General features: G+C 38.6%; 2 protein-coding genes across 3 annotated transcripts; one reads left to right on the top strand and one right to left on the bottom strand.

The window, feature by feature from the left end:
• Window positions 1-7,567: 7,567 nt before the first annotated feature.
• B4GALT6 (beta-1,4-galactosyltransferase 6) lies at window positions 7,568-43,446 on the top strand. 2 transcript variants are annotated; one of them, XM_049820429.1, is made up of 9 exons: window positions 7,568-8,236; window positions 25,312-25,428; window positions 25,789-25,902; window positions 32,230-32,354; window positions 32,872-32,988; window positions 34,608-34,795; window positions 37,087-37,209; window positions 38,035-38,136; window positions 39,185-43,446. In XM_049820429.1, exons 1-9 carry the CDS (start codon window positions 8,122-8,124, stop codon window positions 39,330-39,332), a joined length of 1,149 nt encoding a protein of 382 aa, XP_049676386.1. In that variant the 5' UTR covers window positions 7,568-8,121; the 3' UTR covers window positions 39,333-43,446. The 2 variants fall into 2 exon arrangements, with proteins under 2 accessions (XP_049676386.1, XP_049676394.1); XM_049820437.1 differs by lacking the exons at window positions 25,312-25,428; window positions 25,789-25,902.
• Window positions 43,447-43,869: 423 nt separating this feature from the next.
• On the bottom strand, window positions 43,870-50,744 carry LOC126047180 (transthyretin-like). Its single transcript, XM_049820461.1, has 4 exons — window positions 50,605-50,744; window positions 48,693-48,823; window positions 45,941-46,076; window positions 43,870-44,192 (listed from the first exon to the last, which is right to left on the bottom strand). Exons 1-4 carry the CDS (start codon window positions 50,671-50,673, stop codon window positions 44,085-44,087), a joined length of 444 nt encoding a protein of 147 aa, XP_049676418.1. The 5' UTR covers window positions 50,674-50,744; the 3' UTR covers window positions 43,870-44,084.
• Window positions 50,745-52,275: the final 1,531 nt, after the last annotated feature.

Here is a 52,275-nt window from a genome sequence, read left to right as displayed (position 1 = left end):
TCTCTGAAGATAAGATTTTAGCCACAAAAAACAAAGCAAAGCAAAAGTCCTCAAGCCTTCTACAAAATCTTCTATTAATTTATTTCACCACTGAAGCGATTATCAGCCAAACTGCATGATTTAGTTCTGTACTCTGATTTTTAAGACTTGAATGACATCTTTAAAAGTGAGATTAGGGAAGCAGTCCAAGAGTGTAAGCTTAGCCTGCAGTCTGCTCTTAGGATTTCTTAGTCACACTCCTTTTTCATAAATGTTTTAAGGGACACCTATTACTCCAAATGTAGCAAACAGAGGTTTCAGACTAATTCTGATGTCAGTAATTCAGGCCATTTAAATTCTGATTTCTATAAAAATAGTATTTGATATTAGTTAGTGGTGATTATGTCTCCTTTTGCATTTATTTTTCACCTGTACGTGTTACAGTGAAATAACTCCCATGATACCCAAATAGTAAACCCACTCTTCTATCGATCTCTCTTCATACTGCACTTTTACAGCAATAAAAATATTTTTTACTAGAACATTATCCTTGCTATGTAGATTTCAAACAACTATCCACATACCATTTTAAAGGAACCTGTACATGATCTAACACAAGGTACTGTCTTTTCCACATAAGATACTTACAATGTTATGGCGTAGAAAATAGTTATATCCATGACACAGACAAATTTATAAATTGCCTAATCTCAAGATGATAATCCTTATTAGATTCATTCTTTTTAAAATACATGACAGCACTGGTTAAGACAATGAAAGTTTTCCCACAGTAATGATTATTTGTCATTCTGGATATCTCATGTACCTCTGACATGGTGAATATACACACAGCCTAGTCAACTGAGGCTCCTTATGCCAACAGTAGAGTCTGTAAAACGTAGATTAGGTGCTTCTTTCTCTTGGTTGATTATGTGAGATAGCCTAAGGTTATGTGATGGGATTATCCCCTCTATCTAACTGCACAGGTCTCTACTCTAAGTAATATCAATAAAGGACTGCGCAAGAACATGTGTTCTGCGGCTCTGATCTGTGCTATGGGGCAAAAAGGCAAGAGGCATACTCAGCCTCAGAGTTCGCTGATGTGTAATGATATGAAAATGGTTTATCTGATCATATGATACCCTGAAATGTCAATCCCCCATTCCTATTGATTTTGGTAACAGACTCATCTGTAAATCCAAAGGTGACAATTAATTCTTTTATTTACTGTGCCTCCCTTTATTTGTCCCTTTCAGTACTACAGAAGTTTGTTAGTGATATAAACTACTAACTGCTCTGAACTGACTCTGAGAAATTGATTGAACACAAGTACTTTATCATTGGAAAGATAAGACAGTTAAAACTTCCTTATCATGATAGATTTCATCAAAGTATAAAAATGACAAAAATTACAGGGCACCAAACTCCAACCCTGTAGAAGCAAGGTGTGCAAACATTCTCATTCTGTAGTAGAATGGATGCATAAACATGCAGACAGACTTAGGCCTGTTCCCAAAATTCTGCAATTGCCAAATTGTTGCTTAGTGTCTGTTTGATACTGACCTGAAATTAAGGATATAAGGATTGAAATCCTCTGAAAAGGCATTCTGAACTTCAGACACATTTTCGAAGAAAAGTTTCACCTAAGCTGGTATGTTCCAATATTTTGGCTTCAATGAACTGGCTTTCTGCTGGCAGAAAATTCTTGACAAATTCTTAAATAGGAATATTTTAACTTCATTTTTTGAGTTAAAAACTTAACCCACCCCCTAACTACATGTTCTATTTTCTTTCATAAAGTATTAATATGGCATGTAATACTTTATTACATATTCCTGTCTCGACTTTATAAAACTGGGTGTTACAACTTGGCTAAGGAGTTTTGCATCTTAGTTATTGGTAGATGGATATATAATGGCTAGTAAATTAATTTAATGGAATTAGCTTTCTAACATTTAACATTAAAATTTCAAAAGCAACCCTCCCCTCCAAAAATATTGTTTTCTGATTTTTGTTTTAATTGTTACTGAGAGAAGTGACTTTATTTTGGATTCTCAGGTGTGTTAAAACAACATGAGAACCCAGGGTGAGACTCTTAATGAAAACTAACAGCTTTCCTCCCTCTTCTGGATGTTGCCTGGGTTAGCTCTAGAACGGACAATGTTTGTGAGCTATAGATTCAAGATTAGCTTAGAAAAAGTTGCGCTTTTTTCCATGGAGGTCATCCTTCCTAAAGTAGTAATTGAGGCTTTTTATAAGAAATGGCATCTGGATCTACTTCAAACCAAAAAAAGCAGTATCAGCTAGAAAAGTTACATATGGGTGAAATATGAACCTAGTTGTTGTCTACTAACTTAACTGAAGATAGAAGAGTATGATTTTGCAAAATATCACAGCCTGGGAAACATATGGGAGGAATGCTGGGAGCAAAGAATACAATGCCTTGCCTAATGTTTCTTTTTTTTCATTCCACCTGTGAAAGAAAACAGATTCACAACCCTTCTTGTTGGATAATACTCTTTCATGGTAGCAACTACAACACACTTACAAACATATTTTTGGAGACAGCAGTTATTAAAAATATGTTTCAGGTCCAAAGTTGTACTACCAGAAAAATCCAAAACATTCTCAAAATACTTCCAATTTAACATTTGATTTAATAATGAGATTATAACTGATGTAATGAGGTTAAGCCACATGACCCAAAACTTAAGTACATTACTTCTCAGTATTTATTGGTGTGAGTTTTATGTGTTTGTGTGCCACGTTAAAGGGCACTAACCTTCTGTGCTAAATTACAGTCTAGATCACCCTGACACAACTTGATTTAATCTTTAATCATAATTAATCTTTATCTTAATCTTTTAAAATCTTACAAAGACCATGCATTTTTTTGGAATTGTCAGGCCTGTTCTCGTGCTTCTTACCCTGAACTTTTTAACTCAAGGCATTTTAACTCCTTGTTGACCTCGCAAGAAGGATTACATATAAATTATTGTACAGGATCCTCAAATGCTGCTGCCCTGTATAACAAAGTGTTATTAATAAAAATCAAGCTGCTAATTCCAAGTAAATGAAAAAACAGAGTATTTATGAACAATACCAACAAGGTAACTGCTACATGTAGGATTAGGAATGAAACCATGTTACACTCATTTATCAATTTTTATTACTACCGTTTAGGAAAACAGAAAAGGCAAGAAAGAAAACTAAAGCAGTGATGGCAAAAGATTTAAGAAGCCAAGCCATGGGGAAGACTTCGTGGAATTCCCTGTGGTGAGGAGAAAGCTGATCACATACTTTTGCCTGTGGCTCAGGGGGTTGCTTTGAACCAAGGGACGTTTGTGGCTTGGCTGCAGTTCACCGGGCTTGTTTGGGGAACAGGTGGTGTGAGCAGGAGAGAGTTCTTGCAAAAAGAGTGTTAAAGAATCATTCTGCTTGCTGGCCTATTTACTACAGCGTAAATAAGGCAATTGGGCTGGCTTAGCTGAAAGTGAAGACAAAGTACAGCAATCAGAGAGCAAATAAACATGACTGTATTGGAATTTAAAGGTATGGTGTAAGGAAGACAAAATGCTGTTGGTGTTAATAATTAAACTTGCAGAAACAAAGAAGACAGTGCAAAAGTTGCGCTATTTATGTGGTACTTTAGTACTTTATTGTTGATAAAAAGTGTTTTAAACAGTAAAGTTGTGACAGAATCACACAATCTTTCTGCCTGAGCAATACAGAATACGGAGGCAGCCAGGTAAAACTTGGCAATGTGTACAGGAGTATTATTAATTGAAGGAAAGACAGACTCAAGATAGATCATTACACAGAAGAGAAAAACCAGCTAGTTAAACCATAGTTTACTACACCTGACTCAAGACTGGGTATGAGCAATAAGAAATAACATAAACATGCGAGATTTTAAATTAGTATTGCAGACTGTAAAACTGGAAGTTATATGAGCAGCACATTCATACGTGTATTATTTTAACCCCCAGCTCTAACAAATGACTTAAGCAGAATCCCACCTTCTACTTCCTTGGATAGTGGAACCTCTGACACAGCTTCAGTATCACTTGTGTCAGGCTCAGGTTCTACACTCGGTGACTACAGTAGTTTAAGATACACTTGCTTCCCTCAAGGTCTTCTGGCATACCTTCCTGCCCGTTGTCTCACAGCACCCTATGTTCACAATTATAAAGCCACAATGGTTTGGGGTGTCACTCTTTCAAATGGATTCCAGAAGGGACCCAGATGAAAAATCATTAAACCTCTCCCTCTTCACCTGTCCAAAAAAGTGGTTACTTTTCTCCAACAGATCAGTGGCCTGATTTTGTTAACAGAACATCATCATGCACAATTGTGCCAATGACGCATGGGAAGCATGTTAGTTTAGTTTCACGCATGTACTTCCTATAGTAGCATTTGTTGGACTTGATGAAATATATGACCTTTTGGAATGACTGACAGATGTGTTGATTATTGTAGCTTTGGAGACATTGATGGTTTTGCAGTTAGTGGTCTGGCAAGATCTTGTTTGATTTTGTGTTTGCTGATCCATAGAAAATTCACTTTTGGATGGTTAGACTGGAAACAGGAATGAGGAGGGAGTTTTTTTGAACTATAATCTTCTTCCAGAATAAGCTACAATTTTTTTTAAGAACTTTTCTGCATAAATTCCATTGCAGGGTGAAATAAAGCAAACAGCAACGTATACTCAGTGGAATTTCCTTTTCTTACAATAATAAGTAAATTGCAATATTGTGACTTATTCAAAGACGTGATCTATTTATTGTGCAGTAATCTTTTTACTGAAGAAAGTAATATTTAAAGAAGATGGGTGATGTTTCAAGTGCTCTCTTCAGAGCAGATACCCAGGCCTAGTCATCTACCACAACTGTGTGTGAGTCATGCTGCTGCTCCTGCAGCGTCCTGCTGCTGGAGATTCAATTAAACATGACACATCTATCTTCTGAAATTCCATTTTGATATTCTTCCACAAATGTCTCTATATATTTAAGGTTTTATTCCGCAGGTTTTCTCATGCTCATCACAGCAGCATTTAAAGTCTTAGAAAAGTGCACCTAACAGTCTAAGCAATTAAAACAAAATTAATATTGTTGAGCTGAAGACATGGAACTTGCTTTTAGTAATGCAGAGACAATGATGTATACAGCACCATTTAATGTTCCTCCACACAAAAGTTAGGGCCAGTCTTAAGATTTCATGTATCACGGGTTTCACTCTTGTCTCTGACAAGATTCTGCAAGTTGTCATTGTATTGATCTTCTAATGTCCCTCTCTATGTTTGCAGCATACAAGCAAATCTTCTAAAACAATATCAAAACCACTAATAAAAGTGGAATACTGGAGAAGCATGTGTCAATTAATACTCAGTTATTACAGTTGACAGAGTAAATCAATCGCTTTAATATGTAAAAATAAAGCAGTAATAGCACTGCATCACATATAAAATAAATTTTACTTCAATGTGAGATAGTAACAAGACATAAAGATACAGTACATTTTTGCTTCACAAACCCATGTTCATGTCCATAGGGACCCTCTATATTAGTCAGCTGATGCTTAAAATTGAAGTCATATATGTATATAGTAGTTCGATGTTGTATTTTTATAGTTAGTTTTACACTCTGCTCAGTAAAATAAATGACATACATCCAGTTACATAGCCGCTACTGGCAATTCAGGAACAATTTTGTGACAAAATGCATCACTCAGTCTATCCATCTATCTGATACCCACTGCAATAACATCCATCAAAATATTACTGACAAATCTCTGTTTCAGAGCTGAAGGAGCAGAATTAGTCTCTCTCCTGTGGAAACCCTTACTGGGAAATTCTTATGTCTATGCTCTGCATCAAAGTGACAATCAGGAAATTCCATGATGTGGGTATAGATCATTACTGTGTAGACTGTATTCTACTGTGCATAGAAATGTTCCTATTCAAGATCTGGCAAGATTGGAGGATAGAGTAACCTCTTTTTGACTGTTTAAGTAAAAGGTCTTTTAAGAAAACATGCAGTTTTGTTATTACTATGACTTACTTGCATCACTACTTTACTGATTAACCAATAATCTTGTACTTCTGGCTCAGACTTTCACATGTCAAGTGACTTAGGCTTTTTACATTTTTGATACAAAAATATTGATATGGAAGCCTGCAGTGCTTGGAAGCTGTTCGCCTGTGACTGAAGTGAAGGAAGTGATAAGGTCATCCCCTCAGCTTAAACAACTCTACTTGACCATGAGCTGTACTGGGTAAAACAAAATGAAGCTATCAGTAACGCCTATTGCATAAAAATGATAGTGCAAGTGTAATGACTGAGATGAAATAGTACTGGGTGGGTGTGGGTGTGTGTGTGCAATTCTGTATCTCCATTTGTTTTACCCTATGGCTGAATAAACTCAACATACGTTAACAATACAGACCTGGATTCTCATGCAACCGGATCCCGCTGCCATCTCAGGTGCACTCAGGCACATCCTGGCCAGGTGCCAAGCCCGTGGCACACATCTTCACATCAGTGACAGTGTTCTGCAGGGGAATGGAGCGATCACTGACTTGACCCTATCACCTAGCAACTTGTGGTAGCCAAGGTTAGTTGCTAAAGCAAGAAAGAAGAACAGCTGCTTGATGTGAAGCTTATGTTACTGACTTTTAAAATACCTTTTTCGTGCAATGGGCTCAACAGTGAACTGCTAATGGAGTGTGTAGATTATCACATATGAGTTCAGAAAATTTGAAAGCACAAGTGTAGCCAAATCTTCAGGAAATGCTTTCTAACCTGCTCTGTGGAGAACTGTTGAGTCTGTTAGTCCTCACTCCCGTTTCCAACCGTTCTGTACCAAAAGCGGCTCAACTACGACAAGACCCGCCAGCGACGGCACTTGGCAGAGGGGCAATACCGACCGTGAAGGGGAAGAGAGGGAGAAGACAGCACCACCTCTGAAAGCGGGCAGGGGCGAGGTAGGCCGAGCTCCCACTCTCCCGCCGCGGGACCCGGCCCTTCCCCGCCGTGTCCCGCAAAAGGCCGAGGCGGGGGACACGGAAAAGGTATCGCCCGCCTGACGGCCAGGCACAACCGGAGCTCCTGGAGAGCGGAGCCCACTCTCCCCTCAAGGCCCGCATCCCCACAACGGCTTTTCCCGCCCCGCCCTCACGTGACGGCCGCGCGGACCCCAGCAGACCCCAGCAGACCCCAGCCACGCCGGGCCAACCCGCCTCGCCCCCCCCTCCCCGGCGATACAAGAGCCCGTCCACGCACCAGCCAATCGGGCTCGCGGGCTCGCTTCTCCCTGGTCTCCCATTGGTCCGTAGCGCGGGGCGGCGCGCGCGCCGCCACCGCGCTAGAGCGGCGGCACCTCCGCCGCCTCCCCCCCCCCCCCCCCAAAGGCCCCCTCCGCCGGAGCGCGGGGCGGGCGCGCGCCCGCCCGCCGCAGTTCTGCAGTCCGCCGCTGCCGCCGCCGCCGCGCCGGGGCTCGCGCACGCTCCAACCGCCGCAGTAGCCGGGGCTCGGCGGGGCGGGGTGGGGCGGGGCCGGGCCGCGCCGCGCCGCGCGGCTGCAGCGCGCTCCCCGCCGGTGCGGGAGGAGGCGGGAGCGGCGGGGCCGGGCTGGGCTGGGCTGGGCTGTGCGCGGAGGTGACTGCCCGCCGGCAGCGGGGATGCTGCTGCCGCTACCGCCGCCGCCGCCGCCGCTTGTGAGAGGGCAGCAGGCGGGAGAGCGGGCGGCCGCGGCGCCCGGCGGCATGAGCAGCGGCGGGAGCGTTCCCCGAGCCCCGCGGCAGCGCTAGGGGCCCCTCCCGGCTCCGGCCGCCACCTGCGAGCCGCGGCGGCGGGTTCAGCCCGGCCGGAGGCGCAGCGCGGCGGAAGGCGGGCGGCCGGGCCGGCCACAAAGCGCCGCCGCCGCCGCCCTCCCGCCTCCTCGAGCCGCGGCTCTGCCCCTGCCGGCCCCCGCCGGCCCGCCCGCTCCCGGGGAGGCGGCGGGAGGGAGGGGGCGAGCGAGCGGAGCCCCCTCGTCACCTTCTGGCCGCCCGACCCATGGGAGGAGCGGGCCGCCTCCCTCTGGGAAGCGCCGCCGCGGCTCGCCGGGACTGAGCGGAGCGGCCGGCCGCCGGCGCGGAGGGAGGATGCCACTGCTCCGGAAGGTGCTGCGGGTCTCCAATCGCTCCATGCTCGCCTTCATCTTCTTCTTCTCCTTCTCCTCCTCCTGCCTCTACTTCATCTATGTGGCCCCCGGGATCGGTGAGTCGGGAGCCGCCCCCTCGGGAAGGCGGGAGGGGGGGGGGGTGGTGGTGGTGGCGAGGGCGGGGGTGGGCGCTGCGGGGGGGGCTCGGCGGTGCGCACTCGCCTCCCCCGGCCTGTCACGCCGGGCACCGCGGGGGGGGGGGGGGGCGGGCACGGGCGGCGCCGGGTGAGGGGCGTCCCGGGTGCCGAAACGCGAGCCCCCGCTGCCGAGGGAGGGTCGGGGCGGCGGTAACGTGTGTTAATCTCGCATCTTTGTTCTGTTGGTTTCAAACGCTCTAGAAGATTCATCTGCCGTCGCGAGGTAGGTGAGTGCTGTTCTTGCTTCCCAGGCCGGAAAAGTGAGGCAAAAAAGCAGCTCACCGTTTCATCGTGTTACAGATTAACGGTAGAAACCAGGAAAGAACTGCAAAACTGCCTCCTGGAGTCACTTGAATGCGTTCATCTTTTACGTCATTAGTAACTTCATTAATAATAAAGCACACGTGAACAGAAATTAAGAACCAGTTTGGATATTTGTTGTTAACTTCTGTCGGTGGGATCTCTCTTTACAGGTTTTTACGGTTCCACTTTCACTTCTGGAAGAACCGCTTCAGAGGGGAGACAGACAGTGTCTTTAAGAAAAGCTGTGTAAAATAACTGGGAGTCTGGGTCAGACAAAAAAAAACGTGCTGTTTTCCATAGTTTGCTCTTCCACTCTTTCTGGGAGACCATCAGGCTTTCTCTCGCTGGATGATCCTTTCAGAACTGGTTAGCTTTACCCCTGACCTAAGGCAAGCGGTATCCTGCACGGCAATTTGTGGTGTTTTACTGTGTTGCGTGTCTTGGCTGAGCAGTGTTTTCCTTTTTTTTCCCAGGGAACATTGACGCTTTCTTCTGCACTTCTCCTTGCTTATCAGGTGCTACCTAAACACCTGTAAAACCATCTCGCTCTTTGTCCTCACTGCTTAAAACTCCCTCTGCAGCCGTGTACTATAAAACATCCACATTGATTTGACCACTGAATCTGCAGGAATTGTTTTCTGTTGACTAGTATCTTTATGTTGTTTGGCTTCCTCTTGCTCACAATCTTCTCTTTAGCTTGTAAACCCTTTCAGGATGCAGTGACTTCTCCCATACTCATAGCACTTCATACAATATTGACGTGCCTGTCAATTATTTTACAGTTCAAATAAATACAAAAAAAATACTAGGGAATATATCATGGATTGGAGTTCTTGAGTTTCTTGTCTGTTAGTGTTTCCCCACTGAAAGGAATGTAATTTAGTCTTGTAAGTGAGAGAATGATGCTGCTAGGGTCCATTTAGACATCTTAGTTCTGTGAGGCACTAGTGCAATATCAGAGTAGACTTTAATTACAAGCAGTTGGCGTATGATTTGGAAAGCAAAATGCAGTTTCCGCATCTTTATAAGTGAAACTCTTAACATCTTACGTAATGTACGCAGCTGGAGTTTTACTTCATTACTTACATTTTTCTTCTTCAATGGGTACCTTCTAAGAAGTATGTCCTCTTCTTATGAAACAAGGCTTATGCAGTACCTTGTTCAGAATCAGAGCATCTAGTGATGAGACTTTTCTTTCCTGACTTCATTTTGCTGCTCAGTTATTGGGGTTTACATGTCTGTTCAGTTTCCTTTGTACCAGGAGTAAAATGAAATCAACAGTATGCACCAAAAGTATTCTTGAGGTAGGTTATGTAGGTCTGATCAACCTTAAGGAAAAAGTAATACTCAGACTGATCTGTCTGGCTATCTCATATTGTATACTTCAGTTAGCCCTTTCAAGCTGTGGTTTAACAATACAAAAATCTTCAGTAGTTACACGAGTTTGTGAGATTACACTCTTTCCAGCTACTGTTCAATGGTGTGCTGCCCTAACTGTGTATGCAGTTGTGTTGTGAACTCATCCAGCTTAAATCAAAACCCTGCAGTATTGGAGTTATTATTTGTCTGTAGCACTTCTTGGATCCAGTTTGAAATGTTGCCATGCTGTGCTGGTCTTACTGGGGGACAGAATATAGAAAAATAGTGAAGGAAAGGGCAATAGGAAAGTTTTACACTGGTAATCTAAGCCTGTCAGCTTGCAGATGTGGTGCTGATTTGCCAGGAATTTGCTCCTGGAAATATTACTGTGTAGAATGGAGAGAAAGAAGGTTAAATATTATCTTAAAACCAACAGGCACTCTGGCAGTATTCTTGGAGAAAATGTAAGAATGGAAGATTTAAAAAAAATCCAGTAGCACCCCACCCCCCAAGTTTATAGGCAGATGATTAATCTAATAATCCTATGCTGTATGCTCATGCCATTTGCATATTGCAATAGAACAGAATATTTCAGTGTGCTTGCCACTTTCCCCTGAGTGTGATGAAACAGGTATATCTAAGTCAAAGCTGATTGTGTGTGTGGTGAGGAGGAGGGCTTAAGACTGCTTATGGAAGTTCAGCTGCCTTACCTGTTAGCAGCTTTTCATGAAATATATTCTGTAGTTAAGTCATAAATGGTTGGGATATGTCATAATTTATGTGTACAGATATGTTTTAGTGAAGATATTTTGGTTCATCAGAACACTTTCTCTCTCAACAAGCTACAAGACACAGTTGCAGGGAGGAGGAATGTTCTGATTGTGTTGTAGGGAACTGGGGCTGCTCCCTGGCTGGTTTCTTTTCCTGATGGTCAGAGGAACTGAAAAGAGAGGGAGAAGTTGGACTCCCAAGTGTTTCATGGACCAGCGGTGTACTGGAAGGTGGGAGGGGAAAAATAAGTGGGTTATGTAGCAGAATGGCTTCCTGAGATGTCAAAGCTGAGTGAAAATTTGAATTCTTATGGGCTAATAGAGTGGAATTCCCTCCTAGCAAGCAGTTCGTGGCTTATCAAAGGGAGGAGATGTCTATACAAGTAAGCCCTTAGCACTGGGAGAATTCTCAAAGAGGTCATTATCACATTCCCTCTCTCCTTTACGATAATTGGCAAATAGAGTTACTGCATTTTTTTTAGCGAAATTGCGGATTTTGTGACAGATGCCATTTGGGTCAATTTAGAATACTGACAATTTTTTAGAGGGAAAAATCTTAATTATTTTAAGGTCTTTAATATTTCTATCTAATATTTTAATGTTTTTATTTGTACAGTACTTAGTCGTATATCTTTTTTTTGGTAAAGGCTTTGCAGGATGTTAGTTCTTTGGGAAATAGAAACTTTTGTTACCCCATGTATTTCAGAATATGAGGAGAGGAAGAGCATTTAAATTTCAGGTTTTCAGACACTGCTCTGTGTTTTGAGACCAAGACCTATAATATTCCATATCATATAAAAATACAAAGTTTGTATGGTTGAGAAGAATTCATACGCTATGTTGGGGTTGCTCACACGCTTCCTTTCCCCTCTTCTGTAAAAACGGAAGATGGGATGAGGTAGAGATGGCTGCAACCTTACCTCAGCACCCTGGCGGTCTTGATAGTCAGAGAAGCTCAAACACAGAAGCAGATTGATTTCTAACTGCTGATTAGAGAAGACAACTGTTTTTCTGGTTTTAATTTTCCCTGTTTAATGGAGTGGATGTTCTGAAGCAAAACCTAGAGGGGTATGATTGCAAGGTAAAATGGTAGAAAACATTTTAAATGTTTAAAATATGAAAATCCCATTTAAATGTTTAAATGATACTTCTATGTGATAGCCTCAGATATTTGATGGAAGCAGATAACAGGTGCTACTTCTCCAGAAAGACCACTTTTCTGACAGTACTTCATCTGGTGCTCCTTCTCTTGTACATGAAATGAAAAGATACAGACTGAAGTTGCTGGTGTTGAATTAGTCAATGAAGATTGCCTCTGATTCTGAAACTTCACTGGAAGTTACAAATATCCATGTATACTGCAGTTAGAGACTGAAGAAGCTAGCTGAGAGCTGGGGTCTTTGGCATCAATACATTCTTTTTCCAGTTATAGATAACAGTACGATAAAAGGCACCTGAGTAGTCGATGTCTGGTGCTGACAGCTATTCAGAACATGTATTTAGGTTCAAGTTTACATCATGGAAAAGATCCAAAGATGTGGAGAATAAGACAAAGTAGCAAGGCAGTGGTGACCAAGGGAGAGCATGTGCTGATCTTATTTCACTGCCAAGCCAATCCGAGTATTGCCAGAGAATTTTTTTCCTTTGTTCTTCTGATTTTCTATCAGCATCATAACTGAAATCACATTGAACGACATAACTGATCTCAGAAAGTGATCTCTTGCTCATCTTTGGGTTATTCCTTTCTGTCTGTCTCCAGCAGAGAAGCTTTACCAGATTGGGTGGAAGAGTACTTTGGAGCTCTCCATATTGTAGTAAATTGCAGTCTGACTTGGCCAGCTTGGACATGATGACCTCTGTAGTTCTCATAAGAACTGGTTATGGAACAGTGCAGCCATCAGGGAAGATGCAGCCTGTCTTTGACATCAGTAACTAGAAATCCTGAATGGTGGAATGCGATTGAGGAGGAAAAAAACAGCTACTGTTTTCTCTCTTCTGGTCTTCTGCTTCTCTTATTAAAACTTTACTACTCTGGCGATCCTAACCAAAGAGCAGCTGTGCAAGCTAGGTGGAACTTGGAAACATCTCCAGTGATTTTAGCTCACAATTTGGTATCAATTTATTTCCTATTCTGTGATTAGGAAATAATTTTCCTAATAGGAAAGGTTGATATCACTGCTTTTTGAACTTGTGCACAAATGGAGGAAAGAGCGGAAAATGCTATCAGCAAGATAAATGGTTGCCAATACTTCCAGGTGCTGAGCCCATTAGATATGGGCTCAGCTGTTGTGCTGATATTCTTTGTTCCTGGCATCTGTGGCAGTTGTGGTATTTCTAAAGACTTGCTGTTTGATCATAGAATAATTTAGATTGGCAGGGACCTCTGGAAGTCATCTGATCCAACCTCCTGCTGAAAGCAGATCCTGCTAGATCAGATTGCTCAGGGCCATGTCCAGTTGAGTTTTGAATAACTCCAGAGATGGAGATTCTGCAGTCTCTCTGGGAAACCTGTTACAGTGTTTGACAACTGTGAGAAAATAGTAGTATGTAATCATAATTTCCCATCTTGCATCTTGTGTTCATTGCCTTGTGTCTTTTCTCTGTGTACCTCCGAGTGTTCAATTTCATCTTCTTTATACACCTCTACTACATAGCTGAAGACAGCAAAAAAATTCATCCTCCCCTTAGCCATTTCTACTTAAGACTGAACAAACCCATTTCTTTCAGTTTCTACTCGTACATCATATGCTTTGTCTTGGAAGGTTTCCTCTGGGTTTCCTCTGGTTATGTTAATGTCTGTCTCTTACTGAGATCCCCAAACTGGACACAGTACCCCAAATATGGTTTCACAAGTTGCTGAATAGAGGAGAATAGCTGCTCCTATTGATATGCTGGTTATGCTGTTGCTAATACAAGGCAGCATGCTGTTGACTGTGTTTACCATAACAATATGTGGATGGTAATACCTTGTCTGAGGATTTTGTAATAGAGCCTGTGTCTTCAAGGCAGTAGGTTCAATGCAACTCGAGGGCTGCACTGAAATAGAAAGAATACAGCTAGCCTGTTTAAAACAAAACAAATCCTTTGTTACTCTCCTCCTTTGATGCTGTATTGAAGTGTCATCTGGTAAAAGGCTGATGGGTTTTGCAGGATGTGGTGGGAAGGGGTTCACTGGTTCTTTGCTGCTATCACCTTCTTTTAGTCCTTTCTAGGGAATTGTTCTCATGGGTCTCTTAAAAGTTTCTTGACTGAATGAAACTTGTCTGTCCCTTTGTTTTGTAATTTCTGCAGGGAAATGTCTGTACAACGGACCTGGTTGTTGTTTGGAAGCTATGTATTTGGGAGCTGTGTTCCTTTATTAAAGTTTACTTGTTATTAAAGGCTTCATTTGGAGGCAGGAGTAATTTCATTAGCTGTAGTGGTCTTTTTCTTGCTTGCATTGCAGTTTTTCACTTCAGTTCCACAAATGACAACCAAACCCTTTAACAGAAAAATTATAGTCAACTTTCTGATGAATAGGATCGTCCTTTTTTTCCTTGTGCAAAGAGGAGTATGAGGCTTATGCATTCTTCTGCTTGATCAATGATTTCTAGTGATCATAAGCTCCCTGTCATTCTAACGGCTTGAGCTCATTATCAGCTCAGGTGGTTTCATGGGTAAGTTTTCTGCCTTAATCTGGGAGGTGCAAAGATTTTTCCATTATGTTGGCCCAGCACAGTCATTCCTAGCACCTGATGCTGAATAAATTATTGCAGTTCAGTCATTCATGACTGTCTTTCACTTTTACCAACAGATAAGCTTTGACTAAACATGCATATTTCTTTCTGAATCAGTTGTTTTGCATCTTTATCTGATAAGTTTTCCTAAAGCCCTTAGGTATACTTCATTATTAGTCGGGGAACTTGCCTGCATAAGATTCCGTGGAGTATTCATTTTGTGGTATTGCTCTTAGTCAGAAAAGGGAAAAAAATACAGGCACTTATGGTGTGCAGCTAACTTCACAAGGACAAAGTAATTATGAGACCTCATGTGAAATGAGTTTTCACTTAAGCCAGCTGGTCATTTGAATGTGGCCTTCTCATCTGTTGAGGGGAAACTATATGCCCTGGAAACATTTATTTGACCTATGATGCTTTATTGATGTGGCCAAAGCTTTAACTATTTCCACATCTGTCTGTGGTGAAAGGTAGCTTATCTACTGGCTTTTTGTTAATAAGGCTGTTTCTGCAAGTGACTCGTATCTGCTTGCTTTTCTACAGCTCTTAGTTTGTTTTGGGTAATCTTTGGTATTCAAATTATGCAATGGTATTATGGGGAGCAGCACATGATGATTGTGCATTGTGTGGGATCCAGTGCTAGATTTTTGCGAATGCAGTGAAGAGATTGGTTTCAGGACTTTCAGATACAAAGGATGCTTTTTTTGCAAGGTATCCCCAATGGTCAGTTCACTTTCTTAGATTTGCAGTTTTCCTCCTTTACCTTCCCTTTATGGTATGTGTATTCTTTTTTTTTAATTTAATTTATGATAATACTTGGAATATTTGATTTACAGGTACTACAGTTTTCTATTTTTCTCAGTCAGTGAACTCATTAAAACAAAATTCTGGAAGAATTGGCAAGGTTTAGGCTTAAAATATCACTATAAAAACATGTAATTGTTCATGTCCAAAGTCAGCCTGCCTAGAACAGTCTTCACTGAACAAATGTCTTAATGAAATTTAATTATGTACTTTAAAGTTGGGAGTTGAAACTTTGCTAAAATAGTAGAAATTCAAGGAAAGTATTTACTTTCCTCATTGAACCTGCCTTGAGTGGAGGGAAAAACTAAACCAAATAAATATGTAAGTTGTATTGGTGGTGGTTACAGCAATGCAGATTTTTAAATTTCTGTAGGATACTGTTTCAGAATTAGCTATTGAATTATTTCTGACTAGCTATGTAATCAACTAATAGCCCAAGGTTGGAGTATAAAATAGTATCAAATGTGTTAGAAATTGTATTGAATGTTGTATCATTTATCATGCTTAAAAATATTTCTAGAGAAAGAAATTCTGATATCTTTTTTTCTTCACCCATAAATGGAGACTTGATCAATGAGATTTCCTCTTCTACTGGGTCCGATAAACAGTGAACTGACATTTATTCAATTCTCAGATTTGCGGTCAGAGGACTCATCCATTTGGCATGTCCTTTGTGGCAATGAGTATACAGACTTTGTCTGGAGTATTGAAAAAACACCACCACTAAAAACAATTTTGAAGCCTCTCTGTTGTAGCTGATACAGGTTCATCCATCTGCACCATATGAATGATGCTATTAGCCTCCAGAAACATCAGTAGTTTTTGATACTTTCAGCAGATTGAGGTGATCTGTATCTTTCTAATATATTTTCCTTATGAGGAGATACACATATGCAGACTCAAATGCAGTCTCACCACCCCTATGAAATGTTTGGATTTAATGTTAAATTACAAATAGTGCAAAACTGATATTAAATATGCAACAACAAATCAAGTAAAAAATATGTTTCAAGTAATAAAATTTTTTGCTTTTTTCTGATTGTTGCATATGTTTTAAAAACAGCTTCTGATTAACAACAAATGTGTAAAAATAAATAAAATCCTATGGAAGTTGAACACTTACTATAGGATTTAGCTATGTTCGCTGTAAATTAGAATCAATTTACAGCAGTCTTACATTACTTTGGGTATCGTCCTTCACTGCAAAATTGTTTAATGAATCTGTCTGCAGACTAGAGTCCCTATCCTGTAGATGTGGAAAATATTCCTACCTCCTAGAATCATGACTGTGATGTTTTAGAAGCAATCTTCAGCTGAGGTCTACTTACTGTATATTTAGATTAGTTTGTAGAATTTAATCTTTAACACTTTTGTGTTAATTTGCCATGCATGAACTCTGCCAATAGTGTATTTATAACTCTGGTATTGCTGAGAATAATACCATATAACCTTGAGATGTGAAGAGATCCATGTGGGACTTGTTCTAGAAATGTCCTCATGAGATGATTCCCCATTTACAATTACTAGTGGAGAACTTTCTGTTAACCCATTCGAATCCGTGTCAATTTTTATGCAATGCGTTGAATATGCGTTTCAGAAGTCCTATGAAAACATGTGTTGACTAGCAGACAAGTAACTTTAGGGGCAGTGCTCGTTTGGCAAGACCCGATTTTCTGTGAAGCTGTGTTTATTGCATTTGAATTTTGCAGCATCCCTGGGTTCTCTATGAAGTATCTCCTATCTGAGCTTTTCAGGTTTATTTTGTTCCAGAAGATCAGTATATAATGTTGCTACAGCTGCTCTGATGATCGTCTTCTCACTTTTTAAGTATGGGGGGTGTTAAATTTTTTTGCTAATTGCTTTGAAAGGTTCTTTGTAATAAGGCTTTTTGTGTGTTTTTGGGTTTGGGATGGGGTGTTTGTACAATAAAAGCTGCATTTTATATGAAATGTTATCTCCAAGTTTGTTCATCTTTTCTCCTTTGGCATTTAAGAAATCATAGTTTGTAATCTAATTAATGCTTTTTTTTACTATCTTGTTAAAATAATGACAGTTCTATCTTCCTGCTGTTCTTCAGAATGTTAGTCATTGATCCAGTTTTAACTTCAGTTGTCCTGTTGTATACTTTACTATTGATTACTTTTAAGTGCATGGCACATTGTTTTGGCTTTGCTTTGGTATATGTGTACAGCATGATAAATTACTAAGTTTCTATATAAAACTTGAGTTTTGTGCTTTTTCTGTGAAGCAAAGAGATGATAAACTAATGCAGTGTTGTGAGAAGTGCTTTAATTTTTGGTGTACTGCTTGGAAGGAGTTTGATTCCCAATGGAGAGATCTGTGAATGAGACCTTTTTTTCTTTAAAAAAGCTGTAAATAGTCCTTGGTTGAATATTTAAACAGGAAGCTACCTGCTGTAAAAGATTGAGCCATTTTAACAGGTATTTTTATATTTTAAGAATTAATGCATTCCCCTCGCCCCCAGTGGTCTTTTCTTCAGTCTAACACATAAAACTATTAATAGCTAGTGAGCTATAAATACTGGAGACAAAAAATGATCCATATGATATTTTTAACATTTCCTCTGAAATACAGGATGATCCTTTTAATGTGCTGATGTGCTTTATCAGGATGAGTTTTAAATAATGCCCTAAACCCAGGACTTTTGATGACTGACATGTGGCTGTGTGTCCATGATTGCTGATACAGATCTGGATCAGTTGCTAGTGAAAATTTCATCTGAATTTAGTATGAGCTCATGCTCACACTGCAGCTGCTTTAGGTGGAACATTAAGTATGGTATTTATTCCAAGGTGCCCTATATGGGTGTGTTGTTTTATACCCTGCACTGCACTTCCCATTTGCTTGCCTTGTAAACTATGTGACAGTCTGGATTCTATATGTTTCTTGAATCAGAAGTGCTGTTTCTTAACTTACTATGGACCATGTACAGTGAAATAAGGAGAATATGAATAAAACTAGTTCTAAGTGGTTACACTGTTAGATGTTTTCTTTGGTTAAATGTGAAATTTTGCCTTTCTGGTTTGTGCATTGCCTTGCACTGTGACGGGAGTGATGGTTGGTACATATGCAGAAAGACAATAGTGGAAGAAAATCACAGAATAGTTGAGATTAGATGGGACCTCTGGAGGTCATCTGGTCTAAACCTCTGGCTTAAGCAGGGCCACCTGGAGCCAGTTGCCCAGGACTGTGTGCAGGTGGCTTCAGAGTATCTCTGAGGATAGAGACTCCACAACCTCCATGGGCAACCTGTGCCAGTGCTCGGTCACCCTGACAGTAAAAAAGTGTTTCCTGATGTTCAGAGGTAACCTCCTGTGTTTCGGTTTGTGCCTATTGCCTCTGGTCCTGTCAATGGGCACCACTGAAAAGAGCTTGGCTCCGTCGTCTTTGCATCCTCCCTTCATATACATTATATACATGTACACCCACCCTTTATATACATTGATATGATCCCCCTGAGCCTTCTCTTCTCCAGGCTGAACAGTCCCAGCTCTCTCAGCCTTTCCTCATAGGAGAGATGCTCCAGTCCCTTTGTCTTCTTCATGGCCTTTTGTTGGATTCTCTCCAGTATGTCCATGTCTCTTGTAGTGTGGAGCCCAGAACTGGGCACAGTACTCCAGGTGTGGCTTCATCACTGCTGAGTGAGGACTGGGAAGGATCACCTTGACCTGCTGGCAACATTCTTCCTCATGCAGCCCAGGATGCCATTGGCCTTCTTTGCAGCAGTGGCACATTGCTGGCTTATGTTCAACTTGGTGTCCACCAGGACCTCTTAAGGCCTTTTCTGCCAAGGTGCTTTCCAGCTGGGTGGTCCCCAGCATATATTGGTGCCTGGTGGTGTTCCTCCCCAGGTGCAGGACTTTGCACTCTTCCTTGTTGAACTTCATGAGGTCCTTTTGGCCCATTTTTCCAGCCTGTTCAGGTCCCCTGGGTGGCATGACCCTCTGGTGTATCAGCTACTTATCCCAGCTTTGTATCATAAGCAAACTTTCTGAGGGTACACTCTGCCCCATCATCCAGATTATTAATGAAGATGTTAAATGGGACTGGACCTGGTATTCACCCCTGGGGTACATCATTAGTCACTGGCCTCCAACTAGACTTTGTGCTGCTGATCACCACCCTCTGGGCCTGGTCAGTCAGTCATCTACCTCACTGTTTGCTCATCCAGCTTGTCTATGAGGATCTTATGTGATACAGTGTGAAAGGCCTTACTGATGTCCTGGTAGACAATGTCCACTGCTCTCTCCTTATCTACCAGGTCAGCAATTTTGTCACAGAAGTTTATCAATTTGGCCAAGCATGACTTCCCCTTGGTGAAGCCATGCTGACTACTCCTGATTACTTTCTTGTTGTTCATGTACCTGAAAAATGGTTTCCAAGGATGAGCTGCTCCATCACCTTCCCAGGGACTGAGGTGAGGCTGACCAGCCTGTAGTCCCCTGCGTCGTCCTCCTTGCCCTTCTTGAAGATAGGAGTGACATTTGCTTTCCTCCAGTCTTTGGGCACTTCTCCCAGTTGCCATGATCAATCAAAGATTATCAAGAGTGGCCTTGCAATGACATCTGCCAGCTCCCTTGGCACTTGTGGGTGCATCCCATCAGGGCCCATGGACTTAGGTATGCCTGGTTTGCTTAAGTATTCCTTGACCTGATCATCTTCCACCAAGGGTACATCTTCCTTCAGCCTTTCCTGTTGGTCTGTGAGACCTGGGATTCCTGAAGGACAGTCTTACTAGTAAAGACTGAGGCAAAGGTGGCATTCAATACTGCAGCCTTTTCCATGTCCTGTGTAACCAGGTCCCCTGTCCTGTTGAGCAATGGGTCCGCTTTTTCCCTAGTAGTCATTGTGTAACCTATGTACTTAACAGAAAACCTTCTTGTTGTCTTTGACATCCTTGGCCAGATTCATTTCTATTTGGGCTTTAGCTGTCCTAACTGCATCCCTGGATGCTCGGGTGTTGTTTCTGTACTCTTCCCACATTACCTGTACTTGCTTCTACCTTCTGTGTGCTTTTTGTGTTTGTTTTTTCCCAGGAGCATCTTGTTCATCCATGCAGGTCTCTCGGCATTTTTGCTTGACTTCATATTCATTGAGATGGAGCTCTCTTGAGCTTGAAGCGGGTGATCTTTGAATATTATCCAGCTTTCTTGCCCCCCTCTTCCTTCAGGTCCTTGTCCTGTGGGACTCTTCCAAGCAGATCTTTGAAGGGCCAAAGTCTGCTCTCTAAGTCCAGGGTTGTGAGCTTGCTTTGCCTTCTCCTTCCTGCCCAAGGATCCTGAACTCCACCATCTCATGGTCACTGCAGCCAAGGCTGCCTTGGATCTTCACATCTCCAATGAGCCCCTCCTTCTTGGTAGAGTATGAGGTCCAGCAGAGCACCTCCCCTCATTGGGTCCTCTGTCACTTGTGTCAGGAAGTTACTGTCAATGTACTCCAGGAACCTCCTGGACTGATTTTATCTGGCTGTGTTGTCACTCCAGCAGATAGTGGTGTGGTTGAAGTCCCCCGTGAGGACCAGGGCCTGTGAATGTGAGCCTGTTTTCCTATCTGTCTGTAGAAGGCATGATCCACTTGTTTGTCCTCGTCAGGTGGACTATAGCAGACACCCACTATAATGTCACCTTTAATCCTGACCCACAAGCTCCCAGTTGACTCCTCTTCCATCCCCAGGCAGAGCTCCATGCACTCCAGCTGCTCTCTCATGTAAAGGGTGACTCCGCCTCCTCGTCTTCCCTTTCTGTCCTTCCTAAACAGTCTGTATCCCTCTGCTGCAACACTCCAGTCGTGGGAGTCATCCCACCATGTCTCTCTGATCCCAATAAGATTGTAGCCCTGGAACTGCACACAGATCTCTAAGTCATGATGTTTATTTCCCATACTGTGTGCATTAGTATACAGGAACTTGAGGGACACCCCAGCATGTTAAGGGTCATATTCATTACAGCATAGGTAACGTTTGTGGAAACCTGTGCCAAGCTCAGGAAGATGACTAGCATTAAAGTACCAATGACAGCTGAAAAGAGGATTGCTGTGGAAGTCATCAAACTGGAGCCAGTGGTATTCTCCTGTCAGTCGTCTTCCCTCACCACGCTAGGAGAAGAGATGTATTTCTGTGTTACGCTTCTGGCTGTTGCAGATTATCTTGAATGCTTTGTTGCTGTTGCTGCTGGTTGATGTGACATGAACTGTGCTCTTCTTCACAGGTTTTTGCCAACAAACCTTTGCCAGTAGATGAGATTTATTTTTAGGATTAAATTAATATCTTTGATTTTTGCCTGATGCTTTTAGCTTCTGAAGTAATTAATTGGCATTGAAGCATCTGCTACTACCTAAGCAGCTGTTGAATGACAATGGGGTAAACTGATCAGGTCTGTACTCCTTGTAACTATGATTGTGCTGGGGACCCAGGTAGCTGGGACAAAGTGTGCACAGGAAGGATGGATGTTTCATTGTGTTTATGTATTTAGGTAGAGCTGGATGGTGAGTTGACAAGCAGATCAGCCAGGAAGAGGAGGTGTTGGATTGGGGTAGACTACAAGAATAGCTTGATGAAAATATGACAAGGCTAGGTAGATCTTTCTGTTAGCAAGAGCAGCTCTTGAGTACTTAAGCCAAGGTGGCAGCAGACTTTGCCTGGTTGTTTTTTTAATTCTGTCTTTTCATGATGCCAGCTTTTGAGAGAAATGCGTTTTCTAGCTTTGTCTCACACAAAGGTCTCGTGTGTTTGTTGTAATTTTTCTTCTCTGTCAGAGGAAAGAAGTTGTCCTTCAACAAAGGGGAGATGCAGATGCTTTTTGCAAAAAATTATTTTATCAACGTTTATGTCTGCATTATCTGGACTACAGTCAAGTTTCCCACAGGAATTGAGAACAGTTATACGGCGCTCTTGACTTTCTTGTGGACTTGTTTGAAGGTCTTAGTCTCAGTTCTGTACTGTATCACATTCCTAAAACTGCAACAGTAACATGTTTGAGTAGATTTGCAGTGTCTTCTGGAGCAAATCTTTCCTCTCAACCATATCGGGAGCAATGCTGGAGAGTATGCTCGCTGGCTGCACAGTGTTCATAATTTCTGTCACTGCATGTGTAGTAAGTGACATCTATCTGTCTAACAGCTGAAGTGTTTGCAATCAATGTGATTTGGTAGCAGCCAGAAAGAAATTTCCAAGGCTGGTGAACATGTAAGTAGAAGAAAAAGCACTGACCGTTCTCATTGAGAAAGGTGGTATCATTCTTAGGAAGTTTGAAGATACGGGCTTGTAGTGTTGATGATGAAAAAGGAACAAGAAGCACCTAGTGAAATGATTTACGGGCTATCAGAAAGAGGTCTAAGCATAGGTCCTTGAAGACACATGCTTTGGATTTGTGACCAAAACAGTGTTGATAAACACAATGTTTTAGCTATTGCTGCACAGTGCTTGCAAGCTTTTCTGTTTCCCGCTCTGTCCCCCATAGCAATTAGACTGAGGCTGGGCAAGAGGTTGGGAGGGTTTGCAGCTGGCACAGCTGACTGTAGTGACCAAAGAGGTATTCCATACTGAGTAATGTCATGCTGAGCAATAAAACTGGTGAGGTTTTTTCCCCCAAAGTAGCTGTTGCTTGGGGACTGGCAGGGCATCTGTCTCCTGGTGGTGAGTTTTGTTGGGTGGTTTGGGGTTTTTTTTCATCACTTTTGCCCTTCTGATTCTTTCTCCCATCCCATTGCAGGGGAGTGAGCAAGCAGCTGGGTGGGTGCTTACCTGCCAGCTGGGTCAACCCACCACACCTGATATATGTGAATTAAAGTTGTTTCTGTAAACCTGCTGTTCTGCAGTATTAAAAACTCAAGTGACTTGGCTTTTGGTATCATGTTAAAAAGAATATAGCATAAAATCTTCCAGAGGTTATCTCTGAAATCAGTATTTACTTACAGATTTATATTAAAAAAGAACTTTTAGTGTTGGAATAGGAAGATATTGAAGAGAAGAGTTGTACAGTAATATGTGGGGAAAAGAGAAGGGAGGATACCAATTTGAAATATGTTAAAGTTTGAAGAAAGTAATTCTTTGTTAATTAGGAAAACTTTGTCCTACTTGAAAGGCAGAAATCCAATTTTACTTTCAGGGAAGTCTTGAATTTTGAAATTGTTTGTTTGAAGGTAAATAATTGTTCTTGGAGGAACAGATCAAACTGCTTTTATGTTGTGGAGTAGATGACTTCATATATGAACTTAAGAATTGTACAGATTCCCTGAAATGTTTAATACAGACACCCTAAAACCCAGAATTTGAATGGAAAACTATGAATGTAAGAAAATAATTGGAACCCCAGAGTGCTACTTTACAGTGAATTGGGTTAAAATTTCGAGAAGTTTTTGTACAAGTTTTCTGTAAGGAGATCTGAATGTTATCTGTTGTCTTGGATCCCAGTAAGAATCATTCTTTTTGGATTTCCTGCCTCTGTCATCAGGCCAAGGTTGTAGTTGTTTTGTTTTGTTTCTGTTTTAGTGGCCAGGGGCTGTTGAGACAACTTCAGGATCCTAGCAGCCAAGTAACTTTCACAAACATGTAAACTGTTGTTAACCAAAACAGCTAGTCATGCTGGCCAAGAGTTTGAGAATTATGCACCATGCATAGCACCTGACATGTTCAGAGCCTGTTTTTTAAATGATAATATTCCTTGTTTTAATGAGTTGTTTGAAAGCCAGGAGAGCCCCTCCATTCATTCTTTTTAAAACAAAACCATTGTTGTAGGGTTTGCAAATACTATTCCTTAAAAGATTTTTTTGGTATTTGTATATCTGTGGGTGTTGGTAGTATTGTTTGTTGATGTGGTAGAATTAGTCACTGTATTTTCCTCTGGAAATGCCCCAGTCCTTCCTTTATAAACAGTTCTTTGTAGCTCTAATCTTTTTGCATTGGGCTGTAAGAAGATATCAGCTGATCTGGTGTTACTTGTGTCATGCCACTGATGCTGGGTCATCTGATGAAGTGGAGTTCCTGAGATAATTTTCTAATTTTCTTTGATCTCTCTAGGCCAGATTAAGATTAATCTATTGTTTTTCTGGTGTGTTTAGTTCTTTCCTCCAAAGTCTAGGGGATTCTTTGGTTAGGGTGGTTACTAGTTACAGCAAGCCAGAAAAAATGGGTGCTTAACATAGGTGAAGTGACAGATGATACCTTTGATCCTGTTTGCTACCTAGAGTAAAAGCTGTTCTGCAAAGGGAATTTGTCCTTCCCTTTACATTATTTTATGAGCTCTGTGAGTCCTGGATAGACATTTGCTTACTTAGACATAAATGCGGCTTCTTTTCCAATTTACTCTCTTCTGTTTAGGACAAAGAGTTGTCTTGAGATCAAATTTGTGGCTTTGAGTGCAAGGCTGAGACAGAGGAATATTTCATGCTGTGGTTGTTAGTGAGTTGCTTAATTACTCAGAATGTTGATTTACTCACGCTTGATGCCTATAATAAATATTTCACATAATTATCACACTAATACTTTGAGATTGGCAGTGATTTGTAGCAGTTGTATAACAAAACAGCTGTTGGGGGTGACTGAATAGCAGTACATTTTGACTGAAAGTTGTGATAGCTAATGAGTAAAAAGGGGGACTATTCTATGGGACTAAAAGATTTTCTAGATGTTTTTTGTCCTGTGTTGCTATGATGTATATGTAGATGAATATATAAGGGATGTATCTACATATGAAAACCTTTCTATTGGTAAATTCAGTTGTTTCTTGGCACTGTCAGTTACTTTTTGTAAGTTAAATAGAAAAGAAAGTGTCATATAAGGTGTGTATTGATATTTTATAATTTTGAGTTTTTATATAGACCTGTGGTTATGAATCCATTATATTCTTTTGTTTTGTTGCTGTTAGGTTTCACTCTTTATGGATCTTCATCTTGAAGGATTAATGTTCACTAGCCATGGATTCAGACATAGTAACAAATACTGAACACATTATAAATGAATGTTAGAATAATTTGGAAATACCTTCTTTTAATTCAAATTCAAAATTGCTTTTTGTTTTATCAGCAAACACGTATCTCTTTATGGTGCAAGCTCGTGGTATAATGTTGAAAGAAAATGTAAAAACAATAGGACACATGATCAGATTGTACACTAACAAAAATGCTACACTGAATGGCACAGGTAAGAATATTTCTTATTTAATTTCGTTTTTAAAAGAGCTTTATGGAAAAAAAAAAAAAGCCAAACCTTAATGACATAGCTTGATTATGAAGACCTAAACCCAAGTCCTACTTCTCTGTAATTGGAGTGAAGGCCAAATAGTTACTGTTTATCCGTTCACTTTAGTAGGAAATATTTGTCATGGCTGTAACAAAGATATCTTAATTTAATGATTGTTCCTTTAGTGCATTAAGACGTTTTTTTAATCATGCTGCTAAGAATTTGTTACTTTAAAAAGTTAATGCTCTCACCTGCATGATGATATGTTACAAATTCAGTGGATAACATAGGTTTTTACAAAAATCAATTCCTCTTTTTAAGATTATCCTGAAGGAAACAATTCTAGTGACTGTGTTGCTCAAACAACAGTGTATCTTCCAGAAAACTTCACTTACTCTCCTTACCAGGCTTGTCCAGAGAAGCTGCCTTACATGAGTAAGTTTTAAACTGACCTTAATGTTTATCTAGTACATTGGATTGTGCTTAAAATACAACTATTTTAATTTAAAATGTAACTGTAAGGGGTCCACAAATATAGCAGAAAATAATGAATAAAACACACCTGAGAATGGACAATAATGCTTAGTAGAATTTTGCCTGTAACTATTGTGTTATTAAAGTTTTGGCCTCTTTACTAATCACCTAATGTGTTTTAAATTTTATTTACAAATCATTTTACTTTCTACAAATTAAATACTAAATGTTTTTATTAATATGTAGGAATACTCTAACTTCATAAAAAGTACCCATTCAGAGTTGCATATTTTGAGGAATAGTTAAAAAATTTTCTTTTTGGAATTGGTATTCCTAATACGAAGATTCATGAGTCAGAAACTAGTTCTCAAATCTTCATCAGCTAATTGCAGTTACCTCAGTATATAGGAAACTGAACAAGATGGTGTAGTGAAGTGGAACTGATGGATGTAGGAGTGCTAAAGCCCTGTCATAATAAGGAAATAGTACTTATGTAATAAGTGAAAAGCTGTGATCCTCAGGAAATTTTAAAATTAAGCTTTCAAACCCAGATGTTTAAGATCCCAAGCTATTAAATAGAACTTGATTAGGTAACCCTAACTTTATTTGTCTTTATGCCTAGAATCTAAACTTCTAATTCTTTTGTTTGAAAGTATTTAGTTACAGAGGAGTGTCATGCAGAATTAAGAAACTGCGTTGAGTTACTTTGGCACCATTGCTGTTCTGGTTTGCTGGGTTTTTATAAAACCTGTATCACAGCTGTCCTAAATAGCAGTATCCCAGTGCATGTAGATCTTATAAGCAGGTATTACCCACAATTAAAGCAGTTACACAAAATGAGATTGGAAGAGTTCCTTGATGTAATTCGGTGTCCTTAACCTGGTATAATGGTATAATAATGTGGCTGAAAGGCTGTTGGCATAACTTTTTTATCTTCTTTCTGTAGATGAAGTATAGCTTTGGGGATATTCTTAAAAATTCTTGTTAAGAACTGTAAATTTTCCTGTGAATTCCCCTTTCTTACAAACTTGCCATTGTTCAGATTCAGTCAAAATTCTCGGCATTGTTTGCTCTCTTCCAGCTTGTAGAGAAAGCAATCCTTAAAGACTGAGAAGTATTAGGTAGGAGACCAGTTTTGAACACTAAAAAGAAAGAGGCAAATCACTTCTGGTGGTGACGGCTTTACCTTGACCTTCACCACTGATTGTTAGCTATTAGAAATAGTTCTTATATTTAACCTTTATAAAATTGCAGTCCCTTGGGTAAACCAGAGTTCCTTCTTAGAAACTGCTGTTGAATTTTCAGCTTTTCTCTCTATGTTAGGAATTGTTGTTACATTATCAGAGTTGCCATAGGAAGCAAGGGATGATTAAATATAAATGTTTTTTTTGTGCTCTGCATTTGAAAGAAATCATGACTTGAGTCAGTAATCCATGGAGTTACTTAAGTTCTAGTAAATGTTTTGTAGATGGACAATATTTTTGAGTGAAGAACTAATAGTAGCATTAGTATAGATCTCAAAGCTAATTAGTTAAATTGAAATGTCTCATTTGGTGTCAGAATGTACCAACTAGAGAAGAAGAATCAACAACTCTGTAAATAACTGTAAATATCTTACTAGAAATGGCTGTTCATTAGTATCTGTCATGCTAACATGTTTATGTTACTTGCTATATTTAAAATCAAACAAGTAAACTACTTACTTGTAAGAGAAAATATGAAATGGTTTCTGAAGATATTTGTGACCCCTTCCAGAATTCTAACCTCTTGTCTTTTAGGCTAACACCTGACTTAAGCTGTGGACTGTCATTCAGCATGAGCAAGTAATTAAGTCTGTAATATAGCAGTTCAAATCCATATTATACCAAACAAAGTTGCTGATAGCCAAATTGAGTTGCTGTTCATTTTTTCTTCAAAGAAAAATAGTGGATTTTATTAGGCTAATCTAGATTCCATAATAACTTCTTTTTTAATCTCAACAGAGAAGTTTATCCAGTGAAGAGTACAGTAACAGTGCCTGCTATCTATGTTTCTTTTCAACACCTCCAAATTCTAAACTTTGTCTCTTACATTGTAAATATACAGACATAGAGCCAAAAGTATAAATCAGTTGCTGTTGCTTATGAGCTTAAATCACGTAGAAAACTGTCTTAATCCAAGTAGCAATTAACCATGGTGTGATTATATCCTTATCGCAATCTCTTTCTCTCCAGAAATAGGGTTTGACTTTCAAAATCATGTGGAAGTTCTATAATACTGCACATGTAAACAAATATAGCTAAATTATTCCAATAATAAATATTTTAGCTACTTTGGGAAACAACAAGTTCGAAACATGTCAACTTGATAACCAAAGAAACAAGAATGATGATTATGCTGATTGAAAAATGTATATGGATTAGTATTTTTTATGAAACTTTCAAGGGATCTGGCAGTTGAATTCTGCCAGATTAGTTAGTTCAAAACTGCATTGGCTTCTGCTACGTGTTGTACTTGTGTATTAGTCTGCTGTTCAGGAGTGGAGGGATGAAGCAAGTTAGAACATACTAGGTCAGCCTACTTATAGCATATTATCTTAAATCATTGATGCAGATTTGTTTGCACTGACAGGTATTTAGAATTGCCAGAGTAGGGATTCATTCTACTTTGCCATCCTTGCTATCAACTTCATTGGCTATGTGTAATTTACCCAAATTTGTCTGTAGGTCTCCTTACTGCTGCTCTCTTTTCCATATTTTTTGTTAGTAATCTCTCTGTACTTTTTCTGTCCTGCTTAATTTAATAGAGAAATCATAATTTTAATAGAAAATAATTCACTGGATAAATTACTGTTCAGCAAAGATATGTATGTCTCACCCTTTGATTTTCATGTATACCTTTTTAATGACCATCTCTAAATAAAACTTCTCTGAAGATTTAATGCAATGAAATGTTGTAGGTGGTCCTGAGATAGCCAGGGAAGAAAGCTTCTTGAATCATATATATTTTGACTTGTGTAATAGTCTAAGATTATTATAGAAGTCAACTACTCTTCTTTACGTCAACTTGCCAGATTCGTATCGTGAAAGGAGTATGGTAAAATCATGTTTTGTCGCAAGTTCGTATGCTCTTAAAATAGGAACAGCTAGTGCCTTTTGTGGGTGAATCAGTCTTTCAGGTTCTAACCAACTGGTCGAGCATCGCTGTGCTAATCCATAAGCAAGACACCTCTACTTCAAGACAGAAGCAGTACAAAAGAGTGTCCAATCAGCATAATTTTAATACCGACTTGAGAGGTAAATGGAAAGCAGATCAGTTTTTTCAGTTACGTGAAATAAAACCCTCATGTTAAGAATATTTAAGCAGTCTGCCCACGTCACTTCATGGTTTGTCTAAGAACTGGCTCTTAATGAGCTATAAGAAATATCCAGATCTTCTAGTTAGATCACCTCAGTACACTGGGGTTGAATATACCTAAACCATTTTAAATAGATATTAGAAAAATCTATTTTGTATTAAAAAAAAAAATCATCAATGGAGGAAGTTCTGCTGTCTCCAGAAGTAGTATATTCTAGTATTCTATTCACTGAATCGTTAAGCTTTTCCTAGTACTCAACCTGATACTCAACCTGCATTTAGGTTTGTTCGCACACCCCGCCCCCTCGCAAGTTGGTCAGATTTCTCCTTGCCCTTGATGCTTGGAAGAAAGTTGGTTACCGTCTATGTACCAAATTACACTGTGTTGGAAAAGACTTAGTTTCTTTGTAGATAAACCATTACTTTCAGCCTTTCTAGACTACATAGTTTCAAAAGCTCTTGTCATTCTTGATTTTTGTACTGTAGACTTTCTCTAATTTGATTTCCTTTTGAAGCATCATAACTGGCTAAAACCCTGGTTACAAAACAAACTAGTAATTACCTTTTCTGTCTTTCATATAACAGCGGTTAATGTATTCCAGAATGACATTTGCCATTTTTGTGCAATTGCATTACAGTTTATTGTCTCGTGTTAATAGGCAATCCATTATAAACTGTCAAAATATCTTTCTGCACATTGCAGCATAGCCAGATATTTCCTGTTTTGTGTGTGTATGCTTCATTTCTCCTTCAGTAACAATCCATACTTTTTTTTTATTAATTTCACTCTGCTGATTCCAGTATGTATCTGATTTGTTGAAATTAGTTTGTTTTCTGATTCTGTTCTTCAAAATGCTTTCTGCTTCCTCAGCTTTCTTTTTTTGCAGGTTGTTTAAATATGTTTCATTGCAACATACTAGACAGTAATGGAAGTAGTGAATAAGGCCAGATATTTACTGAGATGCCTCTTCTCCTGCCCCCCACCAATGGCAGGGAAATACTGCTGATTTCTCTTCACCCATCTACTGTGTACTTTTGATAGTACCAATATTTCAGGGTTTACTATAGCTACTTTTTAAACAGTCTGGAGGGAATTTCATCATGTCTCATGAAGTTAGAAGCACCTGCCTTAAATACTGGCCTACCATTCCTCCTTTTTTTTTTTTCTCCCTTTAATTTAAGCTCCGTAAGCTTCTGAGCACATCTAAACTTTTCTCAGGAGACTAAGGCACCTGAGTCCTTTGCATCATGTGTTGTTTGCTTCCTTTTCTGGTGTAGTAATTGACCTTTATTTATCTTTATTTTCCTGTTAGATTCTATAAACAAACTGAAAGGCTCTTGTTGCTTCTCTGTCTCTTGGTAGCTGAAATTGATTTAGTGATTTATTTATTTTTTTAAAATTTAATTTGTACATGTTTATACTCTACATATACTTGCCCTTTGTTGATTGCCTTTGTATCTACTTTTTGTAAGATTTCTTTTTCAGGTTATTGAATAGTTTCAGATACAACCATAATGATAATTTAAGCTTTTTATTTATTTATTTATTTATTTATTTGTATTTAAAGTTCTGTAGGATTAGCTTGTTCTGGTGTATATTTATACAGTCTTTTTCTAGGAACTGCCAGCTTGCCTTTTTCTTCTAAAATAAATAAATATGTGTTTGTTTAAATCTGCTCTTAAAAGATCTTCTCCTTATTGTGCTGTTCCTGATCCTTTTTTCTCTATCATCTTCCTTTTTTTTAAAGTTACCTTCTACATTTACAAGTAGTTCTACATATAATCATGTGCAAAACTAAAATAGCTCTTGCAGTATCTTCTGCCTTCTTTTGAAAACAATAGTTGTTCCTAGCGTGCTGCAAAAGTTTCGATCTTTCCAAAAGATTTAGATAGCTAGTCAATTCAGTGTTAAAACGTGAAGCAAACTTTTGGACACAAAGAGGATCTTCTGAGTATGGGCACAGGGGAGATGATGGGAGTGATTTCTTTCATTAACTTTAAATTTCCAACTTTCACCAAAAGACTTAATTTTTTAAACAAAAATAAGTAGAATATTTTGTGGTATCTCTCAGGTGGTTATTGCAGGATTTTTATTTGATGATCTAGCATAGTAGTTGCTGAAGAACAACTTGAGCTTTTGGTTAATGAGTGTTACACTACTCTTCTCGCCAGATTTTCTTGATTCCTTCTACTTCTGTGGGTATTTACTATGAATCATTATTTCCAGTTTTGAAATTTATACACACACATAATGACCGACAACTTTTAGCTATCAACTAAGTGTAAATATTTTCTCATAATAAGTACTAACCTGATTTTTTTCCTACCATGCTGTGGTCTTTATTCAATATTTTAGTGAATTCCACTCTCAGCAGTAGCCATTTACAAATACTTTTCCCATTGGGCTAATTTGTTCTATCAGTGGTAATTCTCAAGTCCAGGAACTTGCTATAAATAGTTTTGTTGCAGACAGTAGTGAATTAGTGGATGAAGGCTGTACATGAAATGTGCATAACTATCAAGAGTTTAAATTGAGGAAGTTTGCTGAGTGTAGTGATGATACATTTTCTTTTTCTGTGGAAGTGCAGGTAGGAAGACACCCAGAATTTGAGTATCAGTTCAGTAGTGCAGATGCTGTGGAATGGTTAATGGTGGTACTTGAAGGGTGACTGATTTTCTGGAATATATATAGAATTCAAATTACTTTGCTTGTTCTGTGTCCTCTGAAATGAGTATTTTGCATGTAGGATTTATTGAAGGAATGTTTATATTGGGAAATACTGAAATTCATTCTGTCAAAACTGAATATTAAAAGGATAGTATAAATTGTTTCTTTTTTATCTGTAGGTAGTGTAACTACAAATTTCTGATGCTTTTTGTCTATGATATACCACATAGTGTTAGATCTGTTGTCTTAATTGAAATTAATAAATTATTTTTTTTTACCTCTAGGAGGCCTTATTGATGTCAATATGAGTGAAATTAGTTTTGATGAAATTCAGCAACTGTTTTCAAAAGATTTAGACATTAAACCAGGAGGACACTGGAAACCAAAAGACTGTAAGCCGCGATGGAAGGTGAGATGCTGCTTTTCTGGTTTTTTTTCTGTTAGTGTATAAGAATAGTCTACCATTGCAAGCACTCAGTCTTTTACCGCTGTATATTTTATATAATATGTACTATGTTATACTATATGTGTTATGCTGTCTGTGCTCAAGAAGAGACTAAAGCTTGAAGAAAAACTTGAAATGGATTGTCAAGAACTTCTAAATGTTCACTAACTGTTGTTACTAAACATTTTGTCGTGGATGCAAACTTGTCCTATGTGTATGTTGCTTAAAGTATAATTAGAAGCAAGTGAACATAAAAGGAAAATCGTATTTATATTCTACTCAAAATTTTTTTTCTTTTTTTAATTGTTTGAGCAAAATTCCAACACACTTTCCTAGCAGGAATGAAGGTGTAAAACACCAAGCCAGTTTAAATGTAGAAGTTGAAAAGCCTATGTAATCCATGGGAAACTTGATGTGTATTGAAACACTAGAATTTAAAAATGCTAATATAATAGTTTAATATGTATGTAATTTTTTGAAGGTGGCGATCCTTATTCCTTTTCGGAATCGCCATGAGCATCTTCCAATTTTTTTCCGTCATCTGATACCTATGTTGCAGAAGCAGCGGCTGGAATTTGCCTTCTATGTTGTTGAACAGGTAACAGCATTTAATTGAAAAGCGACTCTTCAGATTCCTTCCTAAAGGGGACTTGATGTTCTTATCAAGATTTGGATGAATCCAGAATTTAAAAATTGTTACTTTGCTGTTCTAATCCTTTGAATGAAAAAAGGAAAGTTCGTGTTGCTTTTCTTCAAATACAGGCTAATATTTTATAGGTGATAACATGGCCTATTTGAATCTATTCTAGATTTGAATCTATTCTAAGTTTTCAAGGACAAAAAAAATGAGGCTATATCTGGCTGGTGACCAGTCACCAGCAGTGTTCCTCAAGGTTTAATTCTAGGGTTGGTTCTGTTCAGTATATTTATCAATGATCTGGACGCAGGAGTTGAATGCACTGTTAGCAAGTTTGCTGATCATACCAAACTGGGAGGTACTGTTGACTCTCTTGAGGGACGGGATGCCTTGCAGAGGGATCTAGACAGATTGGAGCATTGGGCTATGATTAATGGGATGAAATTTAACAAGTCGAAATGCCGGATTCTGCAGTTAGGATGAAGTAAAGCTGGGCACAAGTATAAGTTCAGAGAGGAGTGTCTGGAGATCAGCCCTGCAGAAAGGGCTCTGGGGGTGCTGGTCGGCAGCAGGCTCAGTGTGAGTCGGCAGCGTGCCCTGGCAGCCAAGAGGGCAAACCGCGTCCTGGGGTGCACCAAACACAGCCTGACCAGCCGGTCAAAGGAGGTGATCATCCCGCTGTGTTCAGCGGTGGTGCAGCCTCTCCTTGAGTAGTGTGTGCAGTTCTGGGCCCCACAATTCAAGAAGGATGTGAAGGTCCTTGAATGCTTCCAGAGAGGACAACAAAGCTGGTGAAAGGGCTGGAAGGCATGTCCTAGGAGGAGCGGCTAAGGACTTTGGGTTTGTCTAGTTTGGAGAGAAGGAGGCTGAGGGGGGACCTCATTGCTCTCTACAGCTTCCTGAGGAGGGGAAGTGCAGAGGGAGGTGCTGAGCTCTTCTCCCTGGGATCCGGTGACAGGACGCGTGGGAATGGCTCAAAGCTGCACCAGGGGAGGTTTAGCCTGGACATTAGGAAGCATTTCTTTACCGAGAGGGCGGTCAAACACTGGAACAGGCTTCCTAGGGAGGTGGTCGATGCCCCAAGCCTGTCAGTGTTTAAGAGGCATTTGGACAATGCCCGTAATAACATGCTTTAACTTGGTCGGCCCTGGAGAGGTCAGGCAGTTGGACTAGATGATCGTTGTAGGTCCCTTCCAACGGAAATAGTCTATTCTATTCTACTTGACGGTTTTAACAAGAAACAAAATGTAATGTTTTTTAGTTTGCATCAGTATTTCTTTAACTCAATGTCATGCTGTACTAATCCAAACCATCCATATTTTGATACTTCAGAGTTTGTAGTGCTATAAGTTGCTAGTGCTGTTTAGTTTTGTGTAAGAGGGGAGAACAGCTGTACTTTTAAAATCACGAAATACAGTTGATGTAGTTGGTGCTACCCAGAGCTATTGCTCTGCTTAGCTAGAGCAATAACAGGCATCTTTGTCGATGCTTTTTTTCTCTGTGGTAGAGGATGTATTTCTCATAGTATTGTCTAGTTTCTTCTTGATTCTTACAATGTCTCCTTTGTTTTCTGTTTGAAGACAGGTACACAACCTTTTAATCGTGCAATGCTCTTTAATGTTGGCTTCAAAGAGGCTATGAAGGATGCTGTCTGGGACTGCATAATATTTCATGATGTGGATCACTTACCTGAAAATGACCGAAATTATTATGGATGTGGAGAAATGCCACGCCATTTTGCAGCAAAGCTGGACAAATACATGTACATGTAAGTAATTAGCTTTATTCACATTGTTTCTTAAAGACCCAGAAACATTCTTAAAGTGTGTAAAGTATGAATTTTGTGACAGTATATACAGTAGGTGGTACCAATAAAACAGCCTCCTACCATGCTATTTTAATAAATTAATATCCAGTTATTAAAAGGAAGTTGTAAGTTTAGTGTCTACATTTGATATGTTCCTAATTTGAATATATTATTTATAATTTTCAGTGTCGAACTTGTTGCAGTGAGATTGATCTTTACAAAAAAAGGCTACGTGTGTTAAGGGGGTAAAACTTACCTTGCTTTTTAGCAATCTTTTCTGGCTACATAAGCCTTTGCGGTGGTGTTAACAAAGATAAGCAGATGACCTGCAGCAAAATACCACAGGAAAAATGTCTTAATTATCTCATAAATGTACAATTTATTTCTGCTTTGTACTGCTTTTTAAACAGAAGATTTTGTTACTGCTAGACCATTTTGTATCTGTTCAGTCTCTATTGTCATTTGATGAATGTAGCAGGTCCTGCTGTTTTGTTACCTCCTTTCCTTCTGCTGTTTTACATTAATGATGTTTCACTTCCTTTTTAACACTCCGCGCTCTCATGACACTTTCCCAATCACTTCACATAAAGCTGTAGCTTATTGCTTGCTACATCTATGTATTTGCCATCCTGAATTCTGTGAAGTTGATCAACTTGGCAACCTAGTCAACCTGAGAGATCAAAAGCAATGCATTGAAAACATAACTCTGTGTTTGGGCTTCAGGTTGTCAGCCAATCAGCAGTCAAACCTTTAAAGATTTTATGTGTGTTTAAAAAGATATAAACAAACACATATAACTATGTAAGAGATTTCCTCTAATTTTATATGTATTTATAAAATACATACTTTAGGTATTTATATATACACATATGGAATTTATAAAATGTCTAAATACAAATAAATATTTACAAAATATGCTTATGAAGTAGATACATATTTATGAAATATAAAAATATATATATTTATGTATATATACAAAAAAGTGCACGTGTACCACACACGTACATACATAGGAACAAAAACCTCCAACAGTTCCATTAACTGTCATACCCCAGTTTTTGGTTGGTGGGTTGGTTTTGGGTTATTGGTGGGTTTTTGTTGGTTGTTTTTTGGGTTGGTGGTGTTTGGTTTTTGGGGGGTTTTTAGAACACCTATTATTTCAGTTAAATGTTGAACGGGTTATAGAGTAACAACCTTCCCCAAAAGCTGTTAAGATTTGGTTCAATCCTGTGTTTCCACAGAGATTAGAAATTACATGACTGTGTATTTCTTTTTCTTTCCCCTTGCATTCTGGAGTTATTTGTCCTTCAGTGTGGCAATTGTGTCCTAAGCAATGGTAAATCTTTTATGTAGATAGTCCTAACTCCTTGAAGGTTCCAGATTTGGAAGCATCTCCTGGGAAATATGTTTGATTACTTTTATTTGATGAAATTGTATGCTGTTTCTGAAAGAGGAACACACTTCACTGTAGTAGCTTCTGGGTTAAGGATGCAAGTCAGTATTGATGGAAGTAAATATAGATACTTAAATATTATCATTTTTTTCTAGATTGACAGTGTTCTGAGAACTGGAAATCACATTGCCTGGGCCTTAATGTGTTGTTATATAGCTATAGTTGCTGTTTGTGTTGGCCAACTGCTTATTACTTAATAATATGTTAGTAATTACTGTATGCTTACTGACAAAAAAAGCCTATAGACCCTTTTGATTCAAAACTTTAGCTTCTAAAAACTGGAAAGTTGTTTTTTTGAATACGTATGTATTTCACTGTGGTTGAATATGTACTGTTAAACTGTTCCTCTCAAGTTTTAACACTTCTGTTGAATACAGTTATGAATTAAAATTACTGAATTGATGCATTACTGATTCATAATTTTTTCAGCTGATTAAAGAGAGGGGTTTTTTCAGTTGAACAGTGTCAAAATACATTAGTTTGAGGACCTCACTTAACACTTCAGCTATGGGTTTAAATTAGCCATCTGAAATATGTGATAGACTTACCACCACTTTCATGTGGTGATACTAATTTGAGCTACAGTTTAAGGGTACCTTTTATGCAAATCAGAGACTACTGCAAACATTTTATTTAACTTTCACATATGTTACTTAATGTCAGCGATCTCTGAACCAGTACGTTCAGCATCTGTTCATGTCCTCGTTTAGGGTTCTTGTTTTTTTGAAAGTTATTGTTCAAAGAGAGGGCTACCTATCGAAGTTCAGCTAATAATACAGAATTTGTCTTTTGTTTTCAGTCTTCCGTACAATGAGTTCTTTGGTGGTGTAAGTGGCCTGACAGTGGAACAATTCAAGAAGATCAATGGGTTTCCAAATGCCTTTTGGGGATGGGGTGGAGAAGATGACGATCTTTGGAATAGGTGAGTGTTCAGTACTTATGTCTTTCTCATTGTCCTGTGGTATTCCGTCTTTGAGAGCAATTAGGTGTTTTTTCTGTCAGTTGTTAGCTTTTAAAAATTTGTTTTAAATGAAAAAATTCTAACATTTCTAAAGAACATACCTTTTGAAGGGGTAACTTAGATGTTCCTTTTTCTTGGCCTGGGGACAGTTAACAGGCTTTTGAGAGACAGGTCTTGTAACAAATAATGGATATAACAACAGATAACAATATTAAGCATATTCAGTCTCGTTCCTTCTGGTCTTCTGTGTGTTGCTTTTTGATTTTAATTTAATATTTCCTGCTGCTAGCATTATGGAATACCATCCCCCCAGACATGTAGAGTAAGCATGAGTTTAAGTATCTTTCATATCTTAGAAGCAGTGTTTGAGAGAGAGGTTAATTTGTGACTATATTGACAGTAAACAAGCGTAAAATGTTCCAGTTGAGCTGTTGAAACTGTTGAAGTGTCTGCATGCGTTTATATATAAAAAGATATATTTTAAAGGAAGAGTTTGTATGTTTTTGTTCTTTTTCCGTAGTATTTCCATATTTTTATGCTGTTGTGCTTTAAGAACAAAGCAGGAAATACTAAATATAAAATTATTATTATTATTTCACACTTTACTGTTTTTTGCAAGCTTTTTTTAGTTGTGTTAGGAGTGGTTTGGTTCTTTCAGGGAGAGAATGTCAGTGAATGTAAAGACTTAGCTTTAAAAGATTTAATGCATATTTTTCACTTTTACTATAACTTGTAGAAACATCTTTTTAATACTCTCCATACAAATGTTCATGTATTATACTGCAGGGTTCACTATGCTGGATACAATGTAACAAGACCAGAGGGAGATCTAGGGAAGTACAAATCCATTCCTCATCATCACAGAGGTGAAGTCCAGTTTTTAGGACGGTAAGAAAGATGGACAACTGTTCAAATATTAGAGCTAAAGATGTACGATTTTTTCTTACACGCATACAAATAAGCAGTCAGTGCTTATTCCCTCTTTAGTGCTAAACTTCATATTTTTAGATATTTCTTACTTAACCATGAGAAAGGCTGAGTTTGTGTGTCAGAAGGTGTTATCCTCATAATCTTTGATGCAGAGTGTTGTTGTTCCTTAATAGTTTGGGCAGTAGTGCTGGGAGGGCTCCATTAGTTGGTTAATTTGGATATTCTGCAAAAGGAAGCAGTACAGCTAGGGGAAATGACTCCTGCATGAAAACTGACTTCAAAACTCCTCAAGGATTGGTTTCTTCCATCATATTTCATTCTTTTCTGAGGTACAGGTCTTCTCATTTCCTGCTTACATTGACATGAACTTTTGTGGGTTTTTTGGGGGTTCCTTTCTCTTGCTACACAGATGCAAAACACTTTAACTGGCTAGCAGGTTCTGGCTGCGCTAGGTTGAAATAGCAACCAGAATGCAGCAGATGAGCTACGCCTAAAAATCAGAATGTGAAACACAAAATAAAAGATTTATGGTATGTGTTTTCAGATAATTAGAAATACTGCTCAATTCTGTTATCAATGGATGGCTCTTTCTGGGAAAGTCTTTATTTTCTGCTTTATTCATAATTTTTAAATTGAATGTTCTTAAATCTTCTCTGAGCTCCATAGCTGAGTTTTAGAGCAAAAGAACATGAAGAAATTGAATGTTCTTTAAAAATCAGTTTAGTTTCGGATGATAAAAAGTAAACATATTAAATGCCTTCTTTTTATTTAGTCTTAATGTTAACTTATGTATGTGAACATAAAATCTAAGTGTATTAAAAAACAGAAAGTGGCTTGCTTTTAAAGCTTAGGTAGGTAACTTGGTAATTTCAAAGGGCTGAGAGGTAGTTTCAGAATTTAAAGCATATTTCAAAATGAAATGACTGTTACAGTGTCATGTCTAACATCAATTTAATTGTTTCTTGCAAATCTTTCTCATGTTTTCTTCTTCCAACTCCCTCTGCAGATACAAACTTCTGAGGTATTCCAGAGAACGTCAGTATATTGATGGGTTGAACAATTTAATATATACTCCTAAAATACTTGTCAGTAGATTGTATAAAAATATAACTGTTAATCTCATACCAGAACTTGCTCCTGTTAGAGACTATTGATGGAAGTGGAATGACAAGCTACCCTACCAGAATAAACTTTTAACAGTGGAAGCTACTAATAGGCACGATAAAACAAAACCAACAAACAGCAGCTTAGAATTAGAGATTTTTGACCATTTGATGATGCATATTTGGGATGAGAAGTAAAGTGATTGTATGTATCATGCATTTCATTCTGAAAGAAAAGCCAGCAGCTACCACTCAGATGTTTACAGCATGAGACTACTGTTCAAGCCTTCATTCTTCATATTCTCTATCTTAACCACTCAACTAAATAAACTGCAGAAAACAGACTTGTAGCTTCTCTGGAAGTAGGAACAGAGGCCTCTTCTTCCAGGAATTTTTTATACTAAACCGCCCCCGCCTCGTGTATTTAAATGAATGCTTTTGTTTCTTTTTAAAATGTGTTTTGTAAATATGTGATGTAAATTAATGTGTGTACATTGCTTTTAAATTGCTCAATATTTTATGCTTCAGTATGTATTTGAGTGTGTTCTCGTTTGAATTCTATAGGAATGTTTTTATTAGCATGAAAGAACAAGTGTAAAATGTAAGTATGCTTAAAAAAGGTTATACCTTATGTGAAATGAAGGAAATATTAATTGTTGGCCAGCTATGACTGTAAACTGTTATACTAGTTTTGAGCTCTAGGCCTCCTGCATATCTATATAGAAAAATCAATTTCGTATATGAACTTGCTAGAAGAGAGCTTTTAATTTTATTTATTGCCAGCAAAATTGTATGATACCCTGCCTGCCATCTAAATCCTATTTATATGCATATTGCATGCGTATTATGGAAAATCTTGCGGTTGTTGCGTATTATGATCTACAGGAACTCTTAACTGTTTCCAAGTGTGCCACTAGTGTCAATGTCAGGGATTTTAATGCCCAAAACAATGTGTCTGGGTGCGTACAGTATTTTGGTATTGTTTGTTGGTTTTTTTAAAATCCTAGTAAACAGCACTTTTATTCCTCCAAAATCAGAAGAGCCAAAAATGTGTCTTCATTGGAAGAATATTAAAGTTAGATTTTTAAGAAAATAATAAAACATAGTTTTAATAGTTCTAATGCTTGCAGTGTGGGATTTTCAGAACTATGGTGTTGGTCAGACTGTTCCACTGATGATGGCATAAGTGGAACTGAAAGCGGGCCAATCCCAAGTGCTTTTTAAAATTCCACTCATAATATATTAATCAATATAGCTATTTAAGGGCCTATTCTGGTAGAGTGCTGAGTGCTTCTATGATGCACTAGGTATCCTCAAGTCGATGACTTTAAATGAGATTGAGGTTGCACAGTCCCACTAAGGATTGGTCCTGTCTGTTTCCCTATTTTTGTGGTGTTATATGTATGAGTAACTAGCCTCTTTCTTTGGCTTATAATGAAAAAACATATCTTATTTTCTGTTTGCTTGTAATGTTATGCTACCTACAAGTATCCCACTGCTAAGCATTATTACCTTTTCCTAATATTTTTTTACATCCCTTGTTAATACTAAGGAAAAGGACTGGATCATTTATTTTCTATGTTAATGCAAAGATATTGACCAAGATCTATTAAACTGTTTTGTTTGTCACAGTTACTCAACTCTTTAGGAACCAAAGACTGACTTCTGCTCCCATGAAGAATGGAAAGCAGTATATAATAAGGATTGTTTATCCATAGAGTGTTCTGTAAGAGTGTTGACAAAGCATACTGACTTTTAACTCATTACTGTGTGTTGGTTTCCTGAACTGCTGCCACAGATGATGTGGTGCTTTGTACATTTGAGTTTGTTTGCCATAAACACCTTCTATTTCTTTGACATCCCAGCAGCAAATTTTGCCCTTAGCCATTCTTCGGTAAAGTTATGAGCTTAGTTGTAGGTATGCCAAATATTTAGTAGAAATGTAATGATTTAATTTAAGTAGTTGAGAACAATTGTAAGGGATATTTTAAACCATATTTGAATTACCTTAAAATCTACCAGTTAATCTAATATGCTTTAGGAATGATGTAATGCAATGAAAGTAACAAAAAGTGAGCATAAAGTGAACAAAACATCCTTCAAAAGCATGCTTAAGTGGCTTGATCACCTCCTGATATATTTTTCTATAACTGAGTGTATAGAATATTCTGAAGCATATGGTTAAAGGGGAGATAATTAATACACTGTATGAACAATTATATCTTCAAAATAAAGTTAGTCTTATTTCATAACAGACTAATACAATTCTTTAAGAACCGTTGAATAAATTTTTAAATAACTGATGTAATTTTGAAGTGATTTCTGGTTTTCAGTACAAGTTCACCTACAATCTAACACCTATGATTATGAAACATTCTTTGGTACTGTAGGTCTGTACTGTTTCCTGAAGCATGCTTTTGTGCCCATTTGTTAGGCATTCTGTGAAATTAATGTGCAATTTTTAAAAATTCTAATGCATATATATGTATATATAGATACATATATACATACTATATTACACATATGCTGTGGCTGAACTAATATAACTTTACAGCTCTAAGTGATTAATCATGTATGGTCTTAGAAAAATGTGATTTAAACCAGTATGTGAGTGGATTGTGACATATAACTGAGTTCTTAAAAAGTTTACATTTTGGTGCCCCAAAGTGATGGATGTTAAATTATGAATTGTTAACGAACACTCTTCTCTAAATACCTTTTATCACTTTGTTGGGAAGTTTTAAAAGTTGCCATCTTAAATTACATCAAAATAGTGTTTGTATACTACCTGCCTGAACTCAGTACTATTCTGTAGTGAATTTTAACATAGACAGTGCCTTCAAACAAAATAAATGCGATGCAGAACTCAGAGTTGTGCACATTCCTTTTGATATTTTCATGATTCTTGTAAAATGTAGAGAGAAGTCAATCACATTGGTTTTTGCATTGCTGAGTAGGCAAATTAAGGATGTCTTCTCTTCAAGGAGTGAGCATGGAGGGAGAAGAAAGAGGGAGTATTTTACAAGATTCTGAAGGTCTTGCAAATTAACAAGTAAAAACATTACAGAAATACTAACAGTGGAATCTGGTTAATATGCTAAGATACTCTTAAGCCCATTTGCTGTATTTCAAATATAAGTAGGAGAATATAAAATATAAAATCCGTTTTGCAATAGACAGTATATTGAAAAGCAAGTGCAAAATGTCCTTTTTCTTGGATCTTGCCAGTCTATTTTTCTATTATTATGTTTACTAATGACTATGTTGTAGTGGGTTACTAATGAGACAGTTATTTAAAAATATTAAAATGATCCATTGCATATCAGCAAGAGGAAGTGTACTTACGATTATTTTATTTGTAGAGGTATGTAAGATAGGCTTAATGAAAAATGCACTGAAACAAATGCTGGGAATTTCCTGTGTACTATCATAATTTTGGGTTTGTTGTTGTTCATGAAAATGTTTGTACTTTTTTATCATTGTCTTTTATGAAATATAATGTTCTAAAGATTGTGTTGGTTTGTTTATTCTGAGGTTCTGTGGAGAACATATCTTCTTTGTGTTTTGTTTATAGACAAAGTGCTCATTTTTCTAGTGCTCCGTTCCTTGAAGTAAGAACAAAAGGAAGGTCCATCTGGCCACCACATACATCAGGTTAGGCTGTGGTGGGATCGAGCCTTAGGCCAAGAAATCATTTTTCCTTTATTGGTATTTATATGCTCTCAGCTTTTGGTTTTATTAGGCTAAATGACTCACTATTTTTCCGTACTTTTTCAAGATAGGGTTGCTATTCTGTTGAATCTTCTAATGGCTTTTCTCTATACTTATTTCTGTGTAGGATTGATCTTCCTTATATATGGATTACAAGAATGGGAAATGGAAGGATTCAGCCGTATTTCTTCTGGCGTTAAATGGGGAGCTGGTTTTCTCAGGAATCATCAGTTATCCTCCTTATTTTTCTTTGTATCTTACAGCTATTACAAAAGTGTTTGATGGTTAGAGATATGCAAGTCATCTTTAGGAGTGCTTCGACTGGGGACAGAGGTATTTGCAGAATTTTATGAAAATATATGAATAAACTTCTTCAGGTATGTTTGATGGATATTTTTTCTGCAGCACTGGATATGGACTCTCCTTGAAAGTGTCATCAGTTATATTGGAAAGCAGGAAAGAAGGCATTTTAAGTATGGGTAGCAGCCTTTGCATCTTTAAATGCTATTCTACCTTTCTGTCACTTTTAAGCTGCTCTTGCTTCTATTTCTTACAAATCAGAATTGGGAGGTGAGTTTAGCTGATGATTATGTGGGGCCCTGGGTAGTAGTCCCATGTGACTTCATCTGTTGTGGGCTTCAGTAATGAAGTACATACGGTGGTAGGAGGTGGATTGCATTACCTGTGTGCTTACTTTCCATGAGACACCTTTCACATGTGTGTTGTTTGCTTCCTTTGCAAGAAGGAATGTAGTTTATTAACTTCATGGAAGACTGTGGTTTAGTCTCAGAATCCCAGTAATGGAGTTTCAATGCATTTTCTCTAAGCTTAATGTGGTTTTTTTTAAACCCAGAACTTTTATTCAGAAGAGCAATACTTACAGAATACAGAATACTTTTATTCTGAAGAGTATTTGAAAATAAAGTCAATACACATTCTTCCTAAAGTTAACAAAGTGAATAAACAACTTGACTGTTACTGTTAGTGATCTACTATGAAATCTAAAACTGTTGATACAGTCAGAAACTAAGTTCTTATCATTTATGGAAATTTTAATTTACACATCTAAATTTTCATGCTTAATGTCAGCTTCTATTCCACTGGCTCACTAACTACTGCCATAGTTGAGTAAGAAAAGGGACTGAGGAGAACAGCAATGGAGTAATGTCGATAACCAGCATCATTAGCTGTGAACACCACCTGGAAAAAGGAAAACCAAATACAAGACAAATGAGAAGTGATCTCTAGATATGAGCCTAGATAGAACCATTGCGATCATTTTATCTAACCTCCCACAAAGCTTTGGTAAAACCTTCTTTTGTGGCGATTTGATCACTGTGATCTGTGGCTTCCTGTCACACAGTTTTTCCACTGGTTAAAACCATAGAGGTCACTTGTTATTTAAATTTTTATCAAATATATTTATTAGCCAAATTACTGTTTCCTTGTTGGTACTCATAAATGACAAGATTTTTTTTTCCTTATTGAAGATCTACATTAAACCCCATTGATTGCCTTGATTAAAAAAAAAAAGCATTCTTTCAACTATTTGGATATTTTTGCTGCTCTTGTGAAGTCCTGAACTTTGAGGAACAGAATTAAACATAGGGCTACAGTAACTTATCATCAGGCCAAAATGCGAAGCTATGAGTTTCTTTAATCCTACTTACATACCTAATAGATAAAGAAGGGCTGCATTAGTCCTTTAGCCACAACATAATGACTTTACATATGATCATTTACAACAGCCCTTTTAACATCTCCCCCATCAGCTCATGTCCTGTCCTTTCTTCTATCCCTCTACATAGTAGATAAGTCTGTGTTGTGAGACAATGGATGCCAACTTTTAAAATAGACACAGTTTAATAATGTTCCATGATATGTAGCTTGTCCTCCTTTCAACATTAATAAAAAAGATGCATATGAAACGGCCAGTGAACTGAGCAAAACATGATGCCTTCTGAGGCTTATTTTTAAGAAAAGAGGCTCTTGCACTCTGGATTAAATTATTTTCTAGTCTGGAATATAGGCTTAAACATTATCTTGATGCATAATCAATTTACTTGCATGCTCCAAGTCTTTCATCTTGCCTCTTTTATTTCAGTGATCACAGAAAGCAAGACTCGTTATTGCTTAGAATAAGAATGTCATTTCTTATCCATTTCAGGGAGGCAGAAACAAAAATTAACCCAGGCATTTGCCACCTTTTCTCCAAGGAGTTGAATGGCTCTTCAAGCAGCAGTTACAAACTGTACAGCTGGTGGTGCTCACTGGTCTGTCACAGTCCAGCAAACAACTCATACAAGACTGCTGCTGCTGTTGAAAAGTCATGTGAAAGGACCGATGCTCTGGAGGGGAAGGGGACAGCCCCCAAGGAGCCCCAAACCCTGCAGCTGGCCTCAGTTGGTACCTGGTTTGGACCACCTTCATCTAACCAATTTATCTGTCCCATGCAAACTAAAAAGGCCAGTTATACTTTTTTTCTGTGGTAAACCGAGGATCTAAGCATCTAGAACACTGTTCATACTTCCATTATCTTTAAACATCTAAATTATAAACTTTGTCTGCAGCCACACAAATACTGGATCCAAAAGGCAGAAAAATGCTTTTCCCAGGAGACTTTACAGAGTATTCCACCTGCTGTTCTCCCTCAGGCGTCTAGAAATAGTCACAGGAAGAATTGCAGGCTTAAGTAGAGGTAGAAGGATGGAAGATGTCTTTGTAAGTAATGCATCTAAGAGCTTATTGAGAGTTATGGGGAAGTTAGTAACTAGGTTCTCTCATGAGTATGTTGTTACAAAGCTTTGAGACTGTGGATTTAAGGTGTTAATGCGAAAATATTCTAGAGTGGAAAGAAAGTTCAACACGTGCAATTAGTAATTGAAGCCTAGACATATAAAGTATCTTTATTCTTTGCAACTAAAGTACAGGAGAAAATGAATACTCACATCAGCATGGTGATGGAAGGGATTCAAGCCCAGCCTCTTCCAATAAGAAGCTGTGTCAAGCTCAATCTTGTATATCCCTGTTACAAATTGTTCTTTAGTTGTGAGCTCATGGAGCTCTCCGTTGTCATTGGTTTGTCTGTGTGATAGCAGAAGAATGCACTTTTATATTTTGGTTAAAAGCCCGAGAAAAATGCAGTTCTTGGCAACTGAACTTGAGTGATGTTGTGTAGCTTAAGTAATGTGATGAATACTTCTATTGATCTGGAATGGCTTATGTCCATCTGTATTATGGATGCTTCAGAGCTTGTCTTGGCATTTGCTACTTCCATGATCGCCACAGCACGTGGCTGCCTGCCATGTCACCAGTCTGCGTGGTTTGGGGGTGAGCCAAAAGCTGGCATTGTTGTTCATAGACTCTTGGCAGAGTCTTGGAGTTAATTAAATGAACCCACTCAGAGGGAAAACTTCAACACTGCTGTAAGCAATGTGGAAGCTCTGTGATGCACTTACTGTGCAAATAGGGTCAGCTCTTGATTTTTCCATAGTTTTCTTTCTCATTTAAATGTATTGAGTTGTTTTATCAGTATGAGTACTTTTTACAGCTGGCTTTTTGAAATTTGAGATCTGCTGTTTGAAATGACTGTATGTCAACCAACAGTGTAGCCTTATGGAATTCCCTGTTGTCTGTATTGATCAGTTGGTTTTCCATCCTCAACAAACAGATGGTTTTGTTTGATTTGAAGGTGCTATCAGTGCTATCCAAGGCCATGGTACTGGCTTGAAACTATACGCCTTTGAGCGCCAACGAATTTAGGGCTCCGGAACCAATATTGAATGCTGTCTCTCAAACATGTCTCTTGGTTGAAACCTATTTCTGTGAAATAAGTTATATAATACTAGGTTTTTGATTGGGTAGGTTATCCACAAATAACAGTGCTGCTAGTGCCTGATTTTAGTAGTCGTAAACCACTGTTTTGTGTTCTAGCTGCTAAATCTTTTTCTGAACATATTTTATTCAAATTGCATGGAGAGAAAAATAAAGAATTGAATGGTTTGTATGTCATCGTCCAGTGCGTTACTTAGGATTTGTGCTTTAATATGGCTTATAACTATGAAGTCGTAGAACACAATTTGTATCATAGAAGATGCTCTGTAGTCAGTTACCAGATTTTTTTTATCCATTCAAATGTCTCTCTTCTTTTTTGTTGTAGATTGATCATTGTTAGATAACTGTTCATTTCTCTAATAAGCTTTCTTAGCTAAAACCAAATGTATCTTTAACTGAGAACAGTTATTTCAGAATCTCTTGCTAACATTCAATTATTTACAAATTAACAAGGCTGAAAAGGTTGCGTTAGTATTATCAAGACTTTCACATACCTTATCTTAAGGTTACTTTGTTTCAAATGTTAAGTATGTTTTTAAGGCTTCAGTCAACATCCAGCTGTTCAGCTGAGTATCTTTTTATAAAGCTTCTAAGCTCAGATTTGAAGATAAGTAAACTGAACACTCTCTTAACGGAAAATTTCTTGCGTTTCCAGTGACAGAATATGTGTGAGGCTATCTTCTCACTTGAGGGCTGGGAGGCAATTTAAGTAGGACAATGTGAGTAGATTGTTCTTCCCCACTTTGTACAAATATGTGTGGCCTTCACTGTAGCTATGTTTTTCAAGGATGCATATGAGAGCACTGTTGCTTCTGCCAGCCCACTGCTCTATGACACCAAAGAGCCACTTACGTACAGTTTCTCATGGACTTTCTAGAAATGTATCTGAGTCAGGGATCCCACTATTGAAATTCCTGCACTATGTCAGCGTTAGCCCTTAGGAGCCCTATCTCCCTTTTTTAGGTAGAACAGACTGTTAACAGACCTGGAGAGGTCTCTGGTGAGACTTTGCAACTATCTTGAGGAGATAAGTGTGGAAGTGGGATGTTCCTTGTTGCATAAAGAACGTTCATTCTGTGCATCCCCTATGAATTTTTTTTTATTTCATTTCAGATTATACTTCAAGTAAAAATTGCTTTTGAGTTTTTTAAAGTGTTAATAAATACTAAAATTGAGGGTGATTTGAAAAAAGTCATCTACAATTTAAATTCTACAATTATATTTTTTTAAAAGACATGGCAACATTTAAATATCTGGGAGATTCTTTTTCTTATTTTAGATGTAATTGCTTCTCTGTGAGGGAGGAGGTGAGAAAGTTTTTTCCCCCAATTTTTTTCCTTTTGGCTGATTTCCTTTTTCCTGAAGCAAAGAAGGCTATCAATTATGATGTGGTATGTGTTCAAAACAGTTCTGTGTTTTCTTTTTAAAGCTGTGGTGTATGAAATGAAAGTCCATCTAGAAAGAAGGAAAATAGCCAATAAAGGTAGGATTCTCAGCCAGGGTCTTAGTTTCAAACAACTAAAAGAGTCTGCCTGATTCTTCCACTAACAATGCAGTAGTTCATTGCTGGGTAGTAAAAAGTAATACAATCCTTTGTAATGAAATAGAAGAGAAGCGATGATTGAATTAAAGCATAGTTTAAAATACTTTCTTGTGCTCACAGCAATTATAAAGCATTATAAAACTATTTTGGTAGTTGTAGCACAGTTAAAAGACAGTCTGCAGCAAATTCATTCAATAGTATGTTGTCTTTCCTCTGAGTAAAGGAGGCGTCTTACGTTAGAGAATGTAAAACTGTTTTTTCAACTCTTTGGCATCTTCCCATTGCCTTTCCCTTCTTTCACTCATTATTTTGGTATGACTTACTTTGAATTTAACAGTTCCCAGGATCCATCTGCAGCTTCTTTATATAACTTAACTGGGACATTTGGAGCTGGACTTCCTCGGACTGAATCCAGAATTTTTATAAGAAGAGGATGCTTGGAGTCAGCAGAGTCCTTCAGGTAGGAAGACAGAATTTTTACGTTGTGAGAACGATAAGCAATGGCTCATAATAAAGCAGTAAGGAATCTTATTCTTTAGATCTACATAATAGATCATATTTTCCTCAGCAAGATCACTGTGTACTGCAGAAATGTAGCCTGAAGTTTTCTGGGGGCTGGAAATGGTGGCACCGGGAAGGAAGGTATTAGGAGCTGTCGGGGGCAACTGTAGCCATGTGCGCTGAGGAGGCACTGCGGCTGTGTGTGAGAACACATTTCTGTTTTCTCTTTGTCATGGCTTAGCTACACATCATCTCCAGCATGAAGTTGTAACTAAATTGTGACCTCAACTGCAAGTAATTAAATCATCAAAGGTAGTAGGAATGTTTGAACATCTGACAACTCTTCCTCTGGATTTTGGAGTGGCAATTCGAGCGCGGCTTCTGGATTTGAAGGCCTCTGATGTCTTGTTGCCATAGAGTTATCTTTACTCTGCTGTAAACTTAATAAGCATCACATACGGACTCTGTCCTAACACCACGTTGGATCAGATTTGTCAGCCCCTGGCAGCTATGCAGGGATAGGAGAGGAAAACCTTACTTCAAAGATGGGATAGCTGTAGTTTCACTCCCAACATGTTCATCACAGGCAGTGGTTATGCCCTGATGTTTTACCTGTTCAAAGGCAGAGGTGAATCAGAGCTTTGACATTCCATTACCTAATTTTGTGTATGAAAAGTGAGAAGATGGAGCTTTGTCGAAGGTGCTAATCAGGGGTTATCTCAAAATAGCAATTGATCTCCGTTCAATCATTGCAAAATGAATCATGATGTAGATGTTAAAAACTAAAAGCCCTCTCTTGCATCCCCTCTTACAGTCTGTGACATCCTGAATATCCCACCGGCCAGGAACCCTGCCCTGTATCAGACCAAGTTACCAGCATGTGTCCATACCGCCTCTACACCCTGACTCCTCAGGCTCCCTTTCTGGAATGCACTGGCTCCTTGCTAGTGTTTCTTTTGAAGCATTGGCAAGGGGGGCTCTAGTGCCACCACCTATTTCCCTGGCTTTTACACCCTGGGAGCTCAATGAAAGTCTGTGTCCTCACAAAGGTTGGTCAGGTATTCGTTTTCCCAAAGATCAAAGCTTGAGAGGAAGAACGAGTAGAGGGGCAGAGAGAGGGACAAGTTTGTTCTAGAAGAATTTCAGGCTGAAGCATCTGTGTCTCTAGCTTGTTTTGCTGGAATAAATGAGCCCTCTGGAAGTGCGATCCTGGCTTTGGCCCTGTTCTTTGCTTGCGTCAATGGCTGTTGAGATCTCTTCTTGCTTGCATGGGATAGAGCTGTAGTGGGTAGAGCAGTAAGGGAAAGGAGGAGAGAAGGCAATTCTCGAGCATGGATCTCACGACAGGAAACGAAATCCCTCATGACAGGAGCTTGTTCATTTTGTTCTAAGGGCTAATAGTTACTTTCCAACAGGCCCAAGGCTTTTGTGTAGTGAATATGATATTTTTTTTCCTTTCTTATCTTACATTGTTTTTCACGTAGTCGCTGAGTCTAATGACAAGTGCTGCTTCTCTAACCATAAAGCCCTCTCGCTAATCACTGGAGAAGGAGAAAGAAAGACCAGAAAAAGAGCAGTAGGAGAGAACTACAGTCAATACATACCATAAAATAAAAATAATTGCAATAAAATGGAATACTGTATTTTTCACTTACACTAATTATATTTAAAAAAAAAAAAGAAAAAAAGCTGGGACTACATCAGTATGCAGGACCTCAATACTGAGACACTTACCAGTGGTGCAGCTTCGGAGAAAAATGCCAGGCCAGCTAAGAAAACAAGAAATACAGAATGAAAAGCCATTTTGCCTACCACTAGGAAGTCTCAGTGTCAGCAAGTAGAAACTGGTGGGATCTGTGATTTTTATATCGAGGCCCCTAAACTGAGGCTACTTATCAGAAAACCCGTATGACTTTCAACATGCCGATTCATACTATTTACTTAGTAAACAGTGAGAAAATAAGTAACCCATACAAACATGAACCTTGTCTGCAAAAATAAGTCTCTTCTATCATTGCCTGTGGAAATACTATGAATATTGCCTAGCTCAACTGCAGTGATCTGTTTTCTTGGAAACAATGTCTATTCTGTTTTATTTTTCTCTTTTTGTTGAGGAATAGTGCTGTATAGATCTCACAGTTGTGAGAAATTAAAATTTCTTGTCAACTCAGCAGTTTGAGTTTCAGTGAGAATTTCTCTGGGGTTATGGCTTGGCATAATTGACTCACCCATGTTTACCTATTAAGAGATTTCTCTCTGTGGTGGCCTTCTCCCCACCTCTGATAAAAGGCAAGTGGATAATGTGTGGGCTATCTAGCTATCTTATGCATTCCCCTGGAAGAAAAATACATTACTTTTGGTTTCCAGCATGATAACCAGATACCTACATACCCATTTCTGAAGAACAGTTAAGCAGTCTTTTATGTTGTATTGCTTTACTTGTCCGTTAGATTCAGTACAAGTTCGGGACTTTCCCTGTACAACTGCAAGTCAGTTCCCACCAGAAGCATCTGCTTCATTTTATGTTACTTCTTGAAATTAAACTTTGTCTTTCTGATCTTTGGTTAAACATATGTATGTACACTCTCTTACTAGGTTTATCCTGTCATCAGGTGGATGACTACATGCAGAATAGGTTTTTGATTTGTTTTTCGCTGGGTTTTTTTGTTGTTTGTTTTTTTTTTTTAATGACTACGCCTGTATGGACATATTTATGTCCTATTTTGAGGGCTGGGCATAGCCCACTGCAAATCAAACCTGCTGGTGTTCAAGCTCCAGGAATAGCAGGATCCCATGAAATCCGCATGCTTTAAGATGGGTGCTGCTGATGGTGTTTGCACTGCTTACAGGAGTTGTGTAACTATGGTAGTGTCCAGAAATCGGGGGACAAAGGTAACCAAATAGTGAAACGTTAAAGGCAAGCTTTTGTAAATTGTGAATTCACTTGGTATGCAGTCATCCCAAGCAGGCTCTGGGTATAGAGATAAACTCCAAGGTCAGTGGCAGATGAGTGCTGATGGTTTCTGAATGGCATGCTTTCAGTAACTATCTCTGTAGTTTCTGTAATCCTGTTAAAAAACAATTCCTCTGCTTCAGGTTATTTTAAATACAATAGGCCATCAGTCTACAGAAATCGCTGCTAAAGCCCTCGAAGTCTTTGGTCAGTTTATTGAATCACAGTCACTCTACAGCTTACCTTTTCCTGTTTCTAAAAATATGAAGAGAATATTAAGATGATGCTTCTATTTTAGGACTTTTTTTTAATGATGGCTAGAAATTTGACTTGCTAGAGATTTAATTGGAATGCACCTGAATACAGCAGCCAACTGGGTTAAAGATCAGAGTTGTTAAAAATGGGGCTAATTGAAATTGCTGCTCAATCAGTCTAGGAAGTTCTGAAGCAAA

Source organism: Accipiter gentilis, chromosome 2 (assembly GCF_929443795.1).
Source record: "Accipiter gentilis chromosome 2, bAccGen1.1, whole genome shotgun sequence".
NCBI lineage: Eukaryota > Metazoa > Chordata > Aves > Accipitriformes > Accipitridae > Astur > Astur gentilis.
Note: the sequence above shows the minus strand (reverse complement) of the source record. Positions and strands in the feature narration are given on the sequence as shown.

Coding starts and splice junctions, on each gene's coding strand:
- B4GALT6 (XM_049820429.1), top strand. CDS start 8,122: ATGCCACTGCTCCGGAAGGTGCTGCGGGTCTCCAATCGCTCCATGCTC. Junction 32,355..32,871: donor ACTGTAAGCCGCGATGGAAG/GTGAGATGCTGC, acceptor AATTTTTTGAAG/GTGGCGATCCTTATTCCTTT. Junction 32,989..34,607: donor CCTTCTATGTTGTTGAACAG/GTAACAGCATTT, acceptor TTCTGTTTGAAG/ACAGGTACACAACCTTTTAA.
- LOC126047180 (XM_049820461.1), bottom strand. CDS start 50,673: ATGGCTTTTCATTCTGTATTTCTTGTTTTCTTAGCTGGCCTGGCATTT. Junction 48,824..50,604: donor TCTCCGAAGCTGCACCACTG/GTAAGTGTCTCA, acceptor TCCTACCTGAAG/GACTCTGCTGACTCCAAGCA. Junction 44,193..45,940: donor CCTTCCATCACCATGCTGAT/GTGAGTATTCAT, acceptor TCCTTTTTCCAG/GTGGTGTTCACAGCTAATGA.